The 72,089-nt window shown below is 40.4% G+C and overlaps 2 protein-coding genes across 2 annotated transcripts; both read right to left on the reverse strand.

Moving 5' to 3' along the window:
• LOC109241589 lies at positions 32,957-34,081 on the reverse strand. Its single transcript, XM_019408353.1, has one exon. The coding sequence runs from the start codon at positions 33,884-33,886 to the stop codon at positions 33,218-33,220; it is 669 nt and encodes a 222-aa protein (XP_019263898.1). The 5' UTR covers positions 33,887-34,081; the 3' UTR covers positions 32,957-33,217.
• LOC109237991 (uncharacterized mitochondrial protein AtMg00810-like) lies at positions 35,932-36,876 on the reverse strand. Its single transcript, XM_019404417.1, has 3 exons — positions 36,671-36,876; positions 36,357-36,572; positions 35,932-36,169 (listed from the first exon to the last, which is right to left on the reverse strand). Exons 1-3 carry the CDS (start codon positions 36,874-36,876, stop codon positions 35,932-35,934), a joined length of 660 nt encoding a protein of 219 aa, XP_019259962.1.

Genomic DNA, 72,089 nt, shown 5'->3' on the forward strand with positions numbered 1-72,089 from the left:
CGCCTCTAGTCAGCGTTTCCAATCAGTGGTTTTCTGTTTCCTGGGTCGTGTTTTCCGTTCGAGGTTATCGCCGGTGAGGTTCCGATCAACATCCAGTTGTACGATCGGAGATTCTGTGATTTGAATAAATCTCGTAATTTAAATATTCAGCAGTAGAGGTCTGCTCTTCACCTTCATTTCCTGAATGCAATGTTATATTTGTTCCAGTTGGTTTGTTCAAATTGAATGCTTCGTTTGCTCCCGTTATTTGGCATCTTTGATGTTTTCCTTGCTTTGAATCCTTTGTTTCAATTGCACTGTCTTTTGAATGCTTAGAATATGGATTTTCCCGATTTTTTCCAGTAAATATGAGTCACTTATATAAATTGGAGCATGATTGTTTGCCTCTAAGTTAAAAGATTGGAGTGATTGACTTTTTTGGAGACTAGGCTTAATACCAATGCTTTAGTTATTTTCATTTTAAAGAAATCTTGTTTGTGCTTCTGCTACCATGTAATGTATAATTAGTTGATGATCTTGGACACTATAGGTTAGGTTGTTATTAACCGAATTTAATGAACTAGGTATATAAATGCATTTCATGTCCATTGATAAGTTCAGTTGGGTTGGTTTCCCCTTTAACGTGACAATAGCTATTTTACCCAGTCAAAACCAAGGCATGTGACTGTAAAGGTCTACTGTGTCCTCGTGCTTTAATCCATTTACAATATCTCAAAGTTATGAGTTGAACAAATAATGAACGTTATTAGAAAAGCATTTAGGGCCGTCTAAAATACTAAGTGTGGTTGCGTATACGTTCGCGTAACACAATCACACTTCTAAAAACAAAATCGGGGTATGCGTTCGCGCAACTTTGGCCCAAACTTTTTTTCATAATAATAAAGTGCTATTAATTGTGGACACGTTCGCGTGACATGATTTTTGACACACCAAACAAGCGGGTATACGTACGCGTAACCCGTTTCAAGATGATTTTCTTAATTAAAAAGTGATGAAAGAAGCACAAGCACATAGGTTTAAAAATCAGTAATTAAATAATTTAATAAGCCAAGTAGGATCAAAGCGACCGTCCTAAAACCACGAAACTCGGGAGTGCCTAACACCTTCTCCCGGGTTAACAGAATTTCTTACCCGGATTTCTGATTCGCAGACCGTAAATAGAGTCAACCTTCCTCGATTCGGGATTTAAACCGGTGACTTGGGACACCATAAATCTCCCAAGTGGCGACTCTGAATTTTTCTAAAATAATCCCGTTTCGATTGTCACTTTAAGTTGGAAAACACTCCCTTAGTTAAGAATAGGTCATAGAACAGTAAGTCTAGAAGATCAAAAAAAAAAAAAAGAGGATTTGCTTCTTTCATTTCTCTTTTCTCATCAGAGTAATCATTAAGGCAAAAAAGAAAAAAAAAGAGGAAAAGAAAAAAAAGAGGAGAATGTCAGTTTGTTTACTTTATTCCCGATCTTCCAGAACTACGCAAACATCTGATTCATGCGGGGTCATGATACGTAGGCTACCTACATAGNGAGATTATACTGAAAGTGGCATGCAAACGCCTGGGCCAAATCATCCCAAGTGTACCATCGAGCATGATCCTGTCGAGTGTACCATTCCAAGGCCGCACCATTTAGACTTTGACTGAAGTATGCCATTAATAACTCGTCCCTTCCCCCAGCTCCTCTCATTTTGCTGCAGAATCCCCTTAAATGGGCTACTGGATCACCATGTCCATCATATAAATCAAACTTGGGTAGCTTGAACCCTACTGGCAACTGGACATCGGGAAACAAGCACAAATCCTTGTAGGCCACACTGACTTGGCCACCCAATCCTTGCATGTTCCTGAAGGATTGCTCCAGGCTTTTTACTTTTCGAAACATCTCTTCCTGTTCCGGATTCTTAAGTGGCTTGTCAGTTTCCATCGGGAGCTCAAAGTGAGTGGTGTAGGAATATGGCTCAGGAGCTTTAAAGGTAGGCTCAGGAGGGTAGTACTGGCTGTCGTGAGTTTGAAACAATGGCTCACTGGAAGATCTTTGCAATGTGGCAGGTGGAGGCGCCACGAAGACAGGGGTGATTGGTGGAGGAGGGTTTTGTTTGGGTAGTGGAGCTTGGGGAGGATAGGAGGTGGTGCCATAACTCTGTTGGTAGAAAGGGAAAGTTGGCGAGGAATTCACAGTAGGAGGCTCCTAGGACTGAGCCAAAGGTGGGATATATGCTGGATTGGCGGGATAAACTGGCGCCGGCTGACCCTTAGCCAGGGCCTGATGCATCTCGGCCATCTGCTGCCTCAACTTATACATCTCTTCCCTCATTGCTTTGACATCTACCACGTCTACCTCTTTTGACGGGTCCATGATACTGGTATCCGATTCTTGGCCTGTCATGTTCAGTTTGTTTTTTGACCGGGTGTTGTAGGAATGGGTTGCCAGGATGCCAACCAACTAAACCACCTGCCTGGGCTCATCATCAACAACAACTTTGTTAGTGGTTAGAGCATCAACAAGATAGATAACCGCACATTTGGGGAATGAATGCACCTAAGCAGTTAACCATTTCTATTATGACTTCGCTTGGTTGCATGCGTCATCCCGGCTTTCATTTTTCTTTATTTGCCATGCCTTTCCTCTCATTCTTCCCTCGTGTTTCCCATTGTTTGTTTCTTGCCTTTCCCTCTTTTCTTTTGCTTTTCTCTCTTATTTTTCCCTCTTTTCTTTTCCTTCTTTTTTTTTTGCCTTGGTTTTTCCTTGTTCCTATTCGCTCCTTTCCTCAAAATTGTTTTTCCGCTCTTTTCTTTCCTTTGCTCCCTTTTTATTTTCTCTTGTTTGCTTTTGTTTGGTTTCTTGTTTTCTTTTTGTTTTTCTTTTTTCCCTCTTTTCTTTTTCTTTCCTTTCTTGTTTTTCACCTCTTTCCTTCCATTCTTTTCTTGTTTTTCCTTTTTTTCCATTTAGTTACGGTCGAATCCTATGGAGATTGCCTACAAATCACGACCCCGCGTGAATCAGACCGAGCGTAGTTCTTGCAAACAAATGCAAAAATAATGAAACAATTTTGGGGAATTTTTCTCAATTTTTCATTAATAACAACTGCGATTACAAAAGCTACCAGACTATTTGTTTTTCTTTTTCTCAAAAAGGGGAGTTACAAAAACAAACTCAAAACAAAAATACAGACTCGATTAACTAGGAATACATCAAAGCTTCAAACCCTGGGGCCCGCGGGGCATCACTCGGCATTGCCACGGGCCTGCGCAAGACTGAGAAGGTTTCAATGTCAACTGGGGTCATCCTGGACAAGGAGTTTTAAGGAAAAGTGTGACTATTTAAAGAAAGTTGATGACTTATTGTGACTTAAAAGAAAAATGGCTATTTTTAAAATTTTATTTAAGAAAACAAAGACTTGGTTTTGCAAATACGGCCTTTCAGCACTTCCGAAAGGGAAATTTTAAGGTTGTGCCCGCAAACCGTTTAAAAATGACTCAGGGTGGCTGTTCTTGCAAAAACAGTCTTCCGGCGCCCTTTTGGGGACATTCGGCTTATTTTAAACAAGAATGGCGGCACCCGACTTATTTTGACAAAAAGTTAAAATCTTGGTATTTTTGGCTATTTTTGAAAAAGGGTGGTTGGACCCGATGAGGGTTGCCTACGTATCTCACATCCGGTGAGAATCAAACCAGCGTAGTTCGGGCAAATAAAACTAACTATTTTCGAAAACAAAACTCTTTTTGTTTTTTTTTTCCATTGGCAAACAAAACAAACTACAAAAAATACTTGTTTTTTTCTTTCCTTTTTCTCAAAAATCCGGCAGAATTTCGGCACTACTTGGACATTGGTTTTTCTAATATAGGTAATTAACTCTCTATACTGCTATTTTCTCTTTTCCCTTTTTGTGTTTTTCAATTTTTCAAATTCGGTCAGCATGCAAGTCCAAAACAGATAAATGCACAAGTAGGATGCATCAGGATGGTCCATTATTCCGGGTACACCTGTCCTAGATGAACCCAACCCCTGTGTTGAGTCCCCTAAGTCATATGCACGTGATGCAAATAAGCGTTCCTACTAGGGATCCGGCATGAGGTCAAGTTATTCTAGGTTCAAAACCTACGTATATGTTCTAGATTGTGTACCCGAGCGGACAACTCGAGTCGAGGAGGGGGCTACGTACCGGGGACCCGCAAGATCGTCCGGCTTAGTAACTTGTCCGAGCCTCTTTCTTATTTCAGGGTATGACACTAACAGAATAAGGAGTCTCAACCAGTAAGCACATCCTCGGAGGTAAGAAGAGAAGGGTTTCGGCACAGTTTATATACAGTTCAGATAATATCAAAGCGGTAAAGCATTTAGCACATTTAGCAGGAAACATGTAGGAAAATCATATAAAGCCAAACATAACAATTATTCTAAGCTTGAATTCTTAAACCCTGAACCGAAGTTCTGGGTTTGTTTCCCCAGCAGAGTCGCCAGAGCTGTCACACCTCCTTTTTCCTTACTACACCCCGGAAAGGGTATAACAAAAGGAGTTTTTCCAATTAAAGGACAATCGAAACGGGATTCGTTTATTTAAAAGATTCATCGCCACTTGGGAGATTTATGGTATCCCAAGTCACCGGTTCGAATCCCAAATCGAGGAAAGGGTTTGACTCTGTATTACAGTCGCGAACCAGAAATCCGAGTAAGGAATTCTGTTAACCCGGGAGAAGGGGTTAGGCACTCCCGAGTTCCGTGGTTCTAGCACGGTCGCTCAACTGCTATATTTGGCTAAAATATTTGATTTTAGTACATGTTTGAACCTATGTGCTTTAACTTTGAACCGCTTTTATTATTATTATTTTATGAGAACTGAAACGTCGTGAAAACATATTTCGCACCGCGTCACATAAATGCACCCGCGATTTTTGACACATTTCGACTTCGTTGAGATTTGGATTTGGGTCACATAAATGTGCACCCGTAATTAGGAAGGTAAAATTATTTAAGTAACGGACTTAAAGCAACTAACGTGTTATTATCTTTGGGGAAAGCCGTGAAATTCGCTAAACGGCCCGTCCCGAATTTTAAGTATTTAATATAGACATTTAAAGAGCGCCCCGCAATTTATGCATTTTATTTGGCGGGGCTCACCTCATTTATTATTTAAAGGTCAATCCTAAAGCAACTACAATTTTCTATTTATTTTGTCTCTAATAATAAAAGAAGAAGCCCTAATTAATTACCGTTATTAAATGAACACTAACGAAATCAGCCCGGGAATAAGCTATTCGCACGATGGGTTTTGAGGCCAACCCTTGGAAAAGGCATTGGATCATCCCTACGACTGGACCAGTAGAGATGCCTTTGGCACTTTGGGCTTACGATTGGCCCAACTAATATCTGGGCAGAACCACTTCGAGACCTCAATTCTCCGGCAAATTCGATGCCCAGCACCAATGGAGATTCAATTTCTGGAACTGAACCCCAAACTAACACGATGAAACACAAATTTATTGAATCGCACTTATACAAATTTGAATCAATAAGCTAGCGGATGAGAGATATTAGATAATCATTATGATGTTTGGTGCATTGAACGACTGAGGGCTAAACGCCTGGATTCGTTTATATTCAAAATGAAGCTCGATTATATGCAAGATGTGATTACTAATTTTGAAGGAGCCTTACTGGACTGTTACCTACAGTTTGTTACAATTTCCAGTCTAGTTTCATTGATTCAGATGTTAACTTCTAACCAGATACAGTGACTTTATTCAACACAAACAGAGGAGAAGCAGTTCGGGCGAAACTTGATTTAAACTATCCCCATATTAATTCAAAAACCAGTCTGTGATTTCCAATTCGATTTAAGTTCCTAACATTTTCAATAAAACAAAAATCAATCTATACATGATATTAAACGATTCTATACTAAAGCTACCACTAAATGAAACATCACAAATTCAAAAGTTCCAACAGTCTCAATCAGTCCCAATCAGTCTAAGTTATACAGATTATAACATGTTCTAATCATCCTAACCTCAACTATTGCTACTATGTTATAAATCTCAACAACTATAACATTCGAACTAATATGGCTTCAAGAAGATTGACACTAAGTTAATATGAGCACTATGACATTTCTTCAATAAACCAAACACATCGACTGATTCAGTCCAATCATACATCAGTTGAAGCTGGAAAATACCTGGAATGTGAATAAAATGGGAAGAAAGGGAAGTCAACAGCAACAGATGATAAACAACAATCAAAACCAGCAAACGGGAGTAATTTTGAACCAAAACAGCTTTACCAAAACTCAGGAACACACTACAGAAGTACAACACCAACTGATGGCCCCAAAATGACTCGATTGAACCCAAAAACCACTTGAAATAGAACCAATATACTTCAGGAAAGCTTCAGCAATTAGAAGAGATGAAGATCACTGCCTAAAACTCGAAATTAACCTATAAAATGCAATGTAACAGTATTTTTTGATTTTCTACTGCATTTTTGTTTCTTTTTTGGATTTTTTTTTGAAGATTTGGAGTTTGGATTTCAAATTTCAGATCTGAAACTTGTGGACAATGAGAGGGAATTTTTAGAGGCTCCAAACTTGTTTTCTAAGGCAAGCAAGCTGCCTTTTATAGGCAAACTTCAGGGGGGGGGAAGCTTCTAGATTTTCCTTACACTTTTCCCCCTTTTTTTATTTCAGATTTTACCCAAATAGTTCTCTATTTTCTGACATGTGTTTCAAGTTATACTATAGATTTCCTAAAATGCTAACTTGAACCCCATTCTAGAGACTTCTAGGGAGTTCTAAATTCAGTTGCTATCCTATTCCCTAAGTAAACTACCCTTATTGCCCCTACCTTAGTCCTGAAATTATTAACCCAACCCCAGCCTTGTTAACAAACTAAACAACCATGGTTCAAGTAGTTATTTTGCAAATTAATCAGCTAGAATCAAATTCAAATATAACTCTTAAATCTAAACTACCTACTGATTTTCAGATTACCCACTACCATTAACCAATCAAACTAAGAAAACTAACAGCCACAGAATCAAATTGCAATAGGCGGAAATATCAATCAAATTAAACTAATCGCCATTTACAACCCTAAAACACTAATTACAGATTAACACAAGNAATTTTGGTCGTCGCCTCTAGTCAGCGTTTCCAATCAGTGGTTTTCTGTTTCCTGGGTCGTGTTTTCCATTCGAGGTTATCGCCGGTGAGGTTCCGATCAACGTCCAGTTGTACGATCGGAGATTCTGTGATTTGAACAAATCTCGTAATTTAAATATTCAGCAGTAGAGGTCTGCTATTCACCTTCATTTCCTGAATGCAATGTTATATTTGTTCCAGTTGGTTTGTTTAAATTGAATTCTTCGTTTGCTCCCGTTATTTGGCATCTTTGATGCTTTCCTTGCTTTGAATCCTTTATTTCAATTGCACTGTCTTTTGAATGCTTAGAATATGGATTTTCCCGATTTTTTCCAGTAAATATGAGTCACTTATATAAATTGGAGCATGATTGTTTGCCTCTAAGTTAAAAGATTGGAGTGATTGACTTTTTTGGAGACTAGGCTTAATACCAATGCTTTAGTTATTTTCATTTTAAAGAAATCTTGTTTGTGCTTCTGCTACCATGTAATGTATAATTAGTTGATGATCTTGGACACTATAGGTTAGGTTGTTATTAACCGAATTTAATGAACTAGGTATATAAATGCATTTCATGTCCATTGATAAGTTCAGTTGGGTTGGTTTCCCCTTTAACGTGACAATAGCTATTTTACCTAGTCAAAATCAAGGCATGTGACTGTAAAGGTCTACTGTGTCCTCGTGCTTTAATCCATTTACAATATCTCAAAGTTATGAGTTGAACAAATAATGAACGTTATTAGAAAAGCATTTAGGTCCGTCTAAAATACTAAGTGTGGTTGCGTATACGTTCGCGTAACACAATTACATTTCTAAAAACAAAACTGGAGTATGCGTTCGCGCAACTTTAGCCCAAACTTTTCTTAATAATAATAAAGTGTTATTAATTGTGGACACGTTCGCGTGACATGATTTTTGACACACCAAACAAGCGGGTATACGTACGCGTAACCCGTTTCAAGATGATTTTCTTAATTAAAAAGTGATGAAAGAAGCACAAGCACATAGGTTTAAAAATCAGTAATTAAATAATTTAATAAGCCAAGTAGGATCAAAGCGACCGTGCTAAAACCACGGAACTCGGGAGTGCCTAACACCTTCTCCCGGGTTAACAGAATTTCTTACCCGGATTTCTGATTCGCAGACCGTAAATAGAGTCAACCTTCCTTGATTCGGGATTTAAATCGGTGACTTGGGATACCATAAATCTCCCAAGTGGCGACTCTGAATTTTTCTAAAATAATCCCGTTTCGATTGTCACTTTAAGTTGGAAAAAACTCCCTTTATTATACTCTTCCGGGGGTGTAGGAAAAAGGAGGTGTGACAATATCTACAATACCAAATCCTATGGGGAGTTTCCCCCACACAAGGTTAGGCAAGCCACTTACCTCGAATACAGGCAATCAACTCGATACCACGTTCTTGCCACGAGTACCCGACTCCAAATGGCCCAAATCTATTTAAAGTAATTGCAAAATGTAAATATAACTTCAAGTAACTAATTCAACTAATTAATTCGAAGCTAATACGCGAAATTGAAAAATCGCCCAAAAAGCCTCCCCGGTCCCACGTCTCGGAATCGGGTAAAATTTACAAATTCAGAATCCTCACACTCTCACGAGTTCATACATACCAAAGTTATTCCAATCCGGCATCAACATCTTGATCAAAACCCCAAAATTAGGCCTAAGAACCTTTTCCAAATTTTTCCCAATTTCTCGTCCGAAATCCGAAAATTAGATGATGAATTCATGATTAGATTAATAGGTTATAAGCAAAAATGGGTTAAGAATAATTACCAGCTAACTCCCTCCGAAAATCTCTCCAAAAATCGCCTCCAACCGAGCTCCCAATTTAATTTTCCAAGTTTTGATTTCAAACCCTCGTTCTTCCCCTTTTCTGACCAGTTAATCTGCATCTGCGACTCTTGGACCGCACCTGCGGTCCCGCTTCTGCGGAGACTAAGCCGCACCTACGACTTTTCATTAAACCAACAATTCCGCACCTGCGACCTCTTGTACGCAGATGCGGTGCCGCTTCTGCGGTGCTTGGGCAGCATCTGCAACCAATCCCAATTTCGCCTCAGACCGCACATGCGGTCCTCCAAACGCTTCTGCGGTGCCGCACCTGCGGTCCTATACACGCAGGTGCGGTTATGACAAGTTCATCCAACTTCAGATTTCTCCTAAGTCCAATTCAACTTTCGTTAAGCACCCGAAACTCACCCGAGGCCCCCGGGACCTCAACCAAACATGCCAACCAATCCTAAAACATCATACAAACTTATTCCAACCCTCGAATCGCATCAAACAACTCTAAAACCACAAATCGCTCTCCAATCCAAGCCTAAGGATTTCCAAAACTTCAAATTTCCGCTTTTGATCAAAAAGCATATCAAACCTAGTTCGAATTACCTAAAATTTTGCACACACGTCCCAAATGACATAACGGACCTACTCCAACTTCCGGAATTCCATTCCGACCCCGATATCAAAATCTCACTATTGAACCGGAAACTTCAAAAATTCAACTTTCGACATTTCAAGCCTAATCAAGCTATTGACCTCCAAAACATAATCTGAACATGCCCCTAAGCCCGAAATTACCCAACGGAGCTAAAGGAACCAACGAAATTCCATTCCGAGGCCGTCTTCACACTGCTCCGACTACGGTCCAAATTCTAAAGCTTAAACTCTCATTAGGGACTAAGTGTCCCAAAACACTCCGAAACTCCAAACGAATCCTCTCGGCAACTCACAATAGCAGAAATAAGCACAGGGAAAGTAGTTAATAGGGGATCGGGGCGTTAATTCTTAACACGAACAGCCGGGTCGTTACATCATCCCCCTCTTAAAACATTCGTTCATCCTCGAACGAGCATAGAGACATACCTGAAGTAGTGAAAAGAAGAGGGTAACGGCTGCGCATATCCTGCTCGGTCTCCCAAGTTGCCTCCTCTACCGGCTGACCCCGCCACTGAACCTTCACTGATGCAATGTTCTTTAACCTCAGCTTCTGAACCTGCCTGTCCAATATCGCCACTAGCTCCTCAATGTAAGATAGATCCTTGTCCAACTGGACTGAACTGAAATCCAACACGTGTGACGGATCACCGTGATACCTCCGGAGCATCGAAACATGAAACACCGGATGAACTCCTGCCAAGCTAGGAGGTAAGGCAAGCTCATAAGCAACCTCCCCAACACGCCTCAATATCTCAAAAGGACCAATAAACCTCAGACTCAATTTCCCCTTCTTCCCAAATCTCATAACGCCCTTCATAGGCGAAACCCGAAGCAAGACCCGCTCTCCAACCATGTAGGAAACATCACGAACCTTCCGCTCCGCATAACTCTTCTATGTGGACTAGGTTGTACGGAGTCTATCCTGAATCACCTTAACCTTCTCCAAAGTATCTTGTACCAAGTCTGTGCCCAATAATCTAGCCTCGCCCGGCTGGAACCAACCTACCGGGGATCTACACTACCTAGCATACAAGGCCTCACACGGTGCCATCTGAATGCTGGACTGATAGCTGTTGTTGTAAGCAAACTCAACCAGTGGCAAGAATTGATCCCAAGAACCTCCAAACTCCATCACACATGCACGGAGCATATCCTTAAGAATCTGAATAGTGCGCTCGGACTGTCCGTCCGTCTAGGGGTGGAATGTTGTGCTCAACTCTACTCGAGTGCCCTGTCACACCTCCTTTTTTCATACTACCCCCAAAAAGGGTATAATAAAAGGAGTTTTTCCAATTAAAGGACAATCGAAACGGGATTCGTTTATTTAAAAGATACAGAGTCGCCACTTAGGAGATTTATGGTATAACAAAACACCGGTTTGAATCCCGAATCGAGGAAAGGGTTTGACTCTGTATTACAGCCGCGAACCAGAAATCCGAGTAAGGAATTCTGTTAACCCGGGAGAAGGGGTTAGGCACTCCCGAGTTCCGTGGTTCTAGCACGGTCGCTCAACTGCTATATTTGGCTAAAATATTTGATTTTAGTACATGTTTGAACCAATGTGCTTTCAACTTTGAACCGCTTTTATTATTATTATTTTATGAGAATTGCAACGTCGTGAAAACATATCTCGCACCGCGTCACATAAATGCACCCGCGATTTTTGACACATTTCGACTTCGTTGAGATTTGGATTTGGGTCACATAAATGTGCACCCGTATTTAGGAAGGTAAAACTATTTAAGTAACGGACTTAAAGCAACTAACGTGTTATTATCTTTGGGGAAAGCCGTGAAATTCGCTAAACGGCCCGTCCCAAATTCTAAGTATTTAATATAGATATTTAAAGAGGGCACCGCAATTTATGCAATTTATTTGGCGGGGCTCACCTCATTTATTATTTAAAGGTAAATCCTAAAGCAACTACAATTTTCTATTTATTTTATATCTAATAATAAAAGAAGAAGCCCTAATTAATTACCGTTATTAAATGAACACTAACGAAATCAGCCCGGGAATATGCTCTTAGCATGATGGGTTTTGAGGCCAACCCTTGGAAAAGGCATTGGATCATCCCTACGACTGGACCAGTAGAGATGCCTTTGGCACTTTGGGCTTACGATTGGCCCAACTAATATCTGGGCAGAACCACTTCGAGACCTCAATTCTCCGGCCAATTCGATGCCGAGCCCCAATGGAGATTCAATTTCTGGAACTGAACCCCAAACTAACACGATGAAACAAATTTATTGAATCACACTTATACAAATTTGAATCAATAAGCTAGTGGATGAGAGATATTAGATAATCATTATGATGTTTGGTGCATTGAACGACTGAGGGCTAAACGCCTGGATTCGTTGATATTCAAAATGAAGCTCGATTATATGCAAGATGTGGTTACTAATTTTGAAGGAGCCTTACTGGACTGTTAACCTACAGTCTGTTACAATTTCCAGTCTAGTTTCATTGATTCAGATGTTAACTTCCAACCAAATACAATGATTATATTCAACACAAATAGAGGAGAAGCAGTTCAGGCGAAACTTGATTTAAACTATCCCCATATTAATTACAAAAACCAGTCTGTGATTTCCAATTCGATTTAAGTTCCTAACATTTTCAATAAAACAAAATCAAGCTATATATGATATTAAACGATTCTATATAAAGCTACCACTAAATGAAACATCACAAATTCAAAAGTTCCAACAGTCTCAATCAGTCCCAATCAGTCTAAGTTATACAGATTATAACATGTTCTAATCATCCTAACCTCAACTATTGCTACTATGTTATAAATCTCAACAACTATAACATTCGAACTAATATGGCTTCAAGCAGATTGACACTAAGTTAATATGAGCACTATGACATTTCTTCAATAAACCAAACACATCGACTGATTCAGTCCATTCATACATCAGTTGAAGCTGGAAAATACCTGGAATGTGAACAAAATGGGAAGAAAGGGAAGTCAGCAGCAACAGATGATAAACAGCAATCAAAACCAGCAANAACTTGTTTTTCTAAGGCAAGCAAGCTGCCTTTTATAGGCAAACTTCAGGGGGGGGGGAAGCTTCTAGATTTTCCTCACACTTTTTTCCCTTTTTTATTTCAGATTTTACCCAAATAGTCCTCTATTTTTCTGACTTGTGTTTCAAGTTTATACTATAGATTTCCTGAAATGCTAAATTGAACCCCATTCTAGAGACTTCTAGGGAGTTCTAAATTCAGTTGCTATCCTATTCCCTAAGTAAACTACCCTTATTGCCCCTACCTTAGTCCTGAAATTATTAACCCAACCCCAGCCTTGTTAACTAACTAAACAACCATGGTTCAAGTAGTTATTTTGCAAATTAATCAGCTAGAATCAAATTCAAACATAACTCTTAAATCTAAACTACCTACTGATTTTCAGATTACCCACTACCATTAACCAATCAAACTAAGAAAACTAACAGCCATAGAATCAAATTGCAATAAGCAAAAATATCAATCAAATTAAACTAATCGCCATTTACAACCCTAAAACACTAATTACAGATTAACACAAGAAAACATGCTACCAATTTTATTAATCAGAGAAACATAATGAAATTAAAAAGAACAAACTCCTGTTACTGATTATTAGAACCCAAAATAAGATGAAATGAACGACTGAAAACAAAGAGAAATAAACTTGACTACTGACCCAAACAAAACGACAATCCAAATCAATTAATCGAACCCAAACAGTCATGGTAGAGGAATTAACATAAGAAAAGAAAAATTGAAGAACTCACTGGTGATGGGTCTTCAACCATGCCGACCTTGAACCTTGATTTTCAATTAATGTTGCATGTCTATTTCGTCTGAAATAAACATGTAACATTAATTTTAAATCAGTTGAATCCTTAAAACCCCATAAACGGGCTAAGACCTCAAACCCTAGATCTGCAATTTACGAGGCTTTTCTTAGATTGAGGGATTTTGGCTTGGGACTCAGGATGAGGGGGTCACGGAGGCTATAGGGTGAGATTTTGGGGATGATTTGCGGTGGCGCCGCCACCAGAGACCTAAGGTGGCGGCTAGGGTTCTTGGCTTCAACCTCAAATTCGACGAATTCAAGGCATGTTCGAAGGAACTTGACTGTGGATTAAGGGTGTGGAGAGTGAGGAGACACTAGGGTGTTCGTGCGGTGGTGAACGGAGTCGGCGCCGCCACCGGAGGCGAAAAGGATTTTAGGGCGGCGCTAGGGTTATGGGGTTGGGTTTCTGATGGATGGGAACGATGGAGACGATGAGGAGGGGGGGTGAGGGATTCGGACACTTATATAGCGACAACATCGTTAGTTCTCGTTCCTTGGATGAAGGAGAATCAACGGACGTGATTAACCTTGACGAAACGAGGTCGTTTTGGTGGGGGTGTGGGACTAGACCGGTGACACTTGGGCTTGGACTAACTGGTCTGTGCTTGGGTCAAATGGTTGTGATTTAACTTGGGCCAGGCGAAATCTTAACTAAAATGGCCCAATTCCGGGTATTTTCTTAAGACAACCTTTCCTCTCTTTTTTTTTTTTAAAATTGTTTTCACTTTTTCTTTTATTTATTTTCTGATTTTTTGAAATGCTAAATCAAAACTCAAAAACCAAATAACACTAAAAAATTATATTTTCTGATTTCCAAATACCCTAATTTCTAATTAAACGCAAACCAAGACAATTAAGATTATAAATGCCAAAAGAACCATTTTCGTTATTTTTTACTAATTAATCCTAAAATGCGAAATTAAATCCTAAATGGAAAAGCCAAATATATTTTTTCATATTTTTCATGCACAACTAAAATGCAAACAATTACCACAAAATGTCCCAAACATCCACAAAATTGTAAAAATAATAAAAGTAAAATATTTATGTTTTTGTTTTGAATTTCTGGGAATAATTCATATAGGGCAAAAATCACGTGCTCACAGCTGCCCCTCTTTGCCCGGAAACACGAAGAGTTTTCGTGCAAAGATAAGTGAGCGGGAACGAGCGATTTTTGCCCGTTTGAATATTCCGTGTGAAGCATTATTGAAAACCGTCTGACCGAACCCTGCTTCAAAGTTGCCTACATATCCTTGGCTAAAAAGGGAATCAGGTCAGTGTAGTTCGGGAAGGTTTGGTAGCTGAGACTACCGGGAGCTGTGATTTCACGGCTATTGCTGCTGCTACTGCTTGCTGACCCCCTTATTACACCGTGTTGAAACAAAAAAGAAGCTAGCCTACGCTATGATCTATGAAGTACAAAAGCCCTATCTATGTCTTCATCTTGCGGTTCTTGTTGTCTCTAACTTGTATCCTTCCGATGGAATTCTTACGTTGTTGCCTTGAATTGTGATCGGAGATGTTTCGCCATTCTTCCGAGTGATGCTTGACTGCTAAAATTTGAGATATATGCCTCCGTTATCCAGGAGGGCTCCTGACTGCTAACACTTTGAAAGATATTCCCTTGTTCTCCAGGTGGGCTTCTGACTTCTACTAGAACTTGAAATATATGCCTCTATTCTCCAGGAGGGCTCCTGACTGCTGAAACTTGAAATGTATTCCCTTGTTCTCCAGGTGGGCTCCTGATTTCAACAAAGAAAATTTTCTGCCCCAGTTTGGTGGCTGGGCACATCATGTTATTAAATACAACTAAAAATTTGAATTGTGCTTCCCTTTTTCTCCAGGTGGGCGCCTGACTGCTGAACTTGCAATGTATTCCCTTGTTCTCTAGGTGGATGCCTAACTTCAACAAAATAGCCAAATAAAGAAAATTTTCTGCCCCAGTTTGGTGGCTGGGCACATCATGTTATCAAATATTAAAAGTTGCAAGCTAACATTTGAATTGTACTTCCCTTGTTCTCCAGGTGGGCTCCTGATTGCTGATCTTGAAAAGTATTCCCTTGTTCTCCAGGTGGGCTCCTGATTTCAACAAAATATACAAACAAAGAAAATTTTCTGCCCAAGTTTGGACTAGGAAGATTTTTGAGTTGTTAGCAAAATTGTAAACCACTTATACTACTAATGCAATGATGAGAGTGAACTAAAGACTAGACTAGGATGTGCGTCTCCTACAAGTAAAACCAAAACTTTGACTAGCAAATGCGTCTGCTAAAATAAAACCTGAATGAACCTAACTACGAAGTACGTCTCCTAAAGGTGAATTTAAGTGACCAAGGCTAGGAAATGCGTCTCCTAGGGGTGAAAACTTTAGTGACTAAAATTAGGAAGTGCGTCTCCTATGAATGAACTCAATATTTAGGAAGTGCGTCTCCTAAAGGTGTAACTTCAATAAACCAGACTAGGAAGTGCGTCCCCTATGGCCAAACTTAAATGACTTAAACTAGGAAGTGCGTCTCCTAGGGGTGAAAACTTTAGCGACATAAAATTAGGAAGTGCGTCTCCTATGAATGAACTCTCAATTTAGGAAGTGCGTCTCCTAAAGGTGTAACTTCAATGAACCATACGTAGGAAGTGTGTCTCATATGGTTAGAACTTAAATGACCTAAACGTAGGAAGTGCGGCTCCTATGAACTATCAATTTAGGAAGTGCGTCTCCTATGGGTGAAAATCAGCTTAGGAAGTGTGTCTCCTGTGGGTGAACCTTCAATGACTCAAACTAGGAAGTGCGTCTCCTATGAATGAACTATCAATTTAGGAAGTGCGTCTCCTGTGAATGAATTCTCAATTTAGGAAGTGCGTCTCCTATGAATGAACTATCAATTTAGGAAGTGCGTCTCCTATGGGTGAAAATCAACTTAGGAAGTGCGTCTCCTAGGGGTGAAGCTTCAATGACTCAAACTAGGAAGTGCGTCTCCTATGAATGAACTATCAATTTAGGAAGTGCGTCTCCTGTGAATGAATTCTCAATTTAGGAAGTGCGTCTCCTATGAATGAACTATCAATTTAGGAAGTGTGTCTCCTATAAATGAATTCTCAATTTAGGAAGTGCGTCTCCTGTGAATGAATTCTCAATTTAGGAAGTGCGTCTCCTGTGAATGAACTCTCAATTTAGGAAGTGCGTCTCCTATGAATGAACTATCAATTTAGGAAGTGCGTCTCCTGTGAATGAATTCTCAATTTAGGAAGTGCGTCTCCTATGAATGAACTATCAATTTAGGAAGTGCGTCTCCTATGAATGAACTATCAATTTAGGAAGTGCGTCTCCTAGGGGTAAAACTCAATATAGGAAGTGTGTCTCCTACAACAAAAATATAACTTGAAAAACTTAGACTAGGAAGTGCGTCTCCTAGGGATAAAACTCAATATAGGAAGTGTGTCTCCTACAACAAAAATATAACTTGAAAAACTTAGACTAGGAAGTGCGTCTCCTAGGGGTAAAACCTCAGTTTAGGAAGTGCGTCTCCTACAACAAAATATAACCTACCCAAACTAGGAAGTGCATCTCCTAGGGGTGAAACATCAATGATTCAAACTAGAAAGTGCGTCTCCTAGGGGTGATGTGTGATCCTCTAAATAGCCTTTGCGTAAGCAGAATTGGCGAATTACACCTGAAAATTTCAAGCTTCCCAGCTTTGATATGAACATAGCTTTCATCCCTGTTTCAGACAAAGAAAACTTGTTAGTTTAAATATGGTGGTTGGTTTGTGGCCTTGGCTTTGAGTACGATTTCTCCTCCACATGCCATGATAACTTTGATTTCACTCTGAAAGACATTGCTTGCTTATTGACTAACCAATTTCTCTGTCACCCTTATCACAGAAAATACCTTTTCTCCGTCCAGCCCCAATACCCTTTATCTGTTGCATTGCTCCTGAACTGACATTTACCAAACCTTTTGTTTCACATGAATCCCAAAACGCGTCAATTGCCACCCACTCAGTGCGTATGCTGTTCTTTCTTGACTTAAACCACTGGCCTTGGCCTTGAGGTCTATTGCTCCTTCACTTGCCATATTCCAACAATAACTTTGATTTCTCCTTGGAATACCTCGCTTGTCACTGGTTTACCACCCTTTTTGTCAATCTTTTTACAGAAAATACCTTTGATCCGTTCACCCTAGCCCTCATTCTATTGCATCGTCCATGAATTGATACATACCAAGCCTTCGTAGTTTAAACGAATCCCAAAGCATGTTGACTGTTACCAGCTCAGTGCGTTTGTTGCTCATTCCTGACCTAACACTTTGATTTGTTCACCAGATACCGTTTTGTTCAATTAGAAAGCTTGGTGGCAGATTTTGAAGTCATTTCTCACTTGTTTTGACCACACAGACTCAGGAAGAGGAAGTAAACAAGAGTAAAGGAACACAGTAGAAGGACAATGGAAAGAGATGATTCCTAACAAGAAAACTACAAAGTAGAAACCTATCGGATGTGGATACTAACTCTAATGACCATGCACCTGCAGCCTGTTCCGTTCAGCAAATCCAATTGTTCAGCTCTTTTTGTACCTTTTCGCCGTGAAACTGGGCTTCAATGCTCTGCTTACCCGATCTGATTCGCAGTCCTTATTCGTCTTGTGGTGCCCGTAGGTTTTCACCATCAAGCCTCTCTCATTTTGGTCTTTTCTCTCACCTCACAATCGCCTTATGGTGCCCGTGAAGGTTTTCACCAATAAGACTCTCATTTTTGATTTCTCTCAGCTTTCGTCGCCTTGGGATACCCGTGAGGGTTCTCATCAACAAGACACTCTCATTCTTCATTTCCTTCGTTTAGACCGGAGTGTTGCCTCTGATATGATTTGCCTCTACTCGCTTGACTTGGCATATCTCGAAAACGGATCAGAAGGTCTTCCTTTGGACCTTAATGTGGGCTTTTGGATAGGGTTAGAAAGAAAGGGTATCAAAGGCTCAAAACAATTCAACATGGGTTCAAAATTAAAACTTTCGGAATCGGATTTCCCACAACAACCACAACTTCTGCCCCAGTTTCTTTCTTGGGGACTTTGGACTTTTATTTCGGTGTGACTGAACCTCAAAGAGAGGCTGGCTACGTACCCTTTCGGGATCAAGTCAAACGTAGTTCAGGACAATACTTTTTGTTGCTATTTTCCTTTCTTCTTCTTTTTCTTTTCTTTATTTTTATTTCTTTTCTTTTCTCTTTCTTTTCTTTTCTTTTTTTTCTTCTTTTGTTTTGTCTTCTTTTTTCTTTTCTTTTATTTTTTTTTCTCTTCCCTTCTTTCTCTTTTTCATTGTTTTCCTTCTCTTTCTCTCACTTACTTTCCATGCTTGTGTTTATGAATTCTGTCATTGATTCCAAAAGAGGGGTATGAAAGAAAATAAATGAGGCTCAAAGGGGTAACAAAGGATAAAGTGTTTAGATAGCAGAACAAAATGCCTTCGTCATTTCAATCTTTAAAATATGCCAAGCACAAGCAACACAATTAAACATACCAAGGAAAACATTTGTAACATTTTGATTGTACCAGACTTGATAACCATATCTGCACACTCGCCTTCTACATCTGTTGAATACAAAGCATCATTGGACAACACTCTCACTTTCCCTACCACGAACGGCCCCCTAACAATTCGGGCAAACTTGCCTTTTGCTTCAACCTGATGCAGCATGATGCACTCCAACAAGGTTTTTCTGTGTTTTATCTGCCCCAGTTTCGCATGGTTCGGGCTTCAAATGATCTCAAAGTGTTCAAATCTGTTCTTATTTCCCTCAAGCGTCCCTATATCTTTAACATGGTTTCATTGCTTCCTGGCCAAACTAACTTTTAAAACCAGGCTGAGAATTATGCGTGCATGTCATGTCAATAGAACCGGCATGAAAAGAATTGTAAAAAGAAGAAAAAAAACTAAACAAAAATGACTAGAAATGGCAGAAAACAGAGAATTGCATTAGACAGACGGTGAAAGGGTTTAAACAACAAAACAAACTACATAAACTGGGGTCCAATCCTAAAACAAACCTAGATAACACTGAATGACTAAAGGAACTAGACCTAATGATAGGATAGAAGGGTTTGAGTCACAAGACAATATCCGGATTACAGCCCTGAAATAACCCGGACAACAGAAATGACACCAAACTAAGCACCAAGACTCCTCTTCAGCTAGCCAAGAAATGGAGCATCTTTCCAATTACCAAGCACGGCATCTTAGCCACTGGGTTCCATATCAATATTAACAACTTCATTATCATTAACTTCATTCAGCAAGTTCCCAAGAGGATTCGCATGCTCCCTGTCACTGTCATTGATCACAATTACCCCTTCTTGAATCATTCTTTCTATTTCCCTTTTCAAAGAACGACAATCTTCAATGCTATGCCCTTGGATATTACAGTGGTACATGCATCGTACAGTAGGACCAAAGCCTTTTGCATGTGGGTCTGGATTATAGCCGAGGAGCGGCTCAATCAAGCCAGAATGCCTTAACTTTTCAAACAAGCTCGTGTAGGACTCCCCAATTGGCGTGAAACTATTTCCTTTCCTCTGTTCTCTTCCCTGCCCCTGTTTTCGAGGGTTGTTGGGTGCTCGAAAATGTTGTGAAGGCAAGGAGGCATTATGCAGCGCTGATGGTTGGACATATGACCGGACATAGTTCGGAGGATAATACTGAGGTGGATTATGTGGAGCTCGGGGATAGGTTTGGGGTTGGGGTCGAGGTTGGTTGTAATATGGTGATGGGCCCCTGGACCAAGCTCTTGATTCAACTACTGTTACATCTTCTTTCTTTTTCTTTCCCAATACCCCTCCAATGCCGCTCTGGATAGCCTGGGTAGTTGCCTTGATTGCCGAATAGCTTATGATTTTGTTGGATTTAAGCCCCTCCTCCACCATACTTCCCATTTTTACTACCTCGTTGAAAGATTTTCCTACTGCTGACACCAAGTGACCATAGTAGGTGGGCTCCAAAGCCTGCAAGAAGTAATCAACCATCTTGCTTTCTTTCATTGGAGGATCGACTCTTGCCGCTTGCTTTCTCCACCGGAAACCGTACTCTCTGAAGCTTTCCCCGGGTTTTTTCTCAATTTTAGTCAGTGACAGATGGTCCGGGACAATCTCGAGATTATACTGAAAGTGACATGCAAACGCGTGGGCCAAATCATCCCAAGTGTACCATCGAGCATGATCCTGTCGAGTGTACCATTCCAAGGCCGCACCATTTAAACTTTGACTGAAGTATGCCATTAATAACTCGTCCCTTCCCCCAGCTCCTCTCATTTTGCTGAAGAATCCCCTTAGATGTGACACCGGATCACCGTGGCCGTCATACATATCAAACATGGGTAACTTGAATCCCACAGGTAACTGGACGTCGGGAAACAAGCACAAATCTTTGTAGGCCACGCTCACTTGACCTCCGAGACCCTGCATATTTCTGAATGACTGCTCTAAGCTCTTGACCTTTCGTATCATCTCCTCTTGCTCAGGGTTTTTAGGAGGCTTCTCAGTTTCCGCCGAGAGATCAAAATGAGGAGTGTAGGAATAGGGTTCTGGAGCTTTGAAGGTAAGCTCAGGAGGGTAGTACTGGCTGTCGTGAGTTTGAAACAATGGCTCACTGGAAGATCTTTGCAATGTGGCAGGTGGAGGCGCCACAAAGACAGGGTGATTGGTGGAGGAGGGTTTTGTTTGGGTAGTGGAGCTTGGGGAGGATAGGAGGTGGTGCCATAACTCTGTTGGTAGAAAGGGAAAGTTGGCGAGGAATTCACAGTAGGAGGCTCTTGGGACTGAGCCAAAGGTGGGATATAGCTGGATTGGCGGGATAAACTAGCGCCGGCTGACCCTTCGCCCAGGCCTGATGCATCTCGGCCATCTGCTGCCTCAACTTATACATCTCTTCCCTCATTGCTTTGACATCCACCACGTCTACCGCTTTTGACGGGTCCATGATACTGGTATCTGATTCTTGGCCTATCATGGTCAGTTTGTTTTTTGACCGGGTGTTGTAGGAATGGGTTGCCAGCATGTCAACCAACTAAACCNTTTCTGATTTTTTGAAATGCTAAATCAAAACTCAAAAACCAAATAACACTAAAAAATTATATTTTCTGATTTCCAAATACCCTAATTTCTAATTAAACGCAAACCAAGACAATTAAGAGTATAAATGCCAAAAGAACCATTTTCGTTATTTTTTACTAATTAATCCTAAAATGCGAAATTAAATCCTAAATGGAAAAGCCAAATATATTTTTTCATATTTTTCATGCACAACTAAAATGCAAACAATTACCACAAAATGTCCCAAACATCCACAAAATTGTAAAAATAATAAAAGTAAAATATTTATGTTTTTGTTTTGAATTTCTGGGAATAATTCATATAGGGCAAAAATCACGTGCTAACATGCCCAACTCATGTTGTACGGCCCTCCAGAACCGTAATGTGAACTGAGTACCTCTATCTGAAATAATGGAAACTGGAATACCATGCAGACGAAAAATCTCCCGGATATAAATATCCGCCAACCGCTCGGAAGAATAGGTGGTACACATATGAATGAAGTGCGCGGACTTGGTCAGCGGATCCACAATCACCCAAATGGCATCGAACTTCCTCAAATTCCGTGGGAGCCCAACTACGAAGTCCATAGTGATCCGCTCCCACTTCCACTCCGGAATCTTTATCTGCTGAAGCAACCCACCCGGCCTCTGGTGCTCATACTTCACCTGCTAACAATTGAGGCACCGAGCTACAAACCCAACTATATATTTCTTTATCCGCCTCCACCAATAGTGCTGTCCCAAATCCTGGTACATCTTCGCGGCACCCGGATGTATGGAATACCGCGAACTATGGGCCTCCTCTAGAATCAACTCCCGAAGCCCAACAACATTGGGTGCACAAATCCGACCCTGCATCCTCAATACCCCGTCATCACCAATGGTAAGATCTCTGGCATCACCTCGCAGAACCTTGTCCTTGAGGACAAGCAAATAAAGGTCATCAAACTGATGCTCCCGGATACGATCAAACAAGGAAGACCAAGAAACCATACAAGCAAGGACCCGACTGGGCTCCAAAAGATCCAATCTCACAAACTGGCTGGCTAAGGCATGAACATCCATCGCCATGGGCCTCTCCGCTGCTGGTAGATAAGCCAAACTCCCCAAACTCTCCGCCCGGCGACTCAAAGCATCGGCCACCATATTGGCCTTCTCCGGGTGATACAAGATAGTGATGTCATAGTCCTTCAGCAGCTCTGACCACCTCCTCTGGCGCAAATTAAGGTCCTTCTGCTTGAACAAATGCTGCAAACTCTGGTGATCAGTATAAATCTCACAAGGCACCCCGTACAAATAATGATGCCAGATCTTCAAGGCTTGAACAATAGCAGCTAACTCAAGATCATGGACAGGATAATTCTTCTCATGCACTTTCAATTGTCTGGACGCGTAGGCAATCACCCTACCGTCCTACATCAATACCGCTCCAAGGCCAATCCTGGAGGCATCACAATAGATAGTATAAGACCCTGAACCGGTAGGCAATATCAAAACTGGTGCTATAGTCAAAGCTGTCTTGAGCTTCTGGAAGCTCTCCTCACACTCTTCCGTCACTGGAATGGAGCACTCTTCTGGGTCAGCCTGGTCATAGGTGCTGCAATGGATGAAAATCCCTCAACAAATCGACGGTAATAACCCGCCAAGCCAAGAAAACTGCGGATCTCTATAGCTAAGGATAGTTTGGGCCAACTCTGCACTGCTTCCACTTTCTTCGGATCCACCTTTATCCCCTCACTAGATACCACGTGACCCAAGAATGCCACGGAATCCAACCAAAACTCACATTTCGAGAACTTAGCATATAACTTCTTTTCTCTCAAAGTCTGAAGCACTGTCCTCAGGTGCTGCTCATGATCTTCCCGACTCCAGGAGCATACCAGAATGTCATCAATAAAGACAATGACAAATGAGTCAAGATACGGCCAGAATACACTGTGCATCAAATACATGAAGGCTGACGGGGCATTGGTTAGCCCAAATGACATAACAAGGAACTCGTAATGACCATACCAAATTCTGAAGGCAGTCTTCGGGATATCTGGCTCCCGAATCTTCAACTGATGATAGACTGAACGCAAGTCAATCTTAGAAAACACACGAGCACCCTATAACTGATCAAACAGGTCATCAATACGAGGCAAAGGATAACGGTTCTTCACTGTAACCTTGTTCAATTGGCGATAATCAATACACATACGCATAGAACCATCATTTTTCTTCACAAATAAGACAGGAGCACCCCAAGGTGATACACTGGGGCGAATGAAACCCTTATCAAGCAATTCCTGTAACAGCTCCTTCAACTCCTTCAACTCAGGAGGAGCCATACGGTACAGAGGAATAGAAATAGGCTGAGTGCCCGGCAATGGATCAATGCCAAAATCAATATCTCTATCGGGCGGCATGCCCGGAAGATCAGCTGGAAACACATCAGAGAAATGTCGTACTACTGGGACTGAATCAACTGTAGGGGTATCAATACTAACATCTCTTACATAAGCTAGATACTCGTCACACCCCTTCTCAACCATACGTTGAGCCTTAAGGAACAAAATAACTCTACTGGAAGTATGATCTAAGGTACCCCTCCACTCTACTCGCGGTACACCTGGCATAGCCAGCGTCATGGTTTTTGCGTGACAACAAGACTAGCATAATGGGGCGACAACCAGTCCATGCCCAAGATAATATCAAAATTTACCATGTTGAGAAATAATAAATCGGCTCTGGTCTCAAAACCACTAAGAAAAACCAAACATGACCGATAAACGCGATCCACAACAAAAAAAATCTCCCACATGAGTAGAAACATAAACAGGGGAACTCAAAGAATCCCGTAATACACCCAAATGCGGGGCAAAATAAGAGGACACTTATGAATAAGTGGAGCCTGGATCGAATAAAACCAATATATCTCTATGACAGACCAGGATAATACCTGTGATGACAGAATCGGAGGCGACAACCTCAGTACGGGCAGGAAGGGCATAGTATCTGGCATGGCCTCCTCCTCTAAGGCGACCTCTACCTCCCCAACCTCCACCTCTAGCTGGCTGAGCAGGTAGGGTAGCAACTGGTGCTATGATCATAACCTGAGAACTCTGTGGAGCGCGCTGTGGCTGAGAAGTCTATGAAGGTGCACCCCTCCCAAGTCTAGGGCAATCCCTTACCATATGGCATGTGTCACCACAATCAAAACAAGCTCTGGGAGGATGTGGCGGCTGTGACTGCCTCGGGCCTGGTCTACTGGACTGACCACTGAAAGCACCCCGTGCATGAGACGCACTAGATATTGGAGGTGCATAATAAAGCTCCTGAGGTCTAGGAGGAGCTGGAATACCACTGGCTACTGGAAGAGCTGAACGAACGGTGTGACTTACATAACCCCTACCATGACGAACTACAACTAGAGCACGGGCACCAAAATAATGGCCCGACTCTTGAGACCTCTCGGCCTCCCTCTCCTCTTTGTCCCGAGCATGCATACCCTCTATCCTCCTAGCAATGCTCACCACCTGCTGATAATGAATATCCATCTCCAACTCCCGAGCCATGCTAGACCTAATGCTGGGAATAAGCCCCTCAAGAAACCAAAGTTGGTGCATGTCTAGCCAAGTTAGTGAAACAGACAGCATACTCCGAGACAGTCATAGTACCCTGGCGCAAATGCTCAAACTCTGCGCGCCATGCGTCCCTAAGGCTCTGAGGAACATACTCTCTCAGGAACATATCTGAAAACTGAGTCCAAGTTAGGGAAGCTGCCTCATATGGATTGTCGAACTCATAAGCACGCCACCACTGATAGGCGGCTCCTCGAAGTTGGAAAGTAGTGAAGAAAACCCCGCTCGATCCTGATATACCCATGGTACGGAGGATACGGTAGCACTCCTCTAGAAATCCCAGAGCATCATCTGATGCTAGTCCACTAAATGTAGGAGGCTGATACTCCTTGAACCTCTCAAGCCTCTTCTGCTCCTCCTCTGAAGCTACTGCCCTCTCCTCGGGCTGAGCTGGGGCTACAGGCTGTGCCGGTATAATCTCTGGGACCTGCTCAACATACACTCGCTGCTCAGGAGTGCGGGCGGTGGGAGTCTGTGCTCCTCCCCCGACCTGGATGTGGCTGCAGCAAGGGGAAGCAACGCTGCCTAAGCTAGAGTGGTGTACATACTCATAAACTGCGCAAGAGTCTCCTAGAGAGCTGGAGTAGTAATAGTAGTAGGCGTGTCAAACGCCTGGGCTCCATATGGAACTGCTGGTGGCTCCTCGGTAGCAGCTCGCGTGGGTGCTCTGGCTGCACCGCGTGCGCGTCCTCGACCTCTACCCCGGACCCGACCTCTGACGGCTCTCGCAGGGGGCGCGGGTGTCCGGTCACCTCCAGTAGCACGTGTCCTCACCATCTGTGATAGAATAGAAGACAGAAGTTTAAAATTTCGATATCAAAAATCTCGCACGACAAGAAATACAAATGAAGTGAAATTTTCTTAACAGTTACATAGCCTCTCGTGGATAAGCACAGACATCTCCGTACCGATCCGCGAGACTCTAATAAACCGGCTTATGATTCATGACTCCTATGAACCTAGAGCTCTGATACCAACTTGTCACGACCCAAGTTCGCCCTCCGTGAACATATCGTGACGGCACCTAGTCTCTACGACTAGGTAAGCCTAACAATTTGCGGAAAGGAAACAAAATGCGGAAAAACTAATAAAACTGAAGATAAACAATATAGAAGCGTTTAAGATGCTGCTCGGCATAAATCAATACAATATCTCAAAAACTAAACAACTCCCAAAACCCGAAAACTCACGAATCACAAGCTATGGATACTACATAGTGTTCTAACTCCGGAATTTCTAAATCAAAAGAAATATAGAAGGGCTATAACTACAAGAGAGAATGGAGAGGGACTCCTCGGTCTGCGGACGCGGAAGATATACCTCAAAGTCTCTGAAGAATAGCCTCGCCTCAATGATAGTAGGGCCGAGTCGAAGAACGTTGATCTGCACATAAAAAACATGTGTAGGAAAGGGCATGAGTACACCACGGCGGTACCTAGTAAGTGTCAAGCCTAACCTCGGTCGAGTAGTGACGAGGAAGGTCAGGGCCCTACCGGTCATATACATATACATAAGGAAAAAAAATAGTATGAAGTAACACAGTATAATAATAAGAATAACAACAATTACAACAGAGAGAGAGCATCATAGAAAGAATATAGCTCAACACAGAGATAGCAACCAGGGATCTACCAGGATACCGTCCTGTAGTCCTCAAATGTATATCCAGTGGATCTCCTGGGTGTCGTCCCGTAGTCATACTCATAGTGCGCGGGGATCTACCGAAATCCCGATCCGTAGTCCCAAATGTAAATACCTAGTGGATCTCCCGGGGTGTCGTCCCGTAGTCCAACTCATAGTGCACGGGGATCTACCAGAATCCCGATCCGTAGTCCCGAATATAAATACCCAGTGCTGGGGGAATCTACCGGGTGCGGTCCCGTAGTTCCACATAACTGTGCAGGGGGGATCTACCAGAATATCAATCTGTAGTCCCAAATAAACAGGCAAGGGGAATCTACCGGGAAATCGCCCGTAGTCCCAAAGTAAACACACAGCAACAACACGAAGAATATTCAATTCAATCCAATTTCATACCAAGGTAAACAGGTATTTCTAACCTAGCATGCTGCACAGAATTTAGATAAAGTAGTTTGAGCAAGTAAAACAATTGAATAATTTAGACATGCTTTTCTAAGCTAACAGTAGGCTTAAATTTCAAGTAGTGTAAACAGGGAAGAAATGCACAATTATAGTTACTTAATGGAAACCGGATTTTCAACAATTAGCACATGTACGCACTCGTCACGTACAAGGCATTTCATATATCAACAATACCAAATCCTAAGCGGAGTTTCCCCCACACAAGGTTAGGCAAGCCACTTACCTCGAACCAGCTCAATCAACTCGATACCACGTTCTTGCCACGAGTACCCGACTCCAAATGGCCCAAATCTATTCAAAGTAATTGCATAACGTAAATATAACTTCAATTAACTAATTCAACTAATTAATTTGAATCTAATACGCGAAATTTAGGAAAATTGCCCAAAAAGCTTCCCCGTGCCCACGTCTTGGAATCGGGTAAATTTATAAATTTAGAATCCTCACACTCTCACGAGTCCATACATAGCAAGATTATTCCAATCCGACGTCAAAATCTTGATCAAAACCCCAAAATTAGGGCTAAGAACCTTTTCCAAATTTTTCCCAATTTCTCATCCCAAATCCGAAATTAGATGATGAATTCATGATTAGATTAATGGTTATAAGCAAAAAGAAGTTAAGAATCATTACCATCTAACTCCCTCCAAAAATCTCTCCAAAAATCGCCTCCTACCGAGCTCCCAATTCAATTTTCCAAGTTTTGATTTCAAACCCTCGTTCTTCGCCTTTTCTGACCAGTGGATCCGCATCTGCGACTCTGGGACCGCACCTGCGGTCCCGCTTCTGCAGAGACTAAGCCACACCTGCAACTTTTCATTAAACCAACAATTCCGCACCTGCGACCTCTTGTACGTAGATGCGGTGCCGCTTCTGCGGTGCCTGGGCCGCATCTGCGACCAATCCTAATTTCGCCTCAGACCGCACCTGCGGTCCTCCAAACGCTTCTGCGGTGCCGCACCTGCGATCCCATACACGCAGGTGCAGTTATGACAGGTTCAGCCAACTTCAGATTTCTCCTAGGTCCAATTCAACTTCCGTTAAGCACCCGAAACTCACTCGAGGTCCCCGGGACCTCAACCAAACATGCCAACCAATCCTAAAACATCATACAAACTTATTCAAACACTCGAATCACATCAAACAACGCTAAAACCAAAAATCACTCTCCAATCCAAGCCTAAGGATTTCCAAAACTTTAAATTTTCGCTTTTGATCAAAAAGCCTATCAAACCTAGTCTGAATTACCTGAAATTTTGCACACACGTCCCAAATGACACAACGGACCTACTCCAACTTCCGGAATTCCATTCCGACCCCGATATCAAAATCTCACTATTGAACCGGAAACTTCAAAAATTTGACTTTCGGCATTTCAAGCCTAATCAATCTACGGACCTCCAAAACACAATCCAAACACACCCCTAAGCCCGAAATCACCCAAAGGAGCTAACAGAACCAACAAAACTCCATTCTAGAACGTCTTCACACTACTCCGACTATAGTCTAGATTCTAAAGCTTAAACTCTCATTTAGGGACTAAGTATTCCAAAACACTCCGAAACTCCAAACGAATCCTCCTGGAAACTCACAATAGCAAAAATAAGCATGGGGAAAGCAGTTAATAGGGGATCGAGGCATTAATTCTTAAAACGACCAGTCGGGTCGTTACATATTCCGAGCAAGGTCGAAATTATAACCCGTTGTGAGTTCGAGCGAGGTTGAACTTCTCTCTTGGCGAAGGCGGATGGCTGTAGGGGTGTTATTTCGAGCAAGGTTGAAATTATAACCCGTTGTGAGTTCGAGCGAGGTCGAACTTCTCTCTCGGCGAAGGTCGCTGGCCGTAGGGGTGTTATTTCGAGCAAGGTCGAAATTATAACCCATTGTGTTATTTCCGTTAGGGGACATTACTCGTCATCGTGTGGTATATGTATGCGTCGAGGCAATCGTTCGCTTAATTTCGCTTTTATTTGGAGAATACTGCGCGTTTTCTAAGTGAGTCTCAGTTCGCTCAGTTTTGCTTTCATTTGGAGAATACTGCGCGTTGTATGGGTGAGTCCCAGTTTGCTCAATTTTGCTTTCATTGGAGAAAGCTACACGTTTTATGGGCGAGTCCCAGTTTGTTTGACTTTGCTTTTACTGGAGATTATTGTTGTTGTTGTTGTTTTTCTTTGATAGTTGTTTTGTACCGAGCCGTTTCTGTCATTTGTGATATGTTGTGGTTTAGGGGGCTTCGCTCGGTCATTTCTTGCGAGGTGGTATGCCAGGAACCATTTCTGGGGGTGTTTTAGTGGCGTGGGTCCCTTGCATGTGTACCCATGCGAATTCTCGCGTTCCTGTTTTGAACCAATCAAAAGAGTGAAGATAAACCAAAATGAAATTGTCTATTACCTCGATCTAACAAGCCGGTGAAAGGGGGAGCAGCGTTGTATGGTCACTCGCTCCAGCTAGTGCTCGACTAGTGGTTTTTGATTTGGCAACTGCGTTTAGCTCCGCTATTTAACTGCGCCTAGACTTCTTGCGAGTTGGGCTTACGTTGCCCGTTGGGACACCGAGGCCGAGTCCCGATGTTCTCGATATGTGTACGTCATAAGGGAAACATGTCCTGCTTTGTTTATAGACCATCTAGCATGAGCAATACGAGAATAATGCGGGGTATGCCTGATCTTCCAAAGGGTCATGCAGTAGGTTGTCATCCCTTCCCCAGGGGTAGAAGTACGGGTCATTATACATAGTGAATACATCGCATGGGATCTCGGTCATGCCAAGTACATAGTGACCGTGGTTCTGCTTAAACCCCTCGTATAGACATCGGTCATGGTTTTTATTATGTAGGGATCTAACCTAGATTGATACGGTTATTTTAAGAACTTATCTACCATCCTTTTCAAGTAGGTGTTGTCCCCAAAGTGGTGAGATTATAACAGCCTGGAAGTAATACTTGACTGGTTCTGGATCGAAAGAAAACTAAAGAATTTGGCTAAGAAATCCCCACAGACGGCGCCAAATTGTTTAACCAAAAAATGTTGAGCTCTTTGATTAAATCAATTAATGATGAAAAGAGGGTAAATCTTAGACTAGTATAATCTACACTAGATCTAAGCACCATGAATGTTGAAATCCAAGAGATTGAATTTATATAACAAATCTCAGATTGAATGGAAAACATTAAATGTAAATGATAATCTTACAACTTCAGCATATCGTTTCGTATTTGTAGAAATAAAGAGGATAAAGGGTAATTCTTGTTGATGACTACGAGATTTAGCTTTATTGATTCAACGAAGAAGATAGCACATGTTTGTTATCCTGAACGTGAGCTGTTGCTTCTTCTTCTTCTTCTTCTTCTTCTTCTTCTTTTTCTTCTTGCCCCTGGAGATCTTTTCTCTGTCTTTTCTATTTTTTGGTCCCCCCCCCCTTCTGCTCTCATGGCCGTACTCCTTCCTTACACGCCCCTATGATACGTTCTGCCGTGTAAGCCTTTTGATGGCTTGATCTCGGCAACAGCCGAGATACTCGTCACCATTACGCCTCGTGGGTACGACCATGGCTTGGCCGACCTCTTACAGTTTCCTTTAATAATAACCATTTGATGGTCAGATTTTGACCTACACAGCCACCAAGCCTGGTTTCTTGATTAAGTAGTTGATAAATTAGAGCAAAATTGTATCGGTGGGCTCATCAAACTTTGGATCAATTAGGACTAGTCTTCCATCTTTGTAGAGCTGAACTTTGGATCCATTAGGAGCAAAATTATTTTCGTTGGCTGATCAAATTATGATTTTTTCTGTGAGTTTATTGATCAACCAAATGGCTAATAAAAATCCTCCATTTCAAATTTTTTTGGAAGCCAAAAGCAAATTCCTCAAAAGGGTATTGTCTAAAGAACATCACTTGTAGTGAGAAATGAACTTAAACTAACATTTTGGTAAAATTTAGCAATGGCTGAAAGATGAAGTAGTAAAACTGCAAGAAGATACATATAAGGGACAGCTGCAGAAGTTTCTTGAAAGCATGGAAAAACTAGTGCATGTTACATCTATAAATTACAAAATATTGCATGGGCGCCATAGTATAAAATGTTGAATAGGTAATTAGCTATCACATTTAAAATATAAAAGTTGAGGACATAAGGGGTCTTTATTACTATTTTTTACCTATATTTTTTTAAAAGCAAAGTTGACGCACAATCCTGGAGATCTTTGTTTATTTATTTATTTATTACCAGAAAAAGGGAAAAAGAAAAGAAATCTTGTTTCTTTTTTAAAGCAAGTCATCTGTGTCTTTTGGGGTATATTTAACCAAAAATTAGATTTTAGGTCAAAGTTTGAATTTAGAAGAACTCGGGTTACTGATAATCGGAAAAGTATATAAGAAAGAGATTTTGAATAATATAATCAGAAAGCAAATAGAACAAAGTATATTCCAGTAATATTTTTTCGTGTCCCTACAGTTGTTTGTGACTTTCCCTTTTATAGCTGTTTTGGGAATACAGATTTTCCCTTTGTCATAATAAGACAATTATGGGTAATTAATGACCTTAAATGTTACGTTATGCAATCATATACATTCAATACATATTCTCTAACGTTTCTAGTATTTAATACTCATTAAATGCTGTATCTGAGCTCTTTTTGCCGTCAGATTCATTCCTTTGTCTCTTCTCGATCCTTGACCTTTGAATGTCTTGAATAGGTACGAGCGTTGAATTATTTGTATGACTGCTCGTACCTTCTTCATTTAACTTGCTCGTATCTATCGTTGCTCGTGTCTGTTGTTGCTCGTATCTGTTAACCAACCTTAATTCTTTGACTGCATGGTCAGTCTACGTGCCATGACACATCACCATATAAATACAATTTTTCCCAATACAATACTTCCTCCACTCCGTTCCTATTTATGTGAACATGTTTGACTGAGTACGGAGTATAAGAAAAAAAAAATGAAGACTTTAAAAATTTTTGGTCCTAAACAAGTGAAAAAGGGGCACAAAGTATTTGTGTGGTTATAAAAGCTTCTCATTAAGGGTAGAATTGTAAGTTTAAGCAAAATTGTTACCAAATTTAGAAAGGAGTCATTCTTTTTGAAATGGACCAAAAAGAAAATAGATTCAAATAAACTGGAACATAGCGGGTAGTATACTAGTAGTTATGATGGCAATTACTTGTCATAATAGATTTAGGAAAAAGATGAAAAGTCAATCTTTCACATTGTTTTTCTGCCTACTTGCTATGTTTTTTTTTTCTTCAAACTTGATATGCTTTTACTACTATACCTAGCAACAAGTCGTCCATGATTTAGTGTGGCATTATTGAGATGTTAGCCGTAATTATATATAGTTGGGAAAGATTCATTATCATCGTCTAAACGGAGATTGAAAAGTAGAAATTCACAAAGATTGAAGTTTTTAATTCAAATTCTTGCACCTTTAGGTGGCCCATTAAGTGTTAATTTTATGGATCGTCACTCAATTTCACTTTATTATATACACCAAAACTCTTGAACTTGTATCTGCATTCGATATTTGTACCAATGAATGCTTGTGATGCATCAATTAAAATGCCAGGGGTTGAAAGTCTTCAATAATTGAAGACTAATAATTAACTATATGGACTCATCTGATCTCAACATCAAGGTTAATTAGGATAGTGATTACTTGCCCCATCTAGCAAAATTTACTCTAATTAATTAATAATCTTCTTTGTAACTCATCATCATAGGAAATTTAAAGTATTTGTGATCATACAGAATTGCAAAAAGAATAAATAAATCTAGGAAGAGGAATAACATAATATACAAGGATAGAGCACCCAGAATAGGTTCGAATTATGCACTATAGTAACATGACTAACATCTAAGCCATCCCCAGAAACTCCTCTTAATGAACAGCAAAGAGTATACAAAACTCAAAAGGAATATCTAGTAGCAAAAATATCATGACACTATATAATATATATCCTAATTAAAGCTTAACCTTTTTCTTGCACTTCTGATCTTGAATTCTCTGGCTAGTGATATTCACAGTAATACTGCAATTCATCTTCACAACCACATGTTTCTTAATCATCTTCAGCAAATTGACCTTCCCACCAACACTTGTGAAGCTATTTATAGTAAGCAAACCAGTGCTTATATCAGCTAGTAAGCTAGGGTGCGACACAATCTTGTCCGTAACAATATCAATCGTTATATTCATCCTCATTGTCCGACGTGCCTTCGACTTCCCCGGTGGGCCCCGCGCCTCCCCGACCACCGTGTCACGGTAGGAAATTGTGGTGGTTGTGTTACTATACCTAAATGATGCATAATTAGGATTCTTTACTGATACATCAGCTTTTATGGTCATGTTGGAACCTGGTTTGGGCATGGGAATGGTGCCAGTGTTAACAAGGTCTAGTTTATCCACTGTCACACCATTCATTCTAATAATAGGGTCTTTTATTTTGAACACTGTGAAGATCAAAATAATGATTATTATGGCTAGAATGAGAAGAAGGATAGATACAAAAATACAACCTTTGATGCATCTTCTTTTATGAAATCTTCTCTTGTTTAACGTTGTTTCATCGTCGTAGCTACTCGGCCGCTCTGATGCTGGAGCTAATGGTCTGACTTGCTCTCTCTCCACCATTTTTATTTGAGTTTGAAGCTAATTAAGGGGAGAAATTAAATGGTTATCTTTGAAAAACTATGGGACTTTTTGTGTTTGAGCTTGTCCTTTATATAATGTATTGTGAACGGAGATGATATGTATGGTGGGCTCACTCTCCTGCCAATCTTGACTCTAAAAAGTCTTTATCTTAATGAAATTCTGTACTAGAAACAGTGAAATGAAAACATATACAGTACAACATTAGAATTGTGATGTCAAAGAACTGAAAATCTTGAAGTGAATTTCTTACTGATAATTGTATGAAATTGCATGCTTTGTATTTCATGGTGGTCAAGTAACTAACCCATTTATTGATTTCCAAATAAAATATAAAAGTAAATATAGTCAAATAATACTCCATTTCTATTGATCTTCTAACCGTAAAGTTGGAAAAAAAACAACAAAAGTGAGAATATGCATATATATATATATATATATATATATATATATATATATATATATATATATATATATATATATATATATATATATATATATAGGCAAAAAGGTCTCGTGGCCACTTAAACTTGTACCCGTTTGCCAACCCGGTACACAAACTTACACTTTTCCCATTTGAGCACTCCAACTTGAGAGGATGAATATCAATAAATACATCCAACAGAACGTGTATATTAATTGCGGTAACATGTACAACACATCTTATGCTGGACTATTGATTACTTGACATGTGTCATTAGTGGGACCCATTTCTAAGAAAAAAGAAAAAAATGAGCAATGACCAGATTGAATCGAACAAGATGGATACCCTAATCCTTTTCAAGTAAAGATTGATAATGAAAAGAAATGGAAAGGGGATGGGGGGCAACATGGAATTGGGCAGTTGGGGGATTAGATATGGAACTAAAGAAATGGGGATGGGGGAGGGGGACAAAGTGTTGGGTTTTCTTTTTCTTTTTTATTTTTGTTATTCTTTTCATTATTCATATATTTTTTAATACTTTTTCTATCAAAGTATTATATTCACGCGCTTTTTAAGCGTGGTTTGCACACAATTTGGCCATGTCAGCTATGTTGCCTCCACATTAAGCATGATCAACAGTCAAAGTGGTTTATTAGTTAACAAATATTCGAGTTGAAGTGTTCAAATAAAAAATATATAAGTTTGTATACTGCGTTGACAAACAGGTACAACTTTAAGTGGCCACGAGGCCATTTTGCCTTTTTTTTTAACTCATGACTTGGTCTCTTAATTGGGTCAATATGTACTACTACTTCTTCTTCTTCCTTTATTAATTGCATATAGAAAGCTGTTTGATGTTAATCAGCAGCTTGATTGCAACATTATATAAATACCTAAAATTGACGTATTTGAAATCGTCAAAATCCAAAGTCCTCAGGGCTAGAGATATTTGTTTAGAGCAAATGCATGAAAATATGGTTGAATAAAGTACGTCTGAATATCCAAAATTATTCGAAATCATAGGATATTGTTGGTTGGTTGTTGGAGGAAATGCTTGAGAAGGGCCACCTTATTTATTATGCTAATCCCAAATAGTCAATTCTCTCAGACAGCAGTTGTTCAAAAGTCACGCAACACTGAAATTAATGAAAGCTTTCCAACATAATTTGACACATGAAAGTCTTCGTATCTTTTTTCAATAATTGAATGATGGTCGTTTGAGAAATTTAAGTGTTAGCAATTCTAAGGCAGCTGCTTCATTTTTATCCCGATTAAGATGTCTAAATTTGAAAATATATTTAATTTTTAAGATAGTAAAGGAACTTTGAATTGGAACGCTGAATAATTAAGTTGGTTTATTTTCTGAACATCTGAGTGTGCATAATGTGAGTTTTCAATTGAGCTAGGTCATGAGCTCAATTAATGGAGCAATGTAACAGTGCCGTGTAAGGAAGAAGAAGAAAGAGAGAGAAATGAAGTAGGAAACTTTATGTGTATTTGATTGTGTAAAGAATAACATATACAACTCTGTATTTATATACACAACTAACCTCTACTTAATTAAGCTAAGATCACTAACTATTGGTAACTAACTCTAACACCATCAACTAACTCTGCCAGCTGTCCTAACTAACTTGACACTTGGCTCATTACTTAGCACTACACAGTCAACTCCTTCATTCTCACACTGACCCTCAAGCTGGAGGGTGATATTGAGCACTCCTAGCTTGCTCAGTAGATATTCATGCTGTATTCTTTCCAGTCCTTTAGTCAATAGGTCTGCCTGCTGATCCTTAGTTCCAATGTGGTATGTCTTGATCCTTCCTTCCTTGATCTTATCCCTAACAAAATGTCAATCTATTTCAATATGATAGGTCCTTTCATGAAATATTAGATTAGCTGCAATTTGTAAAGTAGCTTTGCTATCACACAATATCCACTTGTTGCTTGATAGAGACATTAAGCTCTGTAAACAATCTAAGTAACCATACAAGTTCTGCAGTAGCTGCTGCCAAGCTTCTATATTACGCTTCTGCTGAGCTTCTAGAAACTGTTTGTTGTTTCTTTGACTTCCAAGACACCAATGAGTCTCCAAACTTCACCATAAACCCAGTCACTGATCTTCTAGTGTTAGGGCATGATGCCCAATCTGCATCACAGTAACAAACCAGACTACCTGCATGCCTGCTACTCATCAGAATCCCTATTCCTGGATTCTGTTTGATGTATTTCACTACCCTTACTCTGCTTCCAAGTGAGAGTGCTTAGGTTATTGCATGAATTAATTCAATGTTTGAACAACAAATATGATATTTGGCCTAGTGATTGTTAGGTATATCAACCTTCCAATCAACCTTTGATAGGCTGAAATGTCTGCCAACATCTCATCTCCAGCTACTCCAACATGTCTATCAAACTCAACTGAGCTGAATTTTTGATTCATATAAAGTGGTGTAGCTGCTGGCTTTGTTGCTCCCAGACCTAGATTAGACACCAGTTGAAGTGCATACTTCCTCTGGTTCAACAAGATCCCTTGATTGGATCTCATGGCTTCTATCCCTAGGAAGTACCTCAATTATCCAAGATCCTTAACTTTGAATTTCCTGTTTAAAACATTCTTTGTCTCCTGAATAAATTCCTCATTATTTCCTGTGATGAGTAAGTCATCAACATACACCAACACAGCTACAAATTCTGTTCCCTTTTTCTTTGTGAATAATGAGTAATCATAGAGACTCTGACTATAGCATGCATCCAGAAGAGCTTCAGTAAGTTTGATGTTCCATTGTCTTGAGGCCTGCTTCAAGCCATACAAGGATTTCACTAACTTGCAAACTTTTGTCTCCCCCTGTCTTCTAAGGCCCTTAGGCAGTTCCATATACACCTCTTCTTATAGATTTCCTTGGAGAAATGCATTATGAACATTCATTTGGTACATGTTCCACCCCTTTGAGGCTGTCACTGCAATGACTGCACTCAAAGTTACCATTTTGGCAACTGGTGAGAAGGTCTCTTGATAATCTAGACCTTCCTTTTGACTGTAACCCTTGGACACTAATCTAGCTTTGAATCTTTCAACTTCTCCATTTGCTTTGAACTTTATCTTGTACATTCATTTTGAGCCATTGGTGTTCTTTCCTTTAGGCAAATATACTATCTCCAAAGCCTTGTTATATTCTAAGGCTTTAATCTCCAACTGCATTACTTCCACCCATCTTTTGTCTTTAGATGCTTCTGCAAATCTCTAAGGTTCTGTCAGTAAAGAGATCTTTGCTACAAATTTTTGGCAAGATGCTGACAGCCCACTATATGTTAAATGGTCTGATAGAGGATACAATGTTGCTCCATTAGACTTCTTTTCTGTCACATAATCCTTCAACCACAAGGGCTCTTTGACATTTCTGCTAGATCTTCTTGGTTCTTCACTTGCAAGGGCAGGTTCTATCTCTGGTAATGTGTCTACATCTTGTGGCAGATACATTGCATCATGCTCTTCCTCACTTACAATGTCATGTAATCTTGGTGTTGTACTTGGTTCTCCTTGTGTATATTCATTTGCTGCATGCTCATTTTGCACTTCCTCAGTAGTTACATTATCCTCACCAGGAATTGGAGTTGAATCCACTATTGGTGAAACTGCACCTTCTTGTAGATGAGAAGTTGATGCAGGTTCAAGGCCTTCTTGATCCTCTTTATGTAGAAAGTCATGATCAGCTGGAAATGGTTCTTGATGAACCTGCACACTCCCCCTATCATGGACCATCGGATGTTTCAATAAGGAAGGCTGGACAAAAGGAAATAAGTGCTCCTTAAACACAACATCTTTGCAAACAAAAAACTGGTTAGTAGAAAGATCCAACAGCTTGTAGCCTTTCTGAGTTTCTGAGTATCCAAGATGGACTGCTGGTTTGGCTCTTACTGATTATTTCCATGCACCCAAGTAGTAGCATAGCAGAGGCAACCAAATACTCTCAAATGGTAGACTGAAGGTTGTGTATGATACAACAACTCATAAGGTGTTTTTCCATCCAGAACAACAGGAAGCCTATTGTTAAGGTATACAGCAGTAGTTATGCACTCTCCCCAATATCTGGTTGGCACATTAGCTTGAAATTTCAGTGCCCTTGCTGTATCAAGAATGTGTCTGTATTTCCTTTTTACCACCCCATTTTGCTGGGGTGTGTATGCACAACTACTTTGGTGTACTATACCATAGTGATCAAACATGTTACAAAAATGTTTATTAAAAAATTCTCCTTCATTGTTTGTTCTAATGGTCTTAACAATTGCATTAAACTGTGTTCTGAGCATAGAAAGAAGCTTCTACAATATTACTATAACATCACTTTTTAATTGCAGTAAATGGACCCAAGTATATCTTGAATAATCATCCACGGTCAAGAAAAAATATTTCATATCATGCGTAGGGAACTTATAAGGACCCCAAACATCCATATGTAACAATATCAAAGGACTAACACTTCTAAAACAACTTCTAGGAAAGACCAACCTACTTTGTTTAGCTAAAGGACAAACTGAACAACCTTTATTTACATTTGGATCTACTGTTGCATGTTGAAAAGACTTGATATGCTTCATTGTGCTAACTGAGGCATGTGCTAATCTCTGATGCCAAAGATGACCACAAATTCTGGCTTTTGAGTGATGGCTGCTGATATCTGCTGCAACACTTTTGCTATGTGTGTATCCTTCACCACATGTAGACCTCCTTTTTCCTTGCCAATCCCCCTCACACTGCCACTCCAAAGGTCCTGAAATACACAGAAGTTAGGATAAAGATGAACTGAGCATCAAAGTTCCTTTATGAGTTTGGATACAGACATCAAAATAAATTTGAAGTCCGGAACAAATAATACATATTTCACCTCCAAATCCTTGAGAATGGTTGCACTACCAGTATGTGTAATGTCAGTTCTCTCACCAATGGGCAATTGTACCTGTTCCTTTTGTTCACTTTTCAACTTAGTTTTAGAATGCAGTAAGTCTAATGATGCAGCTATGTAATGAGTTGCACCAGAATCAACTATTCACTCACTATTAGAGCAATTAGTCATTAGAGATGTAGTAATACCTACCATGTTTACTTGTGGTACAAATGTATCCTTATTAAGCATATTCAGTATTTGCCTGTACCAATCCTCAGTGAAGAAATGCCCTGCTACTTGATCACAACTTGCTCCTTTTTCTCCATTCATTTGTGTCTGTTGTTCATGCTCAAGAACACCAGTAGCATTGTTAGCCACAACCTGCCTTTTTGCCTTAAAGTCTCCTGGATACCCTATCAATTTAAAGCAATCTTCTTTCAAATACCCATTCTTATGACAATAGCCACATATCATGAAAGGTATCTTCTCTTTATAGGGGTTTTCCTCTACCAACTTGTATGGCAATTGGCTCTCCTCTAGAAATTGTCCCTCGATTAGCCTGCATAACATTTGCATCTGCTTTAACAGCTAAGACTGGATATGGGCTTGACCTCTGACTCTCATCTTAAATAATCAGAGCATAAGCCTGATTCAGTGTTGGTTCTATTGTCTTCATTAGAATTTGTCTCCTTGCTTTATCATATGATTCATTGAGACCACTCAGAAATTGAAGCAACCTTTGCTGATGAAGATGCACGATATTATCCTTTGATTTCACACAATCACATTCAGGTGAAGGCACCAAGGCACTATAACTCTTTAAATTTTGTAAAATAGGTATCCACAGAAACTGTTCCTTGTGAGATTGTTACAATTTCTCTATGCAATTGGAAGATCCTTACACGATTAACCTTATCAAACCTCTCCTTTAAGTCCTTCCAAACTAAATAAGCATCAGATGCATAAGCTATTCCACTAACTAGGTTCTACGATACTGTATTCATGATCCAGGAGAGGAGAATTGCATTGCATGTCTCCCATTCCTCATATAGTTCCTTCTTAAAGGAATCCTTTTTACAAGTACCAGTCGCGAACCCTAATTTCCGTTTAGCTAGAAGTGCAATTTGCATCGTTCTACCCCATAATCCATAGTTTTCAGATCCGGTGAGTTGAATTGGAATCAAAACTGAACTCGGCGTGTGAGAAGGATGAAGAAATAATGGATGAGTATGATCGATCTTATCATCTCCCATTTTTGAGCTTAAGAGGAAGATCAATTACTAGGATTGACAATAAAATTGCACTGTTCGTTTACTCCTAGTAACGACTGCTCTGATACCATGTGAGCTGAGCTTCAATTGAGCTAGGTCATGAACTCTATTAATAGAGGAATGTAATAGCGCCTGTAAGGAAGAAGAAGAAAGAGAGTGTCACACCCCAAACCTGGGGAGGCGTGGCTGGCACCCGGTGCCAAACTGGCCCGAGCGAACCACTCTGTAACTCATTCATTCATTTTGTAACTATCATCGGCCAATATGGCCATAACTCCTAATGTACAATCGCAAGTGGGCAAATGTTATATCGATGAACCATATTTCACAAAACATGAATACATATGGGCCGTCAAGGCCTCTGACATTGACATATTGTACATAATAAACCTGTGTCTACAAAGCCTCTAAGATTATTTGATATAAAATGGGATAGGGTACCGGCCTACCCATAAGTTTGTAGCAAAACTCAAACACGATGACTTATAGACTCGGTTGCACTCCGAATGAGGTGGAGTCTTACCGATCCTTCGGTGATGTTGAAACTGGGCTCTAAGGCTTATTTGCCTAAATAAAAGAGGTTATCTTTATATTTGATCGAGCTAATGTGCCCAATTGAGTTGTGGTAGCACGGGTTGGTGCACGAGGTATTAAGCAGTGATTTTAGACTACTTCAGTGCAGTTCTCAGCACGTTCGAGGACGAACGTATGTTTAAGTGGGAGAGAATGTAACGACCCGATCGATCGTTTTGAGATCTAGCACGTCGTTCAGCGGCTTGAGGTCATGCGTAGCTTCACTTTAGGTATTATGACTTGTACGCATGGTCGGAATTGAATTTCGGGAAGTTCGGAGTTGATTTGGAAAGAGAATTCCCGTTTCGAAAGCTTTAAGTTGGATGAATTGACTAAGATTGGATTTTTGAGTAAACGACCTCAAAATCAGGATTCGAAGGTTCCAACAGGTTCGTATGATAACTTCGGACTTGCGTGTATGCCCGAATCGGGTTTTGGAAGACCCGAGAACGTTTCGGAACCTGTTGTGGAAGTTGGCATTTTTGAAAGAATTTCATAAGTTTGGATTGAAGTGCATTTCAGTGTTATCGATGTCCGTTTGTGATTCTGAGTCTGGGAATAGCTCCGTATGGTGATTCTATTATTGGGAGCACAATCGAAAGTGAATTCGGAGGTCCCTAGGTCATTTTGGAGTCATTTGGCTAAAGATAGAAATTTGAAGGTTTTTGAGGAGTTTGAAAGGAAGTCGACTTTTTGATATCAGGGTCGGATTCCGATTCCGGAAGTTGGAGTAGGTCCGTAATGTCGAGTATGACTTGTGTGCAAAATTTGAGGTCAACCGGACGTGATTTTATAGTTTTCGGCATCAAATGTAGAAGTTTGAAATTCTAAAATTCATTAACCTTGAATTGGAGTGCGATTCATGGTTTTAGCGTTGTTTGATGTGATTTTTTAGGCATCAAGAAGGTCTGTGTTATGTTATGGGACTGGTTGGTGTGATTGGATGGGGTCCCGGGAGCCTCGGGTGTATTTCGAGGTGGTTTCGGATCATTTCGAGCTGTTTTGCAATAGCTGATGCTGGCATCTGGTGTTGTTCTTCGCGTTCGCGAGGATCCTCTCGCGTACGCGAAGAAGGATTTGGCTTCAGGGACTTTCTTCTTCGCGTTCGCGAAGAACGAAATCTCTATTGCACAAGTCTGACTTCGGAGGCTCATATCTCGCAATCTATAAAAATTTGGAGATGATACAAAAACGAAAGTTGTAGCTCTTTGTGTCCAGTTTTCAGAAAGGTAAATTATTTAGCATTTGGATTTGTGTAGAAAAAGTTATGGCTGGTACACTACAGGCTGTCCGGGAAGATGAAGAAGAAATTTCTGTTGCACAGGGCTAACTTTGGCAGCTTATATCTCAAAATCTATAAGGAATTGGGTTATGACCAAAACATGAAAGTTGTAGATCTTGGTATCTAGTTTTCAAAATATTAAACCATTTGTCATTTGAAATTTTGTACAAAAAGTTATGGCCATTATACTAGAGGCTATCTAAGAAGAATTTGAAAAATGATTTTTGGGAATTTTCTTCTTCGCGAACGCGACGGGAGTCTCGCGAACGCGAAGAAGAGTCGTCTAGGCAGTGTATAAGTGCAAAGAAATGGGTTTGGCTCATTTCATCTCATTTCCTCCATGGGAGCCGACCTAGGAGTGATTTTGGAGCTCCATTTCATCATCCATGTCATGTTTTGGTGCAATGTGCATCGATTTAAGTTTTCGGAAGGGCATGGAATAACGGTTATAGAACTTCGGAGCGAGGTGAGTCTCCTTTCTAACCTTGTAAGAGGGAATTGTCCCCATAGGTAAATTAATTGGATATGTGCTACTATTTGCGGGGGCTAGGTACGCACGAGGTGACGAGAGTCCATGCGTAGCTACTATTATGCTTATATCCGGGTAGTCTAGGACCTAAAAGCATGCTTTACTTGTAATACTTGTAACCTTATTGTTAGTTTAAATTGCTTAAATCAAATCGAAGTGGCAAATGACTTTCTAAAAGAGTTAAACTTTATTTTCTTGACTTGTAAAAGAGAAATTTACACCTCCTTGAATAATTATTTCCTTGATGAAGTCTGTGTTCCTGCATCGCATGTATGATTCGCGAGCAGGGTGATTGTTTATTTATATTTGACCGCATTGCGTCTCGATGTATGATTCGCGAGCGGGGTAATATATGCATCTATGGTTCGCACCATTCGACCCTCTGGCAGTGCACAATTTAAATATTGTTGGATCAGGCCATACGACCTCGGCATGATTTGCGCATGCTTGTAATGTTTGCCTTGAGATTTATAAATGTTGATATTCGTTCTCCCTGGCCCGAGATAAATGTATAAATGATGAAAAGGAAAAGAATTGTTTATTTGCTTTATTCTACTGAGTTGCAACCATGTTTATAAAATCTTTGATTTATTATATTATTGTCGTATTATTATTGGACCACTAGTAAGTGTCGAAGTCGACCTCTCGTCTCTACTTCTTCGAGATTAGACGGGATACTTACTGAGTACACGTGATTTTCGTACTCATGCTACACTTGCTGTGCATTTTTGTTGCACAGGCACATGTATCTCTAGTGGCCTAGTAGACGTAGCAGCATGGATGATACGGAGACTAGGTGAATTGCATTCCTCGAGGCGACCCGCAGCCTGTATAGTCTCTTTCAGTATATTGTAATTACTTTCTGTCCAATTTGTATTCCGGACAGTTATTGTACTTTATTTGATTTCTTAGTGATTGCTCATGCACTTGTGACACCCGGTTCTGGGATAATTATGGGATTATTTAATATTAAGTTTGTTAAAGACATCAATATCTATTCAGTGAAATTCATTACTCATTGTTTAATGTATAAAAGAAACGATTTCAAAAATATTAAAACAAGAAATTACTAGAAAATTGGTGTTGGCTTGCCTGACAATGGTGTCCGGTGCCATCACGACCCTTAGTGGATTTCGGATCTTGACAAAAGTATTCTCAGAATCCCATCAAATTTGATCAAGTTATAATAGGCTAAGTCTTGATTTCTAACATTTAATACTATGTTCTTAATATCTAGAAGTCAAGTGAGGCATGAATCAAGAAGGTCACATAGTTCTACAAGACATAATTATAACATAATCTACCCCGAGCATGATTAACCCCGGCACATACATATACGCACGTCACCTCATATATGTATCACCCCCTCATGTAGCAAACAATGTCAAATAGGAGAAACAATTCCCTCAACAAAGTTAGGCAAAACACTTACCTCGAACAAGCAAATTAAAATACCGAGAAAGCCAAGTGATGCTTCAAAAATGCCATCACGCGCGTAGTGACCTTTGAACGGCTCAAAACTAGCCAAAAGAAACTCAAATAAATCAAATAAAGCCCAAGGAAACAAAATGATAAAGATCGAATCCTAAATCAAATCCCAAATCCGGCCAAAAATCACACCCGAGCCCACGCCTCGGAACTCGACAAAATTCACAAAACCCGAAAACCCATTCAATTACGAGTCCAACCATACTGGTTTCACTCAATTCCGACTCCAAATCGATGTTCAAAACTCAAAAATTTATATTATGAAACTTTAGGCCAAAACCCCCAATTTTCTCTTTAAAATTCATCAACCAAAAGCTAAAATCGAAGATAGATTCATGAAATATAACCAAAATCGAGTAGAGAACACTTACCCAAATTCATATGGTGAAAATCGCCAAAAAAAATTGCCCAATTTCAAGCTCCCCAACTCAAAATATGTTAAATAAACAAAACCCTCGTTTTAACACTGTTCAGCCTCGTTTCTTGTGCCAAATGATCTCGAAAATCGCTTTTGACGCCTCCAATGGATTCCTTTTGAAATTCTAGTCAAGCTCGGCTCTTGAATCACTCAATTTGACCTTATATTGAAGGAGATATGTTGGTTTCAATATTTGGAAATAATGCAGATTTTTAAATACGATATCAGTGGCAATTTCGTAATTAATCTGAAAATTCTTGCAACCCAATTCTTAATAAAATGACCATAAACTCCTCATACGATGTCCAAATTCGGCGATTCTTTTTGCTATGGCTCCATAATTACGATACGGATCTAACTCTTCAATAAAAACAAAAATTGAGCTCATTTTCTTAATGTAGTACCATTTATGCTTCAAGAAACAACGTCGAAGCATAAAAAACGAGCGCAACACAACCCAAACATATCCGAAACTCATCCGAGCCCCTCGGGACCACGTCCAAATATACCAACAAGTCCCATAACCTAACACGGACTTACTCGAGGCCTCAAAACACACGTAACAACATCGAAACGACGAATCACGCTTCAATCCAAAAATAAATGAACTTGAAACTTCAAACTTCCACAACCGATGCCGAAACCCATCAAATCACGTCCAATTGACCTCAAGTTTTGCACACAAGTCATATTTGATATTACGGGCCTGCTACAACTTCCAGAATTGAAATCCGACCCCGATATCAAAAATTCCACTCTCGGTCAACTTTCCAAAAAATCCAACTTTTGCCATTTCGAGCCAAATTCAACTACGGACCTCCAAATCACAATCCCGACAAGCCCCTAAGTCCAAAATCACCCAACTGAGCTAAGAGAACTATCCAAATTTCAATCTGAGGTCAAATACTAAAATGTCAAACTCGGTCAACTCTTTCAAATTTAATGCTCCCTAGTTGAGAACCATTCTTCCAAATCAGTCCCGAATAACCTGAAAACCAAAACCGACGATTCACATAAGTCAAAATACATCATACGGAGCTACTCACGCCCGTAAACTATCGAGCGAAGTGCAAATGCTCAAAATGGCCAGTCGGGCTCGTTACAATACGGAGGGTTTAATGGTGGGATTTGGAATAACGAAATCTTGGTGCAATCTTAGTGAGTGGTGAATTAATGCCAGCTAGCATAGTTCGGAAGACTATGTCTAGTAAATTGTTGTAGTTGCTCGGAAGAGACTTAAGACACTCGAAGTACTCACGATCGGTAGAGAATACTTGGGTGAAATTATAAAAAACGTAGCGGGGAGAATTCTGACAATTCGGGAAATCAAAACTCTAGACCTCCTTAGTCTTGTTAGTTGATAATTTTACTACTTTTTGTATTTGTTAATTAATTAGTTTAAAATAAAAAACTACAATCGTTATAACTAGGAAATTATTTGAACTTGTATTTCTTAGCAATACTAAACAATTGTAGCTAAGCCTTAGTTCTCTGTGGGATTCGACTCCAGACTTTTAGACCGGATTATATTTGCAGCGCCGCTTATCCTTTTTAAGACTGGAGTTGGGCGTGATCAATTGTTATACTTTTTATTCTAGAAAATACGTTAATATAGATGACACATGTATCTTTAATGTATTTTCTTGTAATATTCAAATATAATGTGGAAATAATATCATTGAAATCAAATTTCTAATTTTGATGTCTATGTTTGTCTTTAGTTCCACTGCTAGCCAAAGCATGAAGTTCTCTTAGTAGTCCACTTTCCCTTAGTGGCTCCTCACTCTTTGAAGCAACATTAGGTAGATTTAATGGTATTGGATCTCTTAAGTAAAAAAAAAATCCTATTTTTTCCTTGCTTTTTCTCTTATTTTTTCATTTACCTTATTTAATAGACTCTACGATTATTTAATTTTTCCTCTCCCCCATAATTGTTTTATTTTAGATGTTTTAACACCTAATTAAATTTTTTCACAAAATTTCCCTTCCCCTTTTATAATTTATTTACTAGATATTTTAACATCCGTTTATGTAGCCGTTTTAAAGTTTATTTTCTTAGTGTTTGGCCTTCTCTTCTCTTTTATTTCTTTGGGTAAAACTTATTTGATAGAGGAAATACATGAATACATCCTTAATGTAGTGTTGCCTTATTTTTCTCAATCACACAAGCATTTTAGTACATGCTTTTTTAGGTCTTTTTCCTTCCATTGATCTTCTTTTACTTTCTTTTTTTCATTTTTTATTCCCAGTTAATTTCTCAATCGTCTAAATAACCTCTATTATCGATTGTCTCTCTATCCTTTGTTTTTTTTCTCCATCTGTTACTCCCTAAATTAATTACTTTCTCTTTTTTTCCCTCCTTTCTCCAACGGTCACTCCATTCTTAATGTTTACAAGTTTTTATTTTCTTCTCTTAATTTCCTTCAAAATATAAAATAAATTTTCCTTTTATGTCGATATCTTTGTCACTCTCCAAAAGAGAGAAGTTTCAAAGAAGAGTAATTTATCATAAAAAAACTCTTGGAAATAAATTAAGATTATAAAATTATTTTACAGAATTATTTCCAAAAGAACGGCGAACAATAATTTCATGGGAGCTTTTACAAGAGTAATAGATATCACAATGTGATAAAAGAATCAATTAAAAAAGATTCCTTAATTCCAATTAAGAACTTATTGGGACCTTTAGGAATATCCCTTCCAGTTGATAATTTTTATTCATCTTACCATTTAATAACTCATAATCAAATCTTAGTAACTAACTATTTGCAACTTGAAAATTTAAATCCGACTTTTCAAGTGATTAAATGTAACCACCCGACCGATCGTTTTGAGGTCGTTCGGCGGTTTGAGGCCTGAGTAGCTTCACTTCATGTTTTTATGACTTGTATGCGTAGTCGGAATTGAATTTTAGGATGGAAATTCTCAATTCAAAAGCTTTAAGTTGGAAGAGTTGACCACGTTTTGACTTTTAAGTAAATGACCTCGGAATTAGGATTTGAAGGTTCTAATAAGTTCGTATGATGATTTCGGACTTGGACATATGTTCGGGTTGAGTATCGAGTAGTCTAGGAGCATTTCAACGATTATTGTGGAAAGTAGGCGTTTTGAAGGTTTTAGAATTTTCTAAGTTTGGTTTGAAGTGGACTTCGGTGTTATCGATGTCCGTTTAGATTTTCGAGCCTTGGAATAGGTTCATATTGTGATTTGTGACTTGCACGTAAAGTTTGGCGTTATTCCGGAATGTTTAAGTGTAATTCGGACGCGTTCGGCGAAGTTTGAAAGTTGAAAGAAGGGTTTTGATCGTATATTCGTAGTTTGGATGTTGTTTGGTGTGATTTGAGGCTTCGAGCAAGTTCGTATCATGTCTTAGGGATAGTTGGTGTGATTGGAAGGGGTCCTAGGGGCCTCGGGTGTATTTCGGGATGGTTTTGGACCAAGTTTGGATGATTTGCTGTCGTTAGTTTGCTAGTGCTGGTTTTATTCTTCGCAAACGAGGAGGGAGAGATGCGTTCGTGAAGAAGGATTTGAGCTTTAGGCCTTTTGTTCAATGCGTTCGCGATAAGGCAGTCGTGTTCGCAAAGGTTTGGGCAGTGGTGCTCCGCGTTCGCGATGGTCTCGTCGCATTCGCATAAGAGAAATTGGGACTCAGAGTCTTGGCCTACGCGTTCGCGAGGATGGTGTCGCATTCGCGATGGTCAGGCCTGGTAAGGCATTGTGTTCACAAGCCTGTCTTCGCGATCGCGAAGAAGGATTTAGGAGCAGAAGCTGGTTATGCTTTGCGAACGCGAGAGACTTGCAAGGTCGGGATTTTCTCATTTTCAACTCATTTCTCTCTTGCTTGGGTGATTTTTGGGCAATTTGGAGGAGCCATTTTCATCATCAATTTTGAGGTAAGAGATTTCTAGACATTGTGAGTTACATAAATGGATTATATGTGGAATTAAAACATGAAAAGTTATGAAAATTGTGAATTTCTGGTAGAACATAGAATTTGATATTTCTGGATTTTTACCATGAAATTGGACATGAAATTAGGAATAAATTATATTTTTGAGTTCGTGGTGTTATGGATAATTGTTATCTTCAAGAATTTTCGGAATTCAAGAACGTGGGACTAGGGTTGACTTTGTTGACTTTTCGAGCGGAGTTGAAAATTGTTATAAATTAGTTAGTTATGGGGGTTGTAGTATATTTTCATTTGTTTACATGTTTTTTGGCTAGTTCCGGATTGACGGGCATCGGTTTTAGGTGTTATAGAGGCGTTGAAGTCGGTTGTGGAACTTCTGAGCGAGGTAAGTCTCCTGTTTAACTTTGTGAGGGGGAAACTACCCCGTAGGTATTAAAATTTTTATGTGCTACTAGTTGTGGGTTCTACGTACGCACGAGGTGACGAGTGTACGTACGTAGCTAAAAGCATGTTTATGTCCGGGTAGACTTAGAACTTTATCATGTAATATTTGAATTATCTGAACTCATTTTTTTGCTAGCTTAATTAAGTGAATTTGTAATTGAAATTTATTTGGGAATATATCAGGCCGAGCTTTATCACCTTGAGTTATTTGGCGAGATATTTTATAAACGGTAAAATTCATGTTTACTTTATGCTCCTGCACCTTTGTTGTAAGCACGTGACTCATAATTCGATAAATTTCTTCCTTTTCTGTGGATCGGGATGAACGCCTTGGCAGTATATTGAGATGCATCTTTAGTTCACGCCGGTCGACCCTTGGCAGTGCTCACTAATGTCGCTCAAATTCACATCACTAATTGGGATTGTGAAGCGGTCGATGCAATTATAATTACCCAACATGAGTTGGGGTCGATTCCATAGAGAGCTTATATTGGATTAGGTATATATCTAGACTAAGTGTATGACGTGCCCAAAATGCACTTTCACATGTTTGGTTGTTTCTTTCTACTTCTAATGATTGTGCTAATGTTTGCAAATGAAAAGCTACAACAACAAAGCACACCCAGTATTATCCCACACTGCGGGGTCTGGGGAGGGTAGTGTGTACGCAGACCTTACCCCTACCTTGTGAGGACAGAGAGGCTGTTTCCAATAGACCCTCGGCTTAGGATAGTATAAGTACCACATTAATGAAAATATAGGCAAGAAGGGACAATATCAAAAAGCCATATAAAAGCAGAATAACACAACAAGATAGTAAAGTGATCAACAATGAAAGAAAACGACGGTTAGTCATAAACACCTACTACCAACAGAAAATGAGATTGCGTGCCAATACTAATGTTATGAAACTCTGCACTACCTACTCTACTACCCTAATTCTCGACCTCCATACCTTCCTATCAAGGGTCATGTCCTCGGTCAGCTGATGTTGCGCCATGTCTTGCCTAATCACCTATCCCCACCTCTTCTTTGGCCTACCTCTACCTCTCCGTAGGCCCTCCAATGTCAACCTCTCACACCTCCTCACCGGGGCGTCTGTGCTCTCTTCCTCACATGACCAAACCACCTAAGCCGCACTTCTCGCATCTTGTCCTCAATAGAGGCCACTCCCACCTTATCGCGAATAACCTCATTTCTGATCCTATCTAACCTGGTGTGCCCGCACATCCATCTCAACATCCTCATCTTTGCTACCTTCATCTTTTGGACATGAGCAATCTTGACTGGCCAACACTCAGCCTCATACAACATCGTTGGTCTGACCACCACTTTGTAGAACTTACCCTTAAGTTTCGGTGGCACCTTCTTGTCACACAAAACACCAAAAGCGAGTCTCCATTTCATCAATCCCTCCCCAATACGATGTGCGACATCTTTATCAATCTCCCCATCCCCCTGAATAATAGACCCGAGGTACTTAAAACTCCCTCTCCTAGGGATGGCCTACAAGTCCGGTCTCACATCCCCTTCCCCTCCTAGACTCTCGCCGCTGAACTTACACTCCAAGTATTCTGTCTTGGTCCTGCTCAACTTGAAACCCTTAGATTCCAGGTTCTGCCTCCATACCTCTAATCGCGCATTCACACCGTTTCGCGTCTCGTCAATCAATACAATATCATCTGCAAATAGCATGCACCACAAAACCTCTCCTTGGATGTGGCGCGTCAGTACGACCATCACTAGAGCAAACAAAAATGGGCTGAGTGCTGACCCCTGATGCAACCCCATCATAATCGAAAACTGGTCCGAATCCACCCCTCCCCCCCGGTCCTCACTCGTTTCTTTACTACATCATACGTGTCCTTAACCAACCTAACGTAGGCAACAGGAACACCTCTAGCCTCCGAACATCTCCAGAAAAGCTAGAGAATGATATTTTTGGTGTTGTTGTTTTTCAAGTTTATAAAATATCAAGGGTAGTGACTTCCACCTAGGTGGCTACCTAACGAATTGTAAGCTCTAGGGAAAGTTTGATTGGTCGGGGTTGTAATATAGCAATCACACGCAATTACCCACTCGATACCTCTCGATAGTTAGAGTGATTTTGCCCAATTTGGCTTTCTCAAGTCCAAATGGGTAATGCACAAATCAAGTGATAGATGCTCAAGTCGGATCTTACTATCTCTAGATTCAACCCTTTAATTGAGGCTATCATTTTCTTGAGTTCACCCCAATCCCTTGTTAGCCAAGTTTTCCTAGACTTAGTCTCTCTTTCTCAAGTAGAGACTAAGTCATTTAGGCATGAATTAATATTTGCAACCATTAATTCTTAAATTCAAGCAAGAACTAGGCTAAATATCACTCACCCAATCACAAACAAGCCCTAAATCAAACACCCATTAGGTACCCACACCAGGGTTGGATCACAACCCTAGCTAGAAATTTAGCTACTTACAGAGAAAATTGAAGAAACTAAAAAAGAAAATAAGATTAAACTCATATTAGATGATAAAGGGAAGAAAATCCAATGTTAAAATGATAAACTATCATAAAGTTACCCAAAGCAGTAAAAGAAAAACGGCTATCTACTTTCTGATGTTCAAACTTAACCTAATTTTGACAAAACGACTATTTATAAACAGCTAAAATTATCGGACAAAATTTCCCCTGCGGAGGTTCTGCGGCCGCACAATTCTGTGTGTGGTCCGCACTTTTGAAGATGGCTTGATAGGAGGACTTCTGCGGCCGCACAATTCTAGTTTGCGGCTTTAGCTTCTGCAGACCGCACATTTATGAGTGCGGCCGCACTCTTGAGCTCGAACTTTGACATAAGAGACTTCTAGGGACATCACATTTCTGATTGCGGCTGCACTTTTGATTGTGCGGCCGCACAATAATAGTGTGGTCCGCATTTCTTCATAGACCAAAATCACATCTCTCTGAACCTCATCTTCTACGGCCGCACTATAATTGTGCGGTCCGCACTTTGCATAGGAAATTTGACAGAGGATTCTTAATAGTCTGCGGTCGCACACAATATTGTGCGGTCCGCACTTTGCTCTTTTTTGCTTTGTTTTAGTCCTTGTCCAAAATTACTCCTTCTTGAGTTGATTTTCATCTCTTTGGCTCATTTTCCAATAATCCTGCAAGTAAGCACATTTTATCAGTTCTTGGGAATACCTTTAAGCATTTTTGAGCTAAAACGCAAGTAAAAGGGTGCAAATAAGTAGTCAAAATCCCTACTTATCAACTCCCCCAAACTTAAGCTTTTGCTTATCCTCAAGAAAATAAGGTAATTCCTACCTCTACAAGAAAAAATCTACTTCAGCTAGCCTAAGGTGAATCAAACACACATGAATTGGGATAATTACCCACAACACCTATGAATTATCAACAAGGCAATGATTTGACTTTTCAAGTACAATAGTTCAAATGGGACACTAGAGCATCAAGAGTTGACTTTATTCATCAAGGAAGCTCGCTCTTTCATTTAGGTCATTGTGGATCCCAAACTCCTCCTCCTCTACTCTCCGTTAGCATATCTCACTTAAGAATGTAACACTCAATTCAAGAATTTGTGAAAAGTTCTCTCATCTCTCTCAAAAGAATGTCACAAGTACGGCTCTAGGTACCATATGCTTGCCCCTCATGTAAATCACCACTAATGTAAGCTCACTCGACTTGAAATCATGTATGGTTTTTTCGGGATATAATGAAGGCGTTTGGACTAACGTAGGATTTGTTGGAATAGAATGGGTTCATCTTTCCTTAAGCACTCCATTTTCTCTTTTTGGCTCATACTTTTTCGACTCTTTGAGTCATTTTTCTTTTTCCTCGGGGGAACTAGAAAGACTTAACATCACTCTTTCTCGGTCATGATGGTCATTTTTTCCTTCTTTGTTTTCTCCATGCTTTGCATCATTTCTTTTCTTTGAATCCCTTCACCTCTTCACTTTATTCACTTTCTTTATATATATTTCTTTTGTTCATTCTTTTGTTCTCTTTGTCTATCCTTTTCTTCAATTTTTTTCCTTTTGTGCCTTCTTACCACTTTCAATCTCCTCGTCTCTCCCCCAAGCTTACGTTTTAGCCAATTACTACTCAACAGTGATAAGGAAAGTTAGGGTGCCAAGAGAGGGTCACTACAAAATGGGTAAATACTTGTAACGTGGCTATCAAATGAGAACGGTATTAGGCTCAAACGGGTTGAGGGATAGCAACATTGGTGGGACATGGACAATTTCAAGCGGGCCAAGGAGAGCCTACAATCACTTCTCAAGCCAAGCAAAACTTAGAATTTCGCCTAGGAATACATTCGGGCAAATTATAGACCATTCGCACGGGTACTTGGACTTGCAACAAAAATCTCACTTCTCACACAATTGGATTGTTAAAGAGGATAGATTCAAGGGCCCACAACAACCCTATTCACCATTGAAAATCACTAATGGTTCAACTAAGCCACTCGACGATTGCTCAAGTCAACACAAGAGTCTAAAGGTCACTAATTAAAGCTATTTCTTGCTAAGAACTTGTTTTTAACCATAAGGTCATAGTTAAATGTGTTGGTACCAAGTGAAGCATGCTTGACCATTTTCATTCATTAATACTACTATTTTTACCTAAACATAAAAACAAACTCAATCCCTTAAGAAGGTTGTCATGCCATCCATTGTTGGGAAGAGCCACCCGGTTCACACGAAACCCACCTTTGGAAAAAACCGTGGCATTAAGAACACCAAAGGTTTATTGCACACTTAAACATAAAAAGAAGCTACCAAATCAAAAATAAGCTATTAAAGTAAGTAAGAAGTTATACTACCAAGACAAACAAACTAGAGAAGCTATGAAATAAACTACGGAAAGTAAGACAAATGAATGTACAAACCGAGGGAAATAGAATATATACATCAAAAGAGAGGGAGGAATATATACATAATGAAAAAGAGAATAAAGAAAAAAGAAAAAAGAGAAAAGAGTATTAAAATTATTACAAACCAATGTCATATCAAATCAATCAAAATAGGCCACCCCCCTGAATAAGAACAAGCATTGTCCCCAATGCTTAATAACAATCAGAATAAGGAAGGGTAAAGAGTTAAGAGAACTCCCTATGTGGTCTCAGTGTGCATGGGGTCATCAGCATCCTCGGGGTCTGCCAACGGGATCTCATCATCCTTCGGTCGGGGAACAACAGGGTTTGAGAACATCTGCAGGATCTCCTCAGCAGTGTGGGCAGCAAAGTCCGGCTCCTCAAATTGGCCAGTCGCTGCCTCTGATGCCTCAGGTACTATTGGTGTTGCTGGTGCTGACTCCATCAGCAAATCAAGAGGTATATCTCCAGCAGATGCTATCTTGGCCACTTCTTTTCTCAACCTATGCGCCGATTTCTTCGAAGCCTGAGATTTCCGCATCTTCTTCACCTATTTTCCACCTCCTCAATGACTTCCCCATGAGCCACCAGAGTATCCATAATGGTCTTCTGATTTTCCAGGATCTTTGACAATGTTTCCTCCACTAACAGAGGTACCTGTGATACTGTTGGAGTAGAAGATTGTGCTGCAACAACACTGGATATGTCAGACAACTTTGAAGTAGTTGTGCATCCAGTTGTTAAGACTCGCCAATGTCTGGGAGACCCACAGCGCAGTGAGTGGATATATGGATGAGGCAGGCACTGGTACAGATGTAGATGGTCTAGAAGATGGAGGTGGTGGCATGTCAGCTGTCTCGGTGGAAGGACCGGCTGTTGTGGAAGGATCGGCTACTGTAGAAGGCTCAATAGCAGAATCTGTAACCACCATCGTTGGCTCATCAGACTGTCCACCGGTGGTAGTTGCTTTACCCTTGATCTTTGGGTTCCCTGGTTCTTGCAAAGAGTACCATGAGAAGGGCTTTTTGGCCCGCACCTGTGTATCAAATCTCCTCGGCTCTACCTTGGCATCCTTAAAGTATTTAGTGAGGGTGTTTGGTTAAGGATAGGAGTTTTCACCCTTTCAAACAACTACTGACATGTTGGCCGACATGATGACTCCCACATTGATTGGGTACTCGGCCATGATAGATGCCACCAGAACTGCACGGGGAAGTGGAAGATTGTTCTCATTTCTGCTCGGGTCTATCCGGCTGCACACAAAGGTGTGCCACCATTTTGCTTCAAAATTTATGGTATTCCGTGCAATGGGAACTCCCGCTGTGATCCACGATGGTGGAAGTCCTAGAGCTGCTAAGAACTCAGCTACCCAAGGGTGAGCTGCATCGCCCAAAGCAAACTTCTCCATATACTGAACTGCCTCTACCTCCTCAAATCCCAAGTACGAGTTCAGAGTGTACTGATCGAATCTAACCTTCAAATTCCTCACTTTAGTCACTTTGGTACCTTTCTTGATTGTTCCACATTGGCATAAAATTCACGTACCAAGTGCTCATTGGCATCCATGACACTCTGGGTGAACCCCATCCACCCCTTGCGCTCCCTGAACTGCCGAAGGACATTTGGATGGTATTTATCCAAATCCTTCATTAAGAATTGTCACTAAAGTGTGAGCAATCTCTAGGGCCACCATTCTCTGAATCTAGTGAAGGCCGTCAAACTCACAAATCGATCTTCCCATCAACCTCTCTAGGACACCCACTCTTGTTTTACCCCTTTTACCATCATCAGGGGCCTCATCATCATCATCACCAACGGGGATAGGTGCTGCCGGGGCATGTGAGGAAGAGGGCTCAAGATCATGGCTACCTTCTTCCGAACCCTCAGAAGAACTAGCGGAGGAGGAGGATTCATCTCTCAATTGTAGTCTACCCGGAGCTTGTTTGGGTTGAGATTGGACTTCGGGTTGTGCTTGCACAGAGTTGCCCTATGAATCTTCCCTAGACGGGAGATACTCTCTGGACTCTGTTAGCACTTGGCAGTTGTTTTTTTATTTATTGCTCTTTGGACAGGGAGTGGGAGTTTTCCGCTACCTCGGCCTCGGGAGGGTTCACCTCTCCCTTTAGAAGTGTCACCTCGCCCTCGTGATCGAACCATTGTCTGCAATATAAGGCACATCAGTTAGTTACAGGTAAAATACAGTGTTAATAAATGCAGTAAAACAATGTTCAAAAGAGACAATGCGGATCACTCAAAAATGAGTGCGGCCGTAGACCGCCAAGTGCGAACCGCACAATTTCAAAGTGCGGTCGCACATCCAGAAGTACGGACCGCCCAATTTTGAGTGCGGCCGCACAACCCCAGGTTCAGACTACTAGTTCTCTGATCTTTCAATAGTGCGGTCGCACATATTTTTCCGCAGACTGCATAAATTTTCAGTGGACCGCATAATTTTGAGTGCGGTCCGCACTTTTCATGCAACACATTTGCCCTAGTTCTAAGATCTGCAGAACGCGCGATTTTGTGTGCGGCCGCACAATTTGAAATCACGCACAACTGACTTTATGTTTTGTAATTTTTGCACAGTTGAGACATGGTATGTCATGACCCAAACCGATGGGCCGCGACGGGTGCCTGAGTCCTACCTGTCAAACACCCCTAATCATGCGTCTAAGATATGAACCTGAATAACATTTGCTGAATTGCGAAAATAACCTACATGAAGTAAATCTGCCAACAAGGAGTATGTACATATACATGCAGAATACAGTGGGCGAGCCGACAAGGCTGTTGTAGACAACTATACATCCAAAACTGAAAGCCGACAAGGCCACATACAACCCAACTAGACATACTGTCTACAGACCTCTAATAGAAATATAACTATACAAAGACGGGACTGAGCCACGTCATACCCATATATATATATATATATATATATATATATATATATATATATATATATATATATATATATATATATATATATATATACACACACAAACATATCGTACCAAAATCAAAAGCAGCTCCGGATCAAGTGGAGAACGTCAACTCTTGCTGATCAAGGATCCTAAGAAGGGGGACCGTCAGCTTGCCTACCTGCACCTGCACGCATGAAACGCAGGCCCCGTGAAATAGGGTGTCAGTACGAAAAATGTACTGAGTATGTAAGGCATGAAAATTTGTACATAAAAGACATAGATGAAACATGGAATAAAGAAATACATCTTTAAATCTGAATAACTTTGTAAATTCTGAAACATTTATAATGTCATGCACATGCGTATAAATGTCGTGCCATGCATAGGTATGGGTGTACATAATATCATCAAGCCACTGAGGGCATCCCATCATATCGTCTCGGCCACTGTGGGCAACATCATCATCATATACCAGCTGATCAGGTGGTGGTACGTATATAACGCCGTAACCTTTTCTCATATCCCATATACATATATTTACATATATACGCGTATATAACGCCATTTGGTCATGGGTCAATGCACATGTATAAATGGGTGAAATGCATGAAAAATACGTAAAAATCTCAATATTCCTTCCGGATAAACTTTTTCAACTGCGTATTATTCTGAGACCCATGAACAGAAGATAATAATAATTCTCATGGGGAATCAAGAATATAGACACCCCTAGTATCTCTATGAACAGAGTAATTTATGGAAACTGTGCGTTTGCTTGTTTCTTCAGTATAATTTGGACCATGCCAAAAGAAAGAAGGGATGGCCTTAACATACCTGGAATAGGGAAAACTCTGTATAATATTCCGTTGGAGAACCTTCGTTGATTGAACTTAGAACTCAAAAAAATCAGATTTCTGCTTTCTGAATCCTTGAACGAAATTGTGCTTGCTTCTTTGAAATTTTCAAACGAAATTTGGCTATGGATTTCTTGAAATGTTGGACGAAATGGTTTCGGCTTCTAACGTTTTTGGTTTTAAACCAAAGACAGAATGTTGTTTGATCTTTTACAAGGAATTAATTTCCAAGTCTCATGGATAAAACTTACAAGTCTTATTTTGATAACACTTATATTTAAGTCATGTTTTGGTTATATTCCATAAGTAGCCATCTGGCAAAAGTGACCAAGAGTCATTTTTTAGCCATTGTGGATTATGCCACGTGGGGGTATAATTTATATTTTTTTTTGTTTTTTATCCACTTATTAGTTAACTGGGTAATGTCCTGTTACCCGATAATTAATCAATTGCCCGCATAATTTAAAAATTGCTATAAATTACTTAAAATTCTACTTATTTTTAATATACTTTATACATAATACTACCGTGGTCATATGGTACCTTCATGGTACTAGTTCATAATCATCGGGTATTATCGCTCGACCCGTATTTTATCTCAAATTGGTCACTTTCAACGAAACTCATTTTTCTTTAATTCGTGTACCCCTTTATCCTTCATGATCCCTTTTTATTGCTTGTTATAAATAACATAAATGCGTTAACGTCAAGATGATCTCATCCCCGAGTCTACGTCAATTAACCGAAGACGAAACTTTTAACGTACGAAAACGCGAGATGTAACATCCTTCCCCCCTTAGAAATATTCGTCCTCGAATGTTCAACTCCCCGTGATCTATATAACTTTGGCAGGGTCGCCTTTGTAACAACACTACTACCAACTCTCCCTGTAGAAGCTTAATAATCCAACTCCACACCGGACCACAATTATCAATAACGACAATGGCCTCACACGACCAATGACAATAACCAATAAAAGAATTTGTATGGTTATGATGTCTCCATCGGAACCTTCTCTGGAGGAGAAAATAAGTAGGGATATCTAGACTTCATGTATTCCTCGGCCTCCCAAGTCATTTCTTCCACATTGTTGTTCCTCCAAAGTACTTTCACGGAGGCTACCTCCTTATTCCGTAGCTTACAGATTTGTCGGTCTAGGATGGCAACCGGAATTTCCTCGTATGATAAGTCTTCTGTAATCTGTACATCATTCGTGGGCACTACTCGGGTAGGATCACCAATGCAATTCCGTAACATAGATATGTGAAAACCGGATGGACAGACTCCAATTCCGAGGGCAATTCTAACTCATAAGCTACTTGGCTCACTCTCCGAATGATCCTATAAGGCCCAATATACCGTGGGCTAAGTTTTCCTTTCTTGCCAAACCTCATCACACCCTTCATAGGTGACACATTTAAGAATACGAAGTCATCAACCCCGAACTCTAAATCTCGTCGGCGCACGTCTAAATATGATTTCTGACGATTCTGAGCTGTCAATAGCCGATCCCGGACAAGCTTTACTTTTTCTATGGCTTGCTGAACCAGGTCTGGCCCATGTAATCCAGGTTCTCCAACATCAAACCACCCTATAGGCGACCTACACTTCCGTCCGTAAAGAGCTTCGTATGGATCCATCTGAATGCTATAATGGTAGATATTATTATATGCAGACTCAATAAGCGGCAGATGATCATCCCAGCTACCTTTGAAGTCCATTACACAAGCTCGTAACATATCCTCCAGTGTTTGAATAGTACGCTCAGCCTGTCCGTTTTTCTGGGGATGAAATGTTATACTAAGACTTACTTGAGTCCCCAATCCTTTTGGAAGGACCTCTAGAAGTTATCTGTAAATTGAGCTCCTCTATCCAAGATAATAGATACAGGGACGTCATGCAGTCGTACTATCTCCTTAATGTAAAGCCTTGCATAATCCTCTAAGGAATATGTAGTCCTAACGGGCTGAAAATGGGCTGACTTTGTAAGCCTATCAACAATCACCCATATCGAATCGAACTTATGCTGTGTACGAGGTAAGCCCACGATGAAATCCATATTGATTACTTCCCATTTCCAAGTTGGATTTCCATAGCCTGTAATAATCCACCGGGTTTTTGATGCTCAATCTTAACCTGCTGATAGTTAGGACACTGAGCAACAAATTCTGCTATATCTTTTGTCATTCCGTCCCACCAATATACTTCCCTGATATCATGATACATCTTTGTCGCTCCTGGATGGATAGAATAACGGGAATAGTGAGTTTCTCCCATAACCTGCCGATGCAGCCCTGCAATATTAGGCACACATAATCGCCCTTGATATCTGAGGACTCCATGTTTTGTAATTTCAAATGGTGTCTTCTCATTCAGAAGAGTCGTATCCCTATAATGAACTAGCACGGGATCCTCGTACTGGCGTTCCTTTACTTCAGTTACAAAAGAGGATGTTGCCGTATCCTGAATAGTAATTCCAATATTACCTGAGTCCAGTAACCGAACTCCAAGACTAGCTAGCTGAAGAACCTCATGGACTATTCCCCTCTTTTCTGGCTGTAAATACGACAGGCTACCCATAGATCTATGGTTGAGGGCATCGGCTACTACGTTCGCCTTCCCCGGATAGTATAAAATATCAACATCATAGTCCTTAAGTAGTTCCAACCATCTCCTTTGACGTAGATTCAATTCCTTTTGCTTGAAGATGTAATGGAGGCTCTTATGATCCGTATAGATATCAACATGAATGCCATACAAGTGTCGCGCCCTCTTTTCCTCGCGAAATCGGGTTTATGACATTTGGTATGGGACAACTCGTTCCTTTTGGGAACTGGGTTTTGCATTTGAAGAGTCGCCACCTAATGATTTAAGGTGCATTAGGACACCAATAGGGTTCAATTCTAAGTTTTGTTTGAATAACCAGAGATACGGTAAGGGCTTGAAATTATCCTAAGGGGAAGGTGTTAGGCACCCCTCAGGATCCACTAGTGTGGTTCCCGGCCAGACAATTGATTGTGAATTTGGTTAATTGGACATATAAGCAGATAAGGCTCGAATAAGAGGGGATTTTAATAACCAACTATTTGAAAGTAAACAAAGTTTGAAAGAGCAATTAAGGCTGATATTAAACAAGAAGTTGCAATGCCTTTAAAAGAAAAGGGAAATAAAGGAAAGGGGTCCTTGGTTTATTTAATATATGGATCACATCAATGCAATACCCGGTAATCACTCCTCAAAAGAGGGGCTACACGTGGTATTAACACACCGGTCATCATATCCAAATCTACCCTTCCCACCCCGTTAAGGTATTAAAGCGCGGATTGGTCTCGATCGCTATTGCATGCTATTACCCGTCCAATTCCTATCAGTTCCGGAGGAACTTAGGACTACTATTCCTAAAGGGGAGGGATATTAGGCTGATTTTGGTTTCAAAAGGTAAAAATCTAAGGCGACATACAAAACAAATAATACGGCATGTTAAGGGAAACATGTAAACAAGTAAAGGCTCATGTATACCTCCTCAAACAAACACATAAATAGCATGACTTGCACATACATTTAAGGTCTGATTAAAAATACTAAAGACGAGGGGAGTTCAATTGTTGGAGCAGACCAGGTTAATACATAACTCAGATAAGAAGTTCGAATTAGGCCTGCCTGCTGGTTGTAGCAATTTCAAAAGGCGGATTCAATTTTATTGTTATTACCCTAAGGCTTGCCTAAGTGTTTGGGTGAGCTCTTAGGAACATAGTATCTACTTACTGATTTAGAAGTGTGGCAAAGCAGAACAACTTTTAAATGAATGGTTTGAGACCCTATAGGCATGCTTGCTAGACCTCGTTAAATAAGGAAATTAGATTATTTAAAACTGATTCAGAATAAAGCTGATTTTAAAACAGACTAGTTTCAGATTCTACAGGCGATGGTATCTACTATTGCTGGTTTTAAACCCTATGGACAAGATGTCTAACATTGAATGTGAATAGAAACGACCAAGATTTTTTTTTACTTTGGGAATCCCTATAGGCATGATTTCTACGAAGGGGTACTGATTTTAATGATATATTATTTTAACCATTTAGATCCTAATAACATGGTATCCAAAAAGCAGAATTAAACATGCAAAATCTAAAACAACAGATCCTATAGACATGATTTCTATTGTGGCCATTTATAGTTCCTATAGGCATGATTTCTAAATTGCAGAATTAAACATACAGAATCTTAAGTCCTATAGACATGATATCTACCCTCAAGTATGCATAATTCCCGACCCTTTTCACTAGCCAACCCCAGTGTTTATTACAGAAATTATTACAGACCCAGTAATGAATTACACCAAAAAAGTACAAAGAAAGGTTACAACCAGAGGAAGCCTGATTCTTGACTTCCTCTCTGAGTTACGGAATAAACCACCTCAAATGCCATTGATCCAAAGCCTTTCTCAGACTTGAGTGTGTCAAAGTTTCCTAAGGGTCTCAAGAGAACCCCAGGCAGTGCTCACACCCCAGTTACATAACCAGAATAGAGATGAAGTGTGGAAATGCCAGCCCTTATGTGTCCAAGTTTAGAGGGTTCCCAAGGAAAGGCTCACACAAGAGGGGCAGAACCTAAGTCTAAGAGGGGTGAAAGTGCAGGAATAGAGTTTTAAAACTGAGGGGGTAAAGGAGAGGGGTAAAGGGTGGTAGGGAAACAGTAATTAGTAAAATACAGAGTTGATAACTTCATACAAGGGGGTCAGGGGTTGAGAATTCATTGCAAGGAGCCTATGTACTTAGGCAAGGGTCAGCTTTGGGCATGCACAACAATAGAAGATGCTGGCATGCCTATAAGCCAACCAGAACACACAACAACCAGAAAAAACATGAAGGTTATGATCCCAGGGGGATCAAGTTTGGGTCATGCACAGCAATGTCCAATGCTGTCATGCCCCAAACCAACCACAAGTATTAAACACATTGGGGTAGGGGTTTAGGATCCACAAGTCATGATACATTAACAGAAAAAGGGGAAATTACAGCATGCTTAATAATGGTACTGGGTTAAATACAAACAGTAAACAAACAAGGATGCGAGAGACAGTAAATAAGCATGTTGTTGTTGGTGCAGAAGCTTAATTAGAACATACCCAGTAAAATGCAGATGCAGAGAAAAAATAAGCAAGTTTTCCACAGCCTAGCCTTGGCTTCAGCCGGCTAGGTAAGGCAGCAATACAAGTAGTAACAGAGAAAAGAGAGAGATTTAGTGGAGTGTATGTCTGAACTCAAGTGTTTTATGCCTTGTGTTCGTGTTTTGAAAGAAAGAAGTATAGGGTATTTATAGCTTTCTAAAAACGAGTAAAAGAGAAGTAATAAGCTACAAACATGGAAACAATCACAATTCAGAATCAATTGTACAAGTGATTGCCTTTAATTAAGGGATCGCTCGCTTAACGGGCAGTGACAGGTTCAAAATAAGGAAAGAAATCAAGTTGTAAGCAGGCTGATAGTTGCCATAAAAGAAGTAGTAGAACATTAAGTAAGCAATCGATCTAGGTACCAAAATACACTAATTTTGGAAAGAATTCAGTAAGGCAAGACAGGAAAAGAAATCAATTAACCTTAACAGGCGAGTGAAATCAAAATTTCACAAAGGAAAAGTTTGAAATCAGTCACAAAATTGAAGGTCAATCAAAGAAGGAAACTCAGCACATAAATAGAATGCACAAACGCTAGACATGCGAGGCCAAACTATTGGCAAAAAGAAACAGCATGAAATAATAGCACAAAGATAGCAGACAGCAAACATTCAAAGCATGATAGTCATGTAGGTCAGGTCACATTGAATCAGTAGTGAAGAAACATAGAATGTCAAAGCATGCGAAGATCTCACAGTAGCAGGTGAAGAAAACCCTCTTTGAAAATTTAGGGTTTCGAGCATAATCGAGTTTTAGAGAAGATAGAAATCCAGAATCAGAAGAATCACACAAAGGAATAAGAGATTTTGAAATAAAGAACTTCAAATCAAGTCATGTACTTAAACGAACGGTCTCAGACCCAAAGCCATAGGGTTTTTAACAATAGTAGAGTTTTATAAGAGGATAGACAAGCGAATCAGACAAAACTCAAACAAACAAGCATTCATCTAATAAACAGTCAAAAGAAATTAGGGCTTTTAACATGCAAACCTAGGTAGAAGAACGATATAAGCAAACATAGCAAAATATGTCCAGAAAATCAGAGAAAAGTTTCGAAATAACTTAACAAGAAAACCCTAATCGGAAAAGATAAAGAGTTTTGAAAGCAGAGTTTTAAAAGAAACTTCGAGAAAAATGCTTAGAAGTTCAAAGCAAACATAGATCTGAAGCAGATCTGAAAGAAATCAAAAGAACCTTAGAGATTAGGGTTTCAGAAGAACCCCAAATGATGAGAAAGGCCTTGAAAACCATCGATCTAAGCAGGAGAGTCAAAAGTCTGACTCGAATAGCCATGGCTGGCCAGAGAAAGGTCAGAGACGACGGGGGAACAGTCATCGAGCAGAGACTGGACAAAACCCCTTCAGGATCTGATCATGAGACCACAGAAACGAACACGTAGAAGCCATGGGAGGATGATACAGGTCTCCGATGACCTTGGAAGGCCATGGATTAGGGCGGATTAGGGTGACGGCGGCTAGGGTTTGATGGGATTGTAGAGAGAATTTGGGAGAGGAGGGGTTTCAGAGGCGGCGGATTATGAAGAATGAAAAGGGTTTGGGGGGTCTTTGGGTTTAATTAGGAAAGGATTAATTGGAGCCGTTGATCTAAACGATCAACAGCTGGGATTAAATGGGAGTCCGGGTGGGTCATTTAAATGGGTTGTGGGTCGGTTTGAATTGGAATTGGTTCAGGGTATTTGGGATCCAAATTGGGGTTCAATTTGGGCTATAATCGAAATAAAATGGGGCTAACATTTAAATAGCCAATTTTCCTATTTTGATTTATAAAAAATAATAAAATAATTTCTGTAAATAAATTAAAGGTGCTAAAATGATTTATAGTACATAACTATCAAATTAAAAATACTGGACTCGATTTTTTATAGATATAAACGCAATTAAACCTAAAAGAGGCTATATTGCAATTATATGCAATTTAGCTTTAAAAATACTAAATAAATTTGTAAAAATATGCAAAAAATATCTTAGCCCTATTTTAGTATAAATATGAGAATCCAATAAATGAATCGCCAAAAATGACAATTTTGGAAATATTATTGGGTTTTTTTATGAATAAAATAGGGGAATAAATTGGTTTAAAATTTTTTAAAAAATAAGGAAAAATGATAAAACATTTGGACACACTTATATATGCATACATATGCTATTTTGAAAGTATTTTGCATATTGAAAATATATAGGAAAAAATTGGGTATCAACCGCTGCCTCTCTTTACTCGGGAAGGATGAAAGAGTTGTCGGGTAAAGATATGATGGCCAATTTTGACCGAGCGGAACGGTATGAAGAGGTTTAGGCCGCGCCCTTGCTTCTGGGCTGCCTACATATCCCTGGTTTTACAAGAATCAGGCTATATTTAGTTCGAGGTCCGTCGGCGGAGTATGCCGATGGAGACTTTTCAAGAATGGACGCAATATCCAGGACGGGGTAAGTGGTTAAGGTCTGATAGGGTTGCGGGAACCGGAGCGGGATCGCTCCTGCCGAGATGGTCGTTGCTCGCCGGTTTACCTGCAAATAAGCAATACAAGCATATATTGTGCGTAAATTTAAACATGATGCAAATTCCTGTCGGACCATGAAGGTTGTCTTTGGACGGTTAGGATGACGTCCTTAGACCATGATGTCCTGGGCCATAAAGCGTATAATGAAGGATTCTCAGGCCATGAAATGATGCCTCGGGCTCTGAGGATGATGCCTCGAAACATGATGCCTTTGAATGATGATATGCAAAAGATTAAAAGGGTTCTCAGGCCATGACATGGTGTTCTCGGGCTATGAAAATGGTGCCTCCGAACGATGACGCCTTTGGATAATTTGGCAATCTTTCAGCCCATGAGATGTAGTTTTTTTGGCGATCTTTCAGCCCATGTGATGCAGTAGGTGGCGATCTTTCAGCCATGCAAATGCAGATGAAGTGGCGATCTTTCAGCCATGCAAATGCAGATGAAGTGGCGATCTTTCAGCCATGCAAATGTAGAAAACGTGGCGATCTTTCAGCCCATGCAAATGCAGATGAGGTGGCGATCTTTCAGCCGTGCAAATGTAGATGAAGTGGCAATTTTTCAGCCATGCAAATGTAGAAGAGGTGGCGATCTTTCAGCCATGCAAATGCAGATGAGGTGGCGATCTTTCAGCCATGCAAATGGAGATGAAGTGGCGATTTTTCAGCCATGCAAATGTAAAAAAGGTGGCGATCTTTAAGCCATGTAAATGTAGAAGAGGTGGCGATCTTTCGGCCATGCAAATGCAGATGAGGTGGCGATCTTTCAGCCATGCAATACAGATAGAGACAGCGTTTAGTCTCGGAAGGCAGAATGGTAGCCTTATGCAATGCAGAAAATGCAGATAGAGATAGCGTTTAGTCTCGGAAGGCAGAATAATAGCCTTATGCAATGCAGAAAATGCAGATAGAGACAGTGTTTAGTCTCGGAAGGCAGAATGGTAGCCTTATGCAATGTAGAAAATGCAGATAGAGACATCGTTTAGTCTCGGAAGGCTGAATGGTAGCCTTATGCAAGAAATAAAAGGGCAAATGATAATAGGGCTTTTCTTAGCTGATAGCAGATTGCGATATCGTGACTGCTGGGGACACTGTGACACACGGAATGTCACTGCTGTGTGTGAATAGCAAATGTGAGTAAACGCAACGGTTCTGGGAGTTGTATTCCTGAACAATGTTTGTCTCGTGAGTGTATAGTATGTTCGATGATTTCGCAATCCAAGTGCCTGCATCCAAAGAAAAATCGTGAGTTTTGTAAAGGGGGGAGGTTAGTTCGTATCCTCGTTGGCTATGCTTGACCTGCTTGGCTTTGATCTGGCGACACTGTATGTATCATTAGGGTAGCGTTGCTAAACAAGGCAATTTCAACAATAAACATGCATGAGTTTGTAAAAAGTGCGAAATGAACGTATAGTTAAAATAATAATTTTTAGATGACCCGATGACTGCGACGTGGTTCGGGACATTGCAACCTTTCTTGCTACGGAATTTTGAGGGCCCCCCTCAAAATTCTGCCCTAGTTTAAATGGATTGATGCTCCTGAATATTGCTTGTGAGGATCCGGCTGAAGTTGCTTCAGAATTTTGAGGGTCCTCCTCAAAATTCTGCCCCAGTTTCCAATTGTGGGGGGGGGGGGAACAAAAATTTTATTGAGTTTTGATCGAACCCATAGGGCTGCCTACGTATCCCCTCTTAAACGGAATCAGGTCAGGCGTAGTTCAATTTACATCATAGAGGAAAGCATAAAAATTACACATAGTAACGCTTGACTGCATCTGAATTAATCAGCTTTGGCCAGATTTCCCCGTCCATTTCTGCAAGTATGAGGGCTCCTCCTGTCAGAACCCGGTGAACCATATATCGGCCTTGCCAGTTGGGAGAGAACTTCCCTTTGGCTTCATCTTGGTGCGGAAAAATTTTCTTTAACACCAGCTGCCCTGGTGCGAACTGTCTTGGCTTGACTCTTTTGTTGAAGGCTCTGGACATTCTGTTCTGGTAGAGTTGACAATGACATACCGCGTTCATTCTTTTCCCATCTATAAGAGCTAGCTGCTCGTAACGACTCTTCACCCATTCTGCATCGTGGAGCTCAGCTTCCTGTATGATCCTTAAGGAAGGGATTTCTACTTCGTCGGGAATGACGGCTTCTGTACCATAAACCAGCATATAGGGGGTTGCCCCAGTGGATGTGCGGACTGTGGTGCGATACCCCAATAAAGCAAATGATAACTTCTCGTGCCACTGCTTATGCCTCTCTATCATTTTCTTTAATATCTTCTTGATATTCTTGTTGGCAGCTTCTACGGCTCCATTCATCTGAGGCCTGTAGGCTGTGGAATTCTTGTGTCTGATCTTGAAAGTTTCACACATAGCTTTCATCAAGTCACTGTTGAGATTGGAGCCATTATCGGTAATGATTGACTCTGGAATCCCGAATCGACAAATGATGCGGTCGCGAACAAAGTCTGCCACGACTTTCTTGGTTACTGCTCTGTAAGATGCTGCTTCGACCCATTTGGTGAAATAGTCGATTGCTACTAAGATAAACCTATGCCCGTTGGAAGCGGCAGGCTCGATTGGTCCAATAACATCCATTCCCCAAGCGGAGAATGGCCATGGTGAGCTTGTTGCATTAAGCTCATTTGGAGGTACCTTTATCATGTCTGCATGTATTTGACAGCGGTGGCATTTCCAGACATACTGGATGCAGTCTGTTTCCATAGTCATCCAGAAGTAACCAGCCCGGAGTATCTTCTTTGCTAAGACAAAACCGTTTATATGTGGACCACAGGTCCCAGCATGAATTTCCTCTAGCAGTTTGGATGCTTCCTTTGCGTCGACACACCTTAGTAGTCCCAAATCAGGAGTCCTCCTATACAGGATTCCTCCGCTGTAAAAGAAGTTGTTGGATAATCTCCGTAGTGTGCGTTTCTGAGTGGGATTTGCAAGTTCTGGGTACTCGCCTTTTGCCAAATATTCCTTGATATCATGAAACCAAGGCTTTCCGTCTGTTTCTTCTTCGACATGGGCACAATAAGCTGGCTGATCATGGATCTTTACTGGAATGGGATCAATAAAATTCTTGTCTGGATGCTGTATCATGGATGACAAGGTGGCCAATGCATCGGCAAATTCATTCTGGACTCTGGGAACGTGTTGGAATTCTGTCTTTGTGAACCTCTTTCTCAACCCTTGTACGTGATGCAAATACGGGAGTATCTTGGAGTTCTTGGTTGTCCATTCTTCTCGCACCTGATGTACGAGTAGGTCCGAATCCCCAATCACTAGCAACTCTTGAATGTTCATGTCAATGGTCATTTTGAGCCCTAGGATGCAAGCTTCATATTCGGCCATGTTGTTGGTGCACGGGAACCTGTGCTTGGCAGACACCGAATAATGCTGACCTATTTCTGATACTAGGACTGCTCCTATGCCCACTCCTCTAAAGTTTGCTGCTCCATCGAAAAACATTCTCCAACCATCATAGGATTCTGCAATGTCTTCTCCTATGAATGATACCTCTTCATCAAGAAAATAACGTTTTTAGGGGTTCATATTCTCCATCTATGGGATTTTCAGCAAGGTGATCTGCTAGTACCTGTCCCTTGATTGCCTTCTGAGTTACGTAGACAATGTCAAATTCACTTAACAGGATTTGCCACTTGGCTAGCTTGCCAGTGGGCATAGGCTTCTAGAAGATGTACTTCAAAGGATCCATCCTTGATATGAGATATGTAGTATAGGCACATAAGTAATGCCTCAGCTTCTGGGCTACCCAAGTCAAAGCACAGCAGGTGCGTTCCAAAAGAGAATACCGGGCTTTGTAGGGAGTGAACTTCTTGCCGAGATAGTAAATGGCCTGTTCCTTTCTCCCTATTTCATCATGCTGTCCCAAAACGCAACCGAAGGCTCCATCTAGTTCTGCGATGTAGAGTAATAGGGGTCTACCTGGCTCTGGCAGGACCAAGACTGGTGGTGTTGATAGGTATTCCTTGATTCTATCGAAGGCCTTCTGGAAATCATCGGTCCATTTGGTAGCGGCGTCCTTTATCAACATCTTGAAGATTGGCTCACAGATAATTGTAGACTGTGCTATGAATCGGCTGATATAGTTAAGTCTTCCCTAGAAACTCATCACGTCCTTCTTGTTCTTTTGCGGTGGAAGTTCCTGAATGGCCTTGACCTTTGATGGATCCAATTATATTCCCCGGCGGCTCACAATAAACCCAAGCAACTTTCCGGTGAGAACCCCAAATGCACACTTTGCGGGATTCAATTTCAAGTTGTACCTTCGTAATCTGTTGAAGAACTTCCTCAGATCTTCCATGTGATCAATGGACTTCTTGGACTTGATGATGACATCATTCACATATACCTCAATTTCTTTGTGTATCATATCGTGAAAAATGGTAGTCATGGCCCTCATGTAGGTGGCCCCTACATTCTTTAGGCCGAACAACATCATTTTGTAACAATACATTCCCCACGGTGTAATGAAAGCCATTTTCTCAGCATCTTCCTCATCCATCCAGATCTGATGATAACCGGCGAAGCAATCAACGAATGACTGTAACTCGTGCTTGGCGCAATTGTCAATCAGGATGTGTATATTCGGCAAGGGAAAGTCGTCTTTCGGACTGGCCCGGTTGAGATCCCGGTGGTCGACACAGACCCTGACCTTCCGTCCTTCTTTGGTACTGGTACAATGTTGGCTAACCATGTCGGGTACTCAACTACCCTGAGAACATTAGCCTTAACTTGCTTAGTGACTTCTTCCTTGATTTTCAAACTCATGTCAGGCTTGAATTTTCTGAGCTTCTGTTTTACCGGCAGACATGCGGGATCGGTTGGCAATTTATGGGCCACAATAGATGTACTTAGACCAATCATGTCATCATATGACCAGGCGAATATGTCCTCACATTCCTTTAGAAATTCTGTGTATTCCTTCTTCTCTGACGGCGATAAGTGAACGCTGATTCGCGTTTCCTTGACATTCTCTGCATCTCCCGGGTTAACAATTTCTGTCTCGTCTAGGTTGGACTTAGGTCCATTTTCAAAGCTCTCAACTTCTTTAACAATCTCCTCTGGTATGTCATCTTTCTCTGAATCAATGTCTGTTTGTTGCGTTGTCTCATTGCATGTCACAGTCATTGGTTCATCAAGATAAGTAATAGTAATGCTGTATAAGTAAAGTAACGAGAGAAAAATAATAACGAGTGTTGATTCATAAGAAGAATCGAAATGCTCTGATAAATTCCATAATTGTTTTGAACATTGAAGATCTTATTGCGGGTATTAAAATGCGAAAAGAAAGTCATTTAGTAAATAAAAACAGTGCATGATGCTTGTATTAGCCTTGCTACCCCGAGGCTCGTCGGGCTCTGGTTGTCCTGATGGTCCAATTCTTGAGATGTGCCCCTCTGTTTAAGATGATCATGTCAGAGTGCACGAACTAAACTTTGGGGAGGGGAATAACAAAACAAAAAATAAAACAAAAAGGTAAACAAGTTAGTGAGGATCATGTAAAAAATGTTGGAATATTTAAGCACATAGTGCAGGAATATAAAGCGTGTCCTAATTTGGGGGCCTCGTTGTGCCCGAGGTAGGCCTAGTGACAAATTGATTTGGAGAACATAGAATGCCAAATGCCTCATTTTATTGACAAAAAATAGACGAATCCCAAATTGACGTTAAATAAACAGGAAATGGAAATCACTAATGGCCATTGGCCTTATTACATTTTTATAAAGCGAAAAGAAAACCCCTATCTACTTGGCCCCAGAAGGACCTTCCCCAGATTCGACATCCCTGGCTCCGTCGAACAGCTTTCCCAACTCGCGAAGTCCCAGCAATAGGTAGGCCATGGCCAGATATCCGTCTTCGGTTCCTTCAGCATTTTGGCAGTCTTCGACCCTCTTGAGAAACTTTCTTTCTAACGCCACTATGCCTCACTCCAAGTATCCCAGTCTTTTCTGACGAGATTTTGATCACTAGAGTGAAGGTCTTTCCACCAGCTTAGCAGTATTGAGTGGATGTTGGTAACCATGTCGAATCTGGGGATTTCGTGCCTCATTATCTGCAAAACAGAAGGGTTAGACCCTACCCCACTAGACTCGACTATTTAACATCAACAATTAACATTAAGTATTTAGTTCTCCAAATAAATGCACAGAAAGTGATGATGTCCGTTTGGGTTTAGGAAAACCCAGTGGACTTTGGACAGGGCTATCTTAAAGGATCATTATGCGGACAACATAACTGATCCGGCTAGGTTTGACCATGATGCATGCATAATTTAAACGGAGTAAGGTTTCTATGGGGTCTTAGACTGGTACCCTTGAGCGGACAACTCAAGGGGGAAAGGCACGGAACCGTAGACTACACCGTTGATCGACTGGTTTTATCGCAAATATGCCTTTCCGAATTTAGGGGGTAGTGATATAGGAAGAGCGCAACCACTCATTATAAGCGTTGATATGGGATTTGTTTGGCACGAGTGGAATATGATGTTGAGCATGATTATGCAATAATTAAAAGCATGTTGTCACGTATTTGCACGTTAAGAAAGCCATAAATACAACAATTTCATAATTTAAAGCAGTAGTAA

This window comes from Nicotiana attenuata, chromosome 1 (genome assembly GCF_001879085.1).
Source record: "Nicotiana attenuata strain UT chromosome 1, NIATTr2, whole genome shotgun sequence".
Lineage (NCBI taxonomy): Eukaryota > Viridiplantae > Streptophyta > Magnoliopsida > Solanales > Solanaceae > Nicotiana > Nicotiana attenuata.

Bases quoted from the DNA above. Each gene is read 5' to 3' on its own strand.
- LOC109241589 (XM_019408353.1), bottom strand. From the start codon at position 33,886: ATGGTGGAGAGAGAGCAAGTCAGACCATTAGCTCCAGCATCAGAGCGG.
- LOC109237991 (XM_019404417.1), bottom strand. From the start codon at position 36,876: ATGAGATCCAATCAAGGGATCTTGTTGAACCAGAGGAAGTATGCACTT. The intron at 36,573-36,670 runs GTTGATATACCT...ACTTGGAAGCAG, and splicing joins TATCAAAGGTTGATTGGAAG to AGTAAGGGTAGTGAAATACA. The intron at 36,170-36,356 runs GTAATATAGAAG...ACATTTTGTTAG, and splicing joins TCTAGAAGCTCAGCAGAAGC to GGATAAGATCAAGGAAGGAA.